The sequence below is a fragment of the Quercus lobata genome, chromosome 11 (assembly GCF_001633185.2).
Source record: "Quercus lobata isolate SW786 chromosome 11, ValleyOak3.0 Primary Assembly, whole genome shotgun sequence".
In the NCBI taxonomy this organism is placed as follows: domain Eukaryota; kingdom Viridiplantae; phylum Streptophyta; class Magnoliopsida; order Fagales; family Fagaceae; genus Quercus; species Quercus lobata.
The window spans coordinates 30,780,336-30,852,424 of NC_044914.1; the positions used below are offsets into that span (position 1 = coordinate 30,780,336).

At 37.7% G+C, this 72,089-nt stretch overlaps 4 protein-coding genes across 6 annotated transcripts; 1 reads left to right on the forward strand and 3 right to left on the reverse strand.

The window, feature by feature from the left end:
* Positions 1 to 27,355: 27,355 nt before the first annotated feature.
* LOC115967408 lies at positions 27,356 to 32,114 on the reverse strand. 3 transcript variants are annotated; one of them, XM_031086498.1, is made up of 5 exons: positions 31,908 to 32,114; positions 30,846 to 31,563; positions 30,101 to 30,352; positions 29,869 to 29,960; positions 27,356 to 28,245 (listed from the first exon to the last, which is right to left on the reverse strand). In XM_031086498.1, the coding sequence occupies exons 2-5, from the start codon at positions 31,560 to 31,562 to the stop codon at positions 27,483 to 27,485; spliced, it is 1,824 nt and encodes a 607-aa protein (XP_030942358.1). In that variant the 5' UTR covers position 31,563; positions 31,908 to 32,114; the 3' UTR covers positions 27,356 to 27,482. The 3 variants fall into 3 exon arrangements, with proteins under 3 accessions (XP_030942358.1, XP_030942357.1, XP_030942356.1); XM_031086497.1 differs by having other exon boundaries at positions 31,695 to 32,114; XM_031086496.1 differs by having other exon boundaries at positions 30,846 to 32,114.
* Positions 32,115 to 35,078: 2,964 nt separating this feature from the next.
* Positions 35,079 to 35,705, forward strand: LOC115966708. The gene has a single exon (XM_031085881.1). The coding sequence runs from the start codon at positions 35,079 to 35,081 to the stop codon at positions 35,703 to 35,705; it is 627 nt and encodes a 208-aa protein (XP_030941741.1).
* A 6,857-nt stretch (positions 35,706 to 42,562) lies between these two features.
* LOC115966709 (secreted RxLR effector protein 161-like) lies at positions 42,563 to 43,102 on the reverse strand. Its single transcript, XM_031085882.1, has one exon. It carries the CDS (start codon positions 43,100 to 43,102, stop codon positions 42,563 to 42,565), a length of 540 nt encoding a protein of 179 aa, XP_030941742.1.
* A 9,827-nt stretch (positions 43,103 to 52,929) lies between these two features.
* On the reverse strand, positions 52,930 to 53,690 carry LOC115966710. The gene is made up of 2 exons (XM_031085883.1): positions 53,237 to 53,690; positions 52,930 to 52,958 (listed from the first exon to the last, which is right to left on the reverse strand). Exons 1-2 carry the CDS (start codon positions 53,688 to 53,690, stop codon positions 52,930 to 52,932), a joined length of 483 nt encoding a protein of 160 aa, XP_030941743.1.
* Between the last annotated feature and the right edge of the window lie 18,399 nt (positions 53,691 to 72,089).

Here is a 72,089-nt window from a genome sequence, read left to right on the forward strand (position 1 = left end):
AGGAAAGATGACTTCCCTTTACCTTTCTTGGATCAAGTTTTAGAGAGAGTAGCGGGTCATGAGTACTATTGCATTTTAGATGGGTATTCTAGGTACTGTCAAATTGAAATTGCACTTGAAGATCAAGAGAAAACCACATTTACTTGTCCTTTTGGTACTTTTGCATTTAGGAGGATGCCATTTGGTTTATGTAACGCACCTGTCACTTTTCAAAGATGCATGCTAAGTATTTTTAGTGACATGGTAGAGTATTATTTAGAGGTTTTCATGGATAATTTTTCTGTGTTTGGTGACTCTTTTGATGAATGCCTTTCTAATTTGCAAAAAGTCTTAACTAGGTGTGAAGAAAAGAATTTACTATTAAATTGGAAAAGTTTCATTTCATGGTCACAAAAAGGATTTTATTAGGCCACATTGTTTCTTCAAAAGGCATAGAGGTGGATAAAGCAAAAATTGAGTTGATTACTAATTTGCCTACACCTAAGACTGTTAAAGATGTGAGATCATTCCTAGGACATGCTGGATTTTATAGGAGGTTCATAAAAGACTTCCATTTCATATATAGACCTATGTGTAATCTCCTAACAAATGACACTCCCTTTGAATGGACCCAAGCTTGCTAAGAAGCTTTGATAAACTAAAAGGCATGCTTACCACTGCACCTATTATGCAACCACCAAATTGGACTTTACCTTTTGAAATAATGTGTGATGTAAGAAATTATGCGATTGGAGCTATTTTAGGGCAAAGAAAGGATAAAAAATCTCATGTAATTTATTATGCAAGTAAGACTTTGAATGAAGCTCAAATGAATTATTCTACCACAAAAAAGAGTTACTTGCTGTGGTATTTGCCTTAGATAAATTCCGTTCATATATTCTTGGCTCTTTTGTTGTTGTTTTCACTGACCATGCAGCTTTAAAATATATTCTTTCAAAGAAGGATGCAAAGCCAAGGTTGATTAGATGGATTCTTCTATTACAAGAATTTAATATCACCATCAAAGATAAAAAGGGAGTAGAAAATGTGGTGGCAAACCATCTGTCACGCCTCACTTTTAATGAATCCATGGATGCATTACCCATTAGGGATTCATTCCCTGATGAACAATTGTTCTCCATCTCTACTTTGCTTTGGTATGCTAATATTGTCAATTTTCTTGTCACAGGCCAAACACCATCTCACTGGAGTGCTCAAGATAAGAAACGCTTCATGGTTGAGGTACTCAATTTTTTCTATGATGATCCTTATTTATTTAAGTATTGTCTAGATTAAATCATTAGGAGATGTGTCCTTGATAATGAAATATTTAGTGTCATCTCCTTTTGGCATATTGAAGCTTGTGGAGGCCATTTTTCTTCAAGGAAAACCATTGCAAAGATTTTGCAATGTGGTTTTTATTGGCCTAATATGTTTAAAGACACTCATCATTTTTGCAAATCTTGTGAGTCTTGTCAAAAGTTGGGAGGAATAACTCATAGAAATATGATGCCTTTAAACCTAATTTTAGTTGTTGAAATTTTTGATTGTTAGGGCATAGATTTCATGGGTCCGTTCCCTCCTTCTTTTGGATATCTTTACATTCTAATGACTGCAGATTATGTTTCAAAATGGTTTGAGGCTATTCCTTGCAAAAATAATGATCACAAAATTGTTTTGAAATTCTTAAAGGAAAATGTTTTTTCAAGGTTTGGCATCCCTAGGGCAATTATTAGTGATGGGGGCTTGCACTTTTGCAACCGACCTTTTGAGGCATTAATGAGAAAATATTGCATAACACACAAGGTTGCCATCCCATATCACCCACAAACAAGTGGACAAGTTGAGTTTGCCAATAGGGAGATTAAACAAATTTTGGAAAAGACGGTTAACCTAAATCGTAAAGATTGGTCTTTGAGGTTGAATGATGCATTTTGGGCATACCGCATTGCCTATAAAAATATTCTTGGTATGTCTCCCTATAGACTTGTTTATGGTAAAGCTTGTCACTTGCCTGTGGAATTGGAACATAAATCATATTGGGTAATAAAAATGTTTAACTTTAACTTAGACAAGGCTAATTCATTGAGAAAATTGCAATTGAATGAGTTGGAAGAAATTTGGCGTGATGCATATAAGAATTCTAGGATTTCTAAAGAAAGAATGAAGGTTTTTTCATGACAAACAAATTTTAAGGAAATCTTTTGAAACATCTCAAAAAGTTCTTTTGTATAATTCTAGGTTACATTTGTTCCTCGGAAAATTGAGATCTAAATGGACTGGACCTTTCATTGTTAAAAATGTTTTCCCCCATGGTGCCATAGAAATTGAAAATCCTAAGAATGGTAACATATTTAAGGTGAATGGACAACGTCTTAAGCCTTTTCTTGAGAATTTTTCACAAGAGGAGGAATCCATTAATTTGGAGGATCCCATTTATAAAGACTTGCCAAGCAATTAGCATTAGTATTTGTGTCATAGTTTAGATTGTGTTTTTGTTTTCTTTTTATTATTTTTGTTGTTTTGTTTTCCAACCCCTTTTGCAGGTGTTAAAGTTTTTTTTTTTTTTTTTTGTTCATTTATTTTCATCTCTTCAAGGTACTTTCTATAATCTTTACTCTTTATTGTTTTTTCTTGTTATCATTGAGGACAATGTAAGTTTTAGGTTGGGGGGAGGAACTTGAGATGATTTGCATTTGGTTTTATTTTATATTAAAATTTTATTTATTTTTGGGTTGTTTTAGTCCAATTTTCAAAAAAAAGAAAAAAAAAATCATAAACAGAAAAAGAAAAATGTTGAAAAAAAAAAGGAATGTGAAAGAGGAAGATATAGAGAATGAATTTGTTGATAAAATTTTGAAGAAAAAAAGAAAGAAAGTGAAAGTGCTATATTCAAAAAGCTTGAGAGGATAAATCAATTGTCATATACTCAAAAGAAGTTGTCTCTCTAATTATTCTTGGGAACACTTTTTATTTTTACCTATATCATTTGTTCTAAATTCCTCCTCTTTACCCTACATTACATCCCAATGAAAGTCTTTTTTGATCTTAAGGAAGGTATGGTTTGGATCTTGACATGACTAATCAATGTGTGTGGTGTAATATTCTTAGTGTTTGGCATCCTTTCATGAGACTATAAATGTCCTTTATTTTGCTTCACCGTTCTTCATCTTTTTTATATGTGAGATATTAGTCTTTGTTCTACATTATTCTGCTCACATATGTTTGAGAGTGTTACACCCTTTTTGGAGTGACTTTATTTGTTGAGTGTTAACAACTATGAGATTTGAGTTAAAGCATAACTTTGGATAGAAATTCAAGCCATATTTTATCTTAAGACTAAGGTTGTGTTTATGTTGGCTAAACAATTCACACATTGAGTATTAATGGCATGTGGAATGTCTTTTGGTGGTTTTTAGTATTTTGACCTTTGATTAACTATTTCTACTAAAGTAATAATTTTTTGTTATTTTGTTTCTTTGTCTCGAGTTGCTTAAATTGCTAGGAACTAGCAATGAGCTGGTTAGGGAGTGTGATAATAGCTTAATTTTGCATATTTATATCATTATTAGAAAGCATTATCATACTTATTTTGAGTTAATTCATGCATTTTATAGTTGGTTTTGGAATAATTTTGAATAATCAATTTTGTGCTTAATTGAATTTTAATGCGTGAATTTGTCTTTTGTAGGATAATGAAATAAGTGGATTTGTGCAAAGAAGAAAGCTAATGGACTTTACTTTTACAACGGCTGTGATGAAGTCAAATAAGGCCAACCAAATTAAATTCAAGTCCAATTGGAGTAAGGAATCAAAGGAAATTTGCACCAAGTTCAAGTCCAATTCGGAGTAGGATTCCAGCTTGCACACTAGTTAGTATTTGGAGCATAACTTTCATCTCATATGTCCAATAATAATGATTAAAGTTGAGATGGAAAGCTAACTTTTAGGGCTACAACTTTTTAGTTTACCAAAAGTCCAAATTCTGAAGTTAAATGGGCCGAAAATGTCAGTTAAGTGAAGCCTAAAAACTTTGGATTTTCTCCAAACGGGAATTCAACTTGTAATAGGATTTCTTGACCTATTTAAAGGCTCTTTAGGACAAAATTCAGGGGGGAGCTGCTGTAGAATATAATTTAGGTTTATTTTATTTTATTTTATTTTTTTTAGAGTTTTATTTGTGTTATGGCTTGCTAGAAGCCTTGCAAAGGTAAGGGGTGAAACCCAACCATTTATTGGTACGTTCTTAACAATTATTTATTGGTTTTATTGCTTATATTTTTATGTTTTTGATTGTTTTACTCATCTTCATATGAATTTTAGTTGAGTTATAAAATAAATATTGTTATTTTCTCTCAATTTTAATTACCTTTACTAAACCATTAAAAATCTCTTCAATTGAACTTTACAATTTTAGTTTTATTCTCTTGTGGCTTGCTAATCAATTCCCTTTTCCCTATGGATTTAACCTTGGACTTATTGAGTTATTACATACTGAGTTTTCCCTTTCTATAACCCTCTTCTCTAGAGCATGTATTAGGGTCCCCATCCATGTACCCCCTATTTCTTTTCCTGCTTCTTGCTTAGGCCACATTCCCTAGGTATGGCAATGTCTATTTTACTTTTCCTGTACCTTGCTAGGCCATACCCTTGGAGTGTTGGCAATGTCTGGTTTATTTTCTCGCTTTGTGTGATAGCGTTGTGCATGATGCATGTATATACATATATATATATATATATATTTGCCTGTGTGTTTGTGGGCGATTGTGCACTTTGTATGATGGATTCTCATGGCTACGTAAGCGACCCTTTCTAGTCATGAGAGCTCTTGACCTTGCAGTACGAGTATGTGCTCAAGACAATTGCCGTAGGTGCATATTCAGGCTATATTGTGTGCACGATCATCGTGGTGTGATTGTCTTGATCCATGTCACCAAGTGACATTGGTTTCCCAGTGTATGCGACACATATCAGCATGTTCTAACACTTTGGAGGGTTTCAGCTTGTCACGGTGGGAGCATGTCGATATACGCCGTATACACAAACGCAAAACCCCACCAATGCGCCATAGCACACCAAACGCGAAACTCTGCTGGATTTTCGCTGTAATAATGGGGCATCCCCATTGTCATATTCTCACATTGAAAGCTTGGTGAAAATAGCGTTTGGCATGCTATGACACATTTGAGGCGAAGCGCTGCCGGATTTCCGCCACGAAAATAAGGCGAAATGCTACCGGATTTTCGTCGTGGAAATTTGATAGTGACTTCAAACATATTGGGAAAGCATCGATTGGGACCACACCCACTCCAAAATCAAACCTTAAAGCCTAACACATTTAAAACCCCGTAAGCTAATGCCAATGTCCAAAAATTATGATTTTACCAAAACAAAGGACTATCTACGGACAAGCGTTGCGGGGTGCCTATCACCTTCCCCACACGTAACCAGACTTCCAAACTCAAGAATCAAAATTTTTTACCCATCCATATTAGATTAGGAAAAATGACTTTTTTTTTCTTAACCTAGGATCGGTAATAAAATCAAATAGGGTCAGGTGACCATTCACATCTTAGAGAAAACCCAATGATTGGTGGCGACTTCATTTACCTTTGGTAATTTCCTTAAAATTGACTCAGATTCCGGTCACATACCTGAGGTATGACACACCTCCATATGATTCTCACACCCCGAGATATAGAAAAGCGCACGAGCGTCGCCACAATGGGTGGTCAAGTAGCCGCGAGGCGTTAACAGTAGCCCATTTACTAGATGCATCGGTATAGCTTCTTCCTTCCCTGGTGTTCTCCACATTCTCCTACATGCACTTCTTTTAACATCTCGCTAGCCTCTTCTGGCCTTAAACACCGTAGTGGGTCTCCATCATATCCTTTCATAAAGAGAACTCCTTCATGTAGAAAATAGTGGGTTGCCAATTTCTTGAGCTTATACCTCTCCCTGTGCTTCTATGGTAGGACCCCTTCTGCCAAGTATCCCATTAACGGGCTCCTACAGTCCTTTACAATTAACACAATATAGCTCTCTTCTCTATCCATGGCTAGATGGCAAGCTTCACATTAGGTCTGAATATGATTTGCCTCCTTGCTCATATTTGGCCAATAGAAGCCTGCTTCCTTCAACCTTTGGTACAAGCTAACCTCCTTGCAGAACCCACTAGTCCTGCTATGCACTTCTTTTAGCTTTCTCTAGGCCTCCTCGTGCCCAACACATCTTGATAGAATTCCTCCTGACATTCTGCAGTACAGTTCTCCTTTCATTAGGACATAGTCCTTTGCGGTTTTCAGTTCTGCCACATCTTCTTCCTTCAATAGGGCTTCCTTGATGGGAGCCCTCCAATTGGCATTCTTCCTTCTTCGGGAACTTTTCCTTGATTACTTCAATTATGAATTCTCTTTGCTTCTTAACCTCAACTCTAGTGCTACTTCCTTCAAAGGCTATTTGTGAGCCCAATATAGCTAATACATCTGCATATCGGTTCTCGCTTCTTTGTACATGCTCTATTTCAAATGTACAAAAATTTTCCTCCATCCTTTGGGCTAGCATCTTGTACGGGGCCAAACTTGGTTCTTTCAGGGAGAAGCTCCCTTTGGCTTGGCAAATTACCAAGTTGGACTCGCCTATCACCCTCAGGTGTTTGATCCCCATCTCAAGGGTCGTCGCCAATCCCATCAAGTATGCCTCATATTCTACTATATTATTCGAGCATAGGAACTCCAACTTGAATGATAGTGCTACGGTCGCTTCATCGCTGTGATAAAGGACCACTCCTACTTCTCTTGAGTTTGTCGTAGAAGAGCCATCAAATTTCATGACCCACTGTTCTACTACTATTTCTGTTGTAGCCACTTCTCCGGGTACCTTATCATCTAGCGAGAATTCCTCTTTTCAAGTAAATTAGGCCAACAAATCTACTATGGCCTAGCAATTTACCGCTTTAGGCATTCTCACTTTCAAGTCATACTGTGATAGCTGCAACAGTCACTAAGATATTCTGCTAGACAAAATGGGTTGCTGGAGAAGCACCTTGATTACTTGGGATTTTGTCATGAGATGTACCTCATAGGCCAAGAAGTAATGGTGTAGTCTCGGTGATTCATAGACAATTGCCAAGCACACTCTTTCCGCCCGGGGGTAGCATGTTTCAACATCCCTTAAGGCACGGTTTACATAGTATACTGGTTGTTAAATGCCACCTCCATCTTCCTATGCCATCAAAGCCCCAATGGCAGACGAGCTTGAGGCCAAGTAAAGCAACAATGGTTTTCTACGAACTAGGGCTTGCACTGTGGGGAGGTTCATCATAATTTGTTGTAGCTTCTAGAAAGCTTTTTGCTGTGCGTTTCCCCATTAAAAGCTCTATCATTTCTTCAATAACTTCGTAAAAGCCGAAGTGATCGATGCTAGGCTAGGTATGAATCTCCTAATGTAGGAGACCTTGCCCAAAAAGCTCTTTAATTCTTTAACTGTGGCTGGTGGTTTCATAGTTGCTATTGCTGTCGCCTTGGCCAAGTCTACGTCTATTCCTTTACCGTGGACTAGGAATCCCAGAAACTTCCCAGTAGATACTTTGAAAGCGCACTTTAATGGATTCATTCTCAGCTTAAAAAGCTTGCATCTTTCAAACACCTTTCTCAATACTTTGACATAATCTTCTCACTTCCTTGACTATATCACAATATAGTCCACATAGTCTTCCATTTCACGGTGCATCATGTCGTGGAATATAGCATTCATAGTGCATTGATAAGTTGTGCCTGCATTTTTTAGCCCAGAGGGCACACGGTGTAGTAGAAATTCCCAATGGGTGTTTAAAAGGCAGTTTTTTTTGCATCTCTTGGTGCCATCCGAATTTGGTTATAGCCACTGAACCCATCCATGAAGGAGAACATGGCGTTCCCCATGGCAGAATCTATCAATAGATCCATGTTGGGCAGCAGGAACTCGTCTTTAGGGCAAGCCCGATTTAGATTTCTAAAGTCCACGTAACACTATATCTGTCCATTTTTCTACTTCACGGGTACAATATTGGATAGCCATTTCGGGTGTTGGATTCGCTTGATAAATCCTGCTGCCAACAATTTTTGCACCTCTTTTATTATTTGCTCTTCGACATCAGTGTGGAACACTGTGGCTGGCTAGGCCACTAGCTTCGCCCTAGGCTCTACATTGTGTGTGTGCACTAGCAATCTTGGGTCTAGCCCAAGCATCTTGCTGTACTCCCATGAAAAAATGACCCTAAACTCTTTCAACAACAAAATCAATTCTAACTTTTCTTCCTTTGACAACTTCGAACTTATGGAAATTGGTCTCGGCTTTTGTGAGTTTGTGCCCAAGTCTATCTCTTCCAGCTTTTCTTTGGCTGACACTTGTACTTCTTCTTTTGCCGTAGTGCTCTCTTCATCCTCCGCATCACTTTCTTCCTCTAAGTCTTTCTGGGCCACACAGCATATTAGGGTCCTATGCTAGGGCTCTCCTTTGGGACCCCCTTGCATGCTACAGGTGGGCTTCGTGCACTTTCATTACTTGTATATTATTATGCCATCAAGTGCTTTGACCCTAACCCAGCACGGTAAACTATCTGAACCCGAGATAGATGCCTCCCTTCTCTTCCTTTTTCGTGACAACAATTTCCTCAAGTCAGGCTCTAGGTCATTCTCCATGTCTTCCCATCTAGGAACAAATGTGCTCGACGACTTGGATATTAAACTTTCTCCAGACGGGGCCTATTTGTCATAAAACATGGTTTCAACCAAATGGGCTTCTGCTTGCTCGAAGGGGGATGGGTTTGCTGCAATCCATATCATTCTGCCATTGAGTCTCCCTTCTGTGGTACATTGATGGGATAAGACAGTGCTAATGCAACCATGGCTGTCCCAACAATACGTGGTAACAAAACCTCTGTTTTTACCTTATAGAAGCGATAGCTGTATGTATCCTGCCATGTACTCGCCCTTTCCTCCGAATCCTATCACCTCCATGGGGTATCCTTGAATCTTGTTCTCCAATATTCTTGCTGCTTGTAACGTGCTAAGTGGGATGAGGTTTATTGAGGCACCTATGTCTACTAAAGCTCGCTTGATGGGAATCTGATTTATGGAAGCCGCCAAATAGAGTGGTCTTCTATGGTCTGGGTATCCTACCTCCATGTCTTCATCACTGAAGGTAATCTCATTGGTGCCTTCAAGGAATGCTCAGACAGACCGAGTTTCAGCGACGAGGCATTCAAGTCCTGCTCTCGAGGCAATGCTCAACAAGGCTTCCATGGCCATTCTTCTCTCATTAACCATGAACTCTAGTTGGTTGAACAGGTTTTTGAATCGAGAACTCCTCTACAAAGTGGTGATGGCTCCTACTAGTAATGAGAGCCTTTCTTCTTTTTCTTCACCTAGATCAGCACAAATAACCACCACCGCTACTCCCTTCCCCTTATAGTTAGGGAGTGGATTTCTCTGAATTTTTGGTGGGGTCAACTCGAGAGTCCCTTCCTTGATTCTGCAGTGAACTAGTCTACAAAGTGCCCAGCATTTTGCGGTAGCGTGCTGCGCACAGTTGTGTAGCTAGCAAAAACATGGATCTTTTCGTTCGTCTTCAGTGGGCTATCTAGAAACATGATTGGGCTTGAAAACTCCATCTACAATCCATTTGTCTAAGAGTACGTCTAGCTCTTTTGGGGTGCATGGTCTGGGCAAAGGGCTCTTGTATTCCCTTCCCTCTGACTTCTTCCTCTTCTCGCCGATGGACACCATCATGGCCTGCAGTATGGGATTTCGCTCCTTGGGCTTGTCAAAATTGGGCCTAATTGATTGGGCCATCTTCCTAGCCTTCTACAATAGTTAAGTGAATTGAGAAATCTCCAAGTTTTCAAGGACAGCCCAGTATTCCATAATCATATTTCCCATGCAAATCTCCACCAACGTTCTTTCTTCATAGTGATCATAGCAATCAAGAGTTGTGTCTCTGAACCTTTTGATGTATTCCATAAGGTCGTCTCCGCTCTTCTGCTTGGTGCCTTGTAGAGCTTTTCTAGAGCAATGAGCATATGCTAGTAAATTTCTCCAAAGGAAGCTTGCTGCAAGGTTATTCTTTGGAGGCTCATCATGTGAAGAGTTTCATCTCCTAATGGATCTAGGAGGGAATTGAGGAGAGTACACTTGATATTGACATCATCCATTCCATCGATAGAATAAAATCATTTTGATATCCTATCAAAGTGCTTCTCCAGGTCTTTTCTTTCAAATGAGCAACACTTTAGGGGCAAGAATTCTTATCGTGCTACTTCTAAATAGTGTACCAGCGAGCCAAGAAATTCATTATGAAGAATTGTGAAGAAATCTTCTAATGTTTGGCATTGGGTTGCTTGTCTTTGCCGAACTTCTCCTAAATTGATCCACCATTCCATTATTCTTCCTGTGAGTCTTGCAATAAACTTAGCAATAACCTGAGCAACAGTAGAATTGGGGGCTTAGAGTTCAGCAATGCACCATGAAAACATGTTAAAAAATTCATCATGCCATCTGGAGTGAGGAATATTATCAATGGTAAACAGATGTTTTGAATTTATGCTTGATGAGTAGGTTAAATGGGTTTGGTTGTCGGGGACAAAAGGTGGTGGAGGAAAAATTGGAAGTGGCAGTGGAGGCGGTTTAGGACAGAGGACATCATCTTCTTCTACAGTTGACTGGTCATCTGTCATAAGTCAGTAGCATCAATTACTGGGAGCATAAAAGGATCTCTGGGATTTTCAAGGGTAAGGTTTTTTAGGAATGATGAAATTGGATTCGGAGGGTTAGGATCTACAGCCAACATATTCATGTCTGGAGGTTTTGAAGAAGCACCAATGGTTGGATCTGAAGGATGGTATAATGGTTCTTTGTCTCTTTTCTTAGGAGGGGGTTCATTCTGTGATCTAACTGGGATTTTGGTTTAAGTGGAGATGAATAGTCTTGAAAGGGTTATAATCAGGATATGTCATGGCTAGTGGTTGGAGATTTTTTCCAAGAGAGGTTGATGAAAATGGAGAGGTTAAAGGTAAGGACAGATCATTATATAATGATTGTCGAGGTTGGAAAGGAGTATACTTTGATTAGTATAGTTTCCATCTCCTTTGATTAGTATACTTTGATTATTGTCCTGATTAGTATGCTCTATGATTTACAGTTACCACAATACATGGATCCTCTATATTTGTCACATCTGAACACTGGACTTGATAATCAAGTAGAACACTAAGGAGTTTGTTTTCAAAAGTCCCAAAGAATCCAGTTTCTCATTGTCACCTTGTGGACATTTGAGCCTAGAGTTGGCATTCTAGTCCTATTAGGTTTTGGGTAAACAATTCTTTCTTGAAGAAACTATCACGGCCAGTTCATCTTCTGCAGTCATTGATACCCGCTTTTGACCTTTCCCTTCGTACATCTACTGCAAATAGGTTAGATTATTTGTATGAAATCTCTAATGTACCCGAAGATAGTAAAATTCCTATTACTGACTTCCCTATTGTAAATCCTTATACTATGTTTAATAAACCCCAACCTTCATTCAAAAAAACCATAAAAAAAAAAATTATTGGTCATTCTATATCCCAGCAAGTGAAAATGAAAACTTCATCACCCTTGCTCTTCCTAGAGAGTTTGTAATTCCATGGAAAAAACAAGGGTACACACATCTTCATTATGGTCTGGTAAGATTGGCACTAACTTTCCACGGAAGAAAGGGACTCCTTGTAGCCTTTAGGATTTCTCTCCTTGACTCCAGATTTTGTCATAGGAACTATTCAGACCACTCTAAATGTGGGAATAGTTTTTGTCACACTCTTTCCAAACTTAAATATGCCCCTCAAAGATCCTCTCCTTTGTGATGCTCTCAAGGTGCAAGTTCATATTACAAGAGCTTCTCATGTACAAGACACATGTGCTACTGCACTTCACTATTAGCTTACTTACAGGCTTCAAAATCATGCATTTGATATGGTAGTTCCAGACATGGCTCAATCTAATGATGCTTTATTGATCCAAGTTGATCCAAGAATGACCACTATGTGTACGTTTGTCCCAAGACAACTTACCAGAGACAAGATTACTTCTCTTTTCCCAAAATCTTGGATTACAAAATATGAGACACTTCACAAGCAATCAAGCCAGTCTAGTCAAACAATCCTTTCTTTATCAGGAAGGAAAATGGCAAAGTTGAGACAAGGTTTAGTGGCCCCACCAGAAAAGAAAGATGTGACATTTTTTCCAACTCAGATTGCTATGCTTCAACTTGTGTCATATGTTTGTGAAGATGGCCTTAAGATGCATTTTGTGAAGACGAAAAGCCTTGTTATGAAGGCAAATCACCTTCTAGCCACATATGGTGGGATATTTGTGACTGTGCTGAATGTAGAAAAGAAGAAACTCTTGAAGAAGATCATTCAAGAAGAAGAAATAAAAAATCCACTCAAAAAATCCTCAAAGAAAGATAGGAAGCAGGTGATCCAGAAATTGATCGATTAGGAGAACCCTCTGGAAAATTTGACTATTATGTTCTTTATCCTAGAACCAGAAAGCAAAAGATGCTTCATTCTCCTCCATATAAAGAAACCAAGTCAAAAGAAGATCATGATCAAAACCCTAAACCTCCACTAATCCCATACTACCAGAAAGTTCTTCCCCAAATACCTAAATCCCAACCTTTTCCTACTAGTCAAACCCATCCACAAAAACCATTATCTTGTTACATGTTTGATCATGCTTCACCTTCCTACTCACAAGATTTTCCTCCTCTTGAAAGTTTTAAACATCCTCAAACTAGCACAAAGCATGTTTGGAAAATCAAAAACCATGTTAGAACCAACCCAGATGGAACCAGAAGACGTGTTTCGTTAGTAGAAACAGCTCTAAATTGGCAAGCAGAAAATGTTGTGGCACAAAACCAAGCCCTTTCAAAAATCCTTGATAACCAATAGAAGTTAGTTGAGGTAGTTACCCACACCTTCTCATCCTCATGTTCTCTTATTGATGATTTGAAGAAAAAAATCAAGATGGTTGAACAAGAGTTTGCAACAATTGTATCCACGGTCAAAGATATTGTCTATTTCTTTCCCTCTCATAGGGTTGAAAGAAAAAGAAAGAAAGCAATTGCTGACACAACTTCAATCCATAGAAAGATCACAAAAGATAGCTACCCAACCTTCCTCGATGCTTGTCTATACTCCTTTCCAACATCAACAATCATTATATAAAGATCTATCCATACCTTTAACCTCTCCATTTTCATCAACCTCTCCTGGACAAAACGTCCAACCACTAGCCTTGAAACATCCTAATTATAACCCTTTCAAGACAAGTGAAATTTTCCCAGCCATAACATATCCATCTCCACCTAAACCAAATCCTAAACCAGGTCACAAAATGAACCCCCTCCTAAGAAAAGGGACAAAGAACGATTATACCATCCTTCACATCCAACCATTGGTGCTTCTTCAATACCTTTAGACATGAATATGTTGGTTGTAGATCCTGACCCTTCAAATCCAATTTCATCATTCCTAAAAAACCTTACCCTTAAAAATCCAAGGGATCCTTTTGTGCTCCTAGTAATTGATGCTACTGACTTAGACTTGTTTGAACTTGGTCTAGAAGGAGTGCTTATGACAGATGACCAGCCAACTGTAGAAGAAGATGATGTCCTCTATCCTAAACCGCCTTCATCGCCGCCTCCAATTTTTCCTCCACCACCTTTTGTCCCCGACAACTAAACCTGTTTAACCTACTCATCAAGCACAAATTCAAAACATCTATTTACCATTGATAATATTCCTCCTTCCAGATGGCATGATGAATTTTTTAACATGTTTTCATGGTACACTGTTGAACTCCAAGCTCCTAATTCTACTGTTGCCCAAGTTATTGCTTAGTTTGTTGCAAGACTCACAGGAAGAATAAGGGAATGGTGGATCAATTTTGGAGAATTTCGGCAAAGACAAGCAACCCAATGCCAAACATTAGAAGATTTCTTCACAATTCTTCATAATGAATTTCTTGGCTCGCTGGTACACTATACAAAAGTAGCATGAGAAGAATTCTTGGCCATGAAGTGTTGCTCATTTGAAAGAAAAGACCTAGAGAAGCACTTTGATAGGATGTCAAAATGATTTTATTCTATCAATGGCATGGATGATGTCAATATCAAGCGTACTTTCCTCAATTCCCTCCCGAATCCATTGGGAGATGAAACTCTTCGCATGATGAACCTCCAAAGAATAACCTTACAGTAAGCTTCCTTGGGAGAAATTTACCAGAATATGCTCATTGCTCTAGAAAAGCTCTACAACCAGAGAAAATTTCTTTTAGAAATTGAAAAAGTTCATAGTTAACTCAAAGACAGTTGCAAAAGGAGAGATTTGCAAATATAGTGCTATGAGAAAAACTATGACTACTTAACAAAAAGAAGGGATCATTTCAAGAAACATCCCTTGAAAAGGAGACACCATGCAGGACCAAGAAAGAAATTTTTTAGGAAGAAAAAATGGAAGTTTCTCAGAGGAAAACAATTCAAAGGAAAAACTTCAAAAGTTTGTTTTGTGTGTAGAAGACCAGGCCATTTTGAAAAGAATTTTCCAAAAAAAGGAGAAAGCAGCAAAACTTCTTGAACAAGCCCAGATTCATGCAAATGACACTCCCTTCTCAGATGTAGAATCACTTTTTTCACTTGATGATGACTACTCTCCTCAAGCTCTAGTAGTCATGGCTTATTCCACATCAAAAGAAGATTCAGACTCAGACAGTTATGATGCCTCAAACCTAGAAATCCAAATCATTTATACATCCCAGCCCATTATAACTCCTCTAACTAGCCCCACTCCCATAGCCCAAGTACATATCCTCCTAGAAAATTACTCTAGACCCATTCCAGTTATAGCCCTTTTTTATACTGGAGCTGTACCAACAATTCTCCACCCTAAAATTCTACCTGCAGAATTCTGATTGCCCCATAACCAGATGTTTCGTGTAGCAAATGGAGAGACATTCTTAATTACCTAGAAAAGTAAGTCTATCCTTACAAAATTTTCCCAACCCTTACCATAAAACACCAAGTCCTTGGATCCCCTCTTACTGGTAGAGACCTTCTTATAGGGTTTGATCTCCTTCACCAAATACCTAGCCTTAGATGGTCTTCAAAAGGACTTTTGCACAATAGCACCTTATCACTTGGACCCAGGTCCCTTATCTATTTACCGTTAACCCTTTTGACTCTTTGAGAATCCAGATCATTAACAATTGTTGTGCAAATAGCCACTCTGAATTCCTCCTTAAAAATCCAAATCCCTTATGAAAGAACCCAAACTTTTTCATACACCTTCCTCTCAAAAAGAATGAAGATGTAAACCCTACAAAAGTTAGCCACAGAGGAATGAACCTTGAACATTTAGCCTTAGCTAAACAGGAGTTATCTACCATCCTCTTAGAAGGCCTCATTGAACCCACAGCCTCCTCGTGGGCATGTGAAGCTTTTTATGTCAACAAGCATGCTAAGCAAATCCAAGGAAAACTCATATTGGTAATCAATTACCACAATCTTAATCATTTTCTTGCAGATGACAAGTTCCCTTTGCCAAAAAAGAGTGCTCTCTTCCAGCATCTTTCAAATGCAAAGTGTTTTCAAAATTTGATCTTAAAGCAGGATTTTGGTAGTTTGGAATCCACCCAGAAGAAAGGTATAAGAGAGCATTTTGCATTCCAGATCACTATTACCAATGGACAGTCATGCCCTTTGGCTTCAAAAATGCCCTATCCCAATTCCAAAAAGCAATGTTAATGTTGTTCTAGCCACTCTTAGCCAATGCATTAATCTATGTGGATGACATCTGAAAGTTCAAATATGTGTATAAACACCCTTGAACGTTTAGACCCCCAATTTACAAATTAACCAATTCAAGCTTTATGTCAAACAACTAGTGTGTAGAAAATGAACATAAGCTATAATATAGAATTGGAAAAACTATCTAAGCCAAATTAAAATCACAACCCACAGCAGATAATAAAAGGAAAAGATAAAAGGGAAGGAAGATGCAAACACAAAGACAACACACGATGTGTTATCGAAGAGGAAACCGAAGCCCTCGGCGTAAAACCTCTCCGCCGCCCTCCAAGCGGTAAACAATCCACTAGAAAATATAGTTGGGATACATGGACAGCAATAGACCCTCCAAGCCTAATCTACCCAGTGCACCTAAGCCCTCCAAGCTTCTTGCTCCAACAAGGTTGCGCCGAACCTTTTTCTTTTCTAGCTTCTCGGATTTCGCTACTAGACCGTAGCATCAACCAATGTAGATTGGTTCCTTCCTAACTGCTTCCCAGAACACCAAACAGCCCTCTCACAGTGATGAATATGGTGAGAACAAGGTTTTGGTAAAATGCCTCTCAAGGGTTTGACAAGGGAGAGGAAGAGAGTTGAGGAATTTGAAGAAACTCTAATGTATAGATTGTAGGTGAATCAATCTTGTTTTACTCTAGGGTTTCTCTCTCAAAATTCTCTCTGGAAGCTCTCTTTCATTTGTGGGTATAAGGGGTATTTATATTGGAGTGAGAGAGGAATGTGAAACGTCAGGTTTTACAAAACAGGGGTGGCTCGCAGCTTGGCCTCGCGACTTGACTAAGTCGCGAAACCCAGTCGCGAGATAACTATATGGCCAGTTGTCCTATTTTGTCCTGTAGTGCTCCAGCTAGCATGACTGTTCACCTTCTGGCATGCTTGGCACGTGTGCTACATCTGGCGGCTTGCAGCCGCGAATCACCCGCGAGATCAAGCCGCGAGTCTCTGTTTTCTTGCACACTTTTGAGCAATCAACACTCTATCTCACTTACTACCCTTATAACAAACCCACCTAAATACAGGGTTACTAAATGCTGAAATACAAGCAAATTTGGCACGAAATAAAGCCAATAAGATGGTTGATTAAATTCAACCTTACAACATCCTTCTGTTCTCAAAAGATGAAGATTCTCATGAAAGTTTTCTCACTAAATTTTATAATTTAATGAAATCTCAAGGAATAATGCTTTCTGAAAAGAAAATGGTCATTGTATCGTCTTCTATAGATTTCTAGGGAGTAAGCATTTTAGATGGAAAGTATACTTTGCAGCCTCACATTGCTGTCTCCCTTGGCGAATTTCCTGATAAGCTCATAAGTGCCAAACAGATACAATAGTTTCTTGAAATTGTTAATTACATGTCCGACTTCATCTCGAAGATTTCCAGCTACAGGAATTGTCTAGCTTAACTCTTGAAGAAAACCCCTCCAGAATGGAATTCTGTTCACACAAAAGCAGTCCAACAATTGAAAAGATTAGCAAAAAAGCTTCTTGTGCTACAAATTCCAGGGCCAGGCAAACAAATTTTGCAGACAGATGTAAGTGACGAGTAATGGGCAACAACTCTTTTTGAAGAAATTGATGGAAAAAGAAATATTTGCGGATATAAAAGTGGTGCATTCAAACCATCAGAATTTCATTATCATTCCACTTTCAAGGAAATACTTGTAGTAAAACATAGAATTGAAAAATTCCAATTTCACCTTCTTGGGCATAATTTTCTAGTCGAAATGGACATTTTCTCTTTTCCAAAAATGCTTCAATTCAAATGAAAAATGCTTCCTCATCCTCAATTACTTAGGTGGTCAAATTGGTTTTCACAATGGTCTTTCCAAGTAAAGCACATTAAAGGAAAAGATAACCTGATCACTGATTATCTTTCCAGAAATCCTCTAGCCATTAACACCACAATTGTTTCTCTACCCCTGTGTGTATATCCTATTACAGATCCATCCTCATCCTTAGGCTCTTCCCCTGCAGCCCCTGATGATATCCTTAATATGATAGAGAACCTCCCTCTAGACATAAAAACCCAAATAAAGACCTTGACCCTTGAAGCCAAATCTAAAAAAATCATCAAAGTCCTCCATAATTACCTTAAGGAACACCACAATCACTTTCTTGCTATTTACCCTAACTAGGACCAACAACGGAAAACCCCCTTTGCCTTTTGGATAACCAATTGGGCGGTCATACATTATCTTTACATGTGGTACCTACTCAATGAGTATTATTTGTGTCTTCATTTTGAATCAGGATTTTGTAAACTTGTTTTTCCCCGAGAAAATATATTTTTTCAAAAATTCTAGTTTGAAATCCTGAAAAATGATGCTCATAATGGAACAAAATTTGGTCACAAAATTACTACAGGGTGTTTAATTGCTAAGCTCAATTCAAAAAAAGATATTCGAGCAAAAGGTATCTTTCACCTGTCAGAAATGCATTGGGTCACTAACCTAGATGACACCCTCCACTTACACATGGACACCACTTGGGTATCTTGTCACCATGCTCTTATAAAGAAAGAATCCCTTAATAAGGTAACCTAATCTGAAATAGGACCAAGTACCCCAGAAGCTTACAGACAACAGTGGCAACATGAAGACCATTGGGAAATGCCCAATCCTTTTATTGGTTACAATGACCCCTATTATGATAACCATGACCTAGATGTTGACGCTGACATCGATGAAGAATGGTTCCCAGGAAGAGATGGATGGGACTAAACAGTTCAGACACTTAAAAAAAAAAAAAAAAAAAGGTCCTAGAATCATCCTAAAGCAACTTAGCCTTATCCATGCATTTCAGGAACACTTAGGGGCTGTTTGGTTTTAAAAAAACCATCACTCATCACTCCTCACTCAATTTTTGTCACTCATCACTCATCACTTAAAATACCCTAATTCCCTAAATCCCACACGTTTGGCACCCATCACTCAGTTTTGTTTTCAACCAAAAAACTAAAAAAACTGGGACCCACACACTGACCCAATGTCATAAGACTTTTCTCTCTCCTTTTTTTTTTTTTTCTTTTTCCCCTAATTCTCATCTTTCTGTGCCTCTCCCCTTCGTTTTTCTCTACCTCTCCTCTTCATTTTTCCCCTTGTTATTCTCCCAAACCCCTCCATGAACCCAGCGACGGAAATCAAGGTCTGAACCTACAGTGTCGATCTCCACCATCACCTAGCGTCGCCTACCTCATGGGCATTATCACCCAGCGCCGCAAGATCTCCTCTGTCGTGCCATTGTGGCACAAATCTATGAGATGGATGGGACTAAACAGTTCAGACACTTAAAAAAAAAAAAAAAAAAAGGTCCTAGAATCATCCTAAAGCAGCTTAGCCTTATCCATGCATTTCAGGAACACTTAGGGGCTGTTTGGTTTTAAAAAAACCATTACTCATCACTCCTCACTCAATTTTTGTCACTCATCACTCATCACTTAAAATACCCTAATTCCCTAAATCCCACACGTTTGGCACCCATCACTCAGTTTTGTTTTCAACCAAAAAACTAAAAAAACTGGGACCCACACACTGACCCAATGTCATAAGACTTTTCTCTCTCCTTTTTTTTTTCTTTTTCCCCTAACTCTCATCTTTCTGTGCCTCTCCCCTTCGTTTTTCTCTACCTCTCCTCTTCATTTTCCCCCTTGTTATTCTCCCAAACCCCTCCATGAACCCAGCGACGGAAATCAAGGTCTGAACCTACAGTGTCGATCTCCACCATCACCCAGCGCCGCCTACCTCATGGGCATTATCACCCAGCGCCGCAAGATCTCCTCTGTCGTGCCATCGCGGCACAAATCTATGATTATAGACATGGCTGACGACAAGGTACTCTTCGTCGTTTTCCCTACCGTGCCGAGTTGGACATGGTTGACGACAATATTCCTCATCCACTGTCGTGCCGTGTTGAGATCCCTTTTACTTCTTTTTTTTTTTTTTTGGGGATTTTGGTTTGGATTGATCTGAGGTCGGAGTCAGTGACTTCGATGTTTAAATCTTCATTCTTCTGCTTCTTATATCTAAGAAGGCTCTGATCTCTCTCTAGGATTAACAATCTTTTTTTTTTTTAATTTTCCAAATTTTGGAGCTTAATTAAGCTATTTCCGGGACCAAATTTGTGTTTCTAAGCTAGATTTTTCTTTAGATTACTGTAATTATCTTGAATAGGTTTGGTTTTGATAAACAATGGATTCTTTGAAGAAATTGGGTTTGATTCATGTGTGTTTGAAGAGGAAAAAAAAAGATAAGAGAGAGAAAGAGGGGGAGAGCACGAGTGCATGAAGTCAGATTGATGAGACAAGGCATAAGATGGGTCCATCTAGTTGAGTAAAATTACAAAAATGCCACATAACTCTGTTTCCATAACTTGAAAACACCCAAAATGTGTTTTCAGTTTCCATAACTCATCACTCAAAAATCAGAGAATTGAGTGATGGAAACAAAAACTGAAAACACATCCAAACAAACTGCTCAGCCGTAGGACCCACCAGTTTTGAGTTATGGATGATGGAAACAGAGTTATGGGTGATGGAAAACTACAAATCCAAACAGCCCCTTATTACCCCTGCAAAAGCTTATCTAGAAGCAACTTTGTCTCCAACTAGATGTCTTTTAACACTTGTCAATCACAAGCCAGGCCCCTACCATCTTATGCAAAGCTGATTGTAAATTGGATCTAAATATGGTTTGAATTCCGTTGTCTATAAATAACTTCTTTGTATCATTGTAATGGCAGAACATAGCCTCCTTTAGAAATCCTTATGACTTATGTAAAGAGTTTGTTGAATCTAATAATATCAATCAGTTTGTTGTATCTTTTTCTCTGTTCTATTCCATGCTTTCAAGTAATTTTCTATATTTCTTGAGCATCATATTTCCTTAACCAGTTCCCATAATCTTCTTACATCCTCTATCCCTCTATCTCTTTCACATGTTCAATGACACTCCCTTTTCTGCCATCATATTGTGTGAAAGTTCGCGCCTCGTATCTATTAGGATACAGCTTGCTGAGTATCCTCAGGGGATATGGTGTTTTCCATGGATAAAATCTCTCTTTGGGTGCCTTAGCCTTCTCTTGCTCTAGCAATGCTGCTATCTCAACCATTGTGTCAAAGCATTGCTCCATATTTTGCGGGCGACCGCCAACAAGGGTCTTTTCCTTGTCTATCACATGCTCAGGGTCATGTTGACTCTCCTTCTCTTTAGCCTTATCCGCCTTCAACTGGCGGATCTCCTCCATTATCTATTGCTGGGAATGCTACACTAATTGCAACACTAAGCGCTAGCCACATCTGCACTATACCTCAAAAGGACTAGTTACAATTGAGACTCCTTACAGTTGTTAATAAAACCCAATTCAACCTAGTAAATACCCAATGTGGGACTCATCACACACCTACACACATCACACAATCAATCAAATTGGGGCATCACAATCTCCCCCACTTAAATCCCTAACGTCCTCGTTAGGGCCCACTTTGTGGAGTAGTGTCTCCGAGCCCACATGGGGTTATTGGGCTGGCTTTGATACCATATGTAACGACCCAAGGAAAAGCGCTAGCCACATCTGCGCTATACCTCAAGGTTAGTGTTGTCACCAAGATTTCTTTACTGTTGTTGTAGCTCAGGCCCTACTCTGTTGGCACATTCTGCTTGGTTGGGCTGTGCAAAGTGGCTGGCCGTGATTCTGCCTATGACGGTACTGCACTCATATTCTACGTGGTCTTCGATCTTGATGGCATAACTCACGAGGGATCGTTTGTACTTCCTTAACTATTTCCCAACTCCCTAGTGAAGTTACCAATTTAAATGTGGGGGCCTTTTGCTTGTTTGGGCCTTGGACCTTCTGCCATACTAAGGCCTATGACTCTGGCATAAGGGAGTTAAGACTGGCCTAGTTTGAGTTGCATCGTAGGTCAGCTTGTGCACGAGTCAGGCTCACCCCATGTCAAGACAAGTCGTTGAGTGCACCGTAAGCTAAATGCAAAGCATGGTTGCGGCTGGATAGCTATTACAACAAAAAATATACTACGACAGAATGTTATGGTAAAACGAGCTAAATGGAGTCACAATAGACAACTTGCACCATAAGTAAAAATAAACAAAGTTATAGCAGAACAACTGATGCAGCAAATAGAAAAGAAAGGGAAATACTATAGCAGGACATGTAATACTAAAGCAAAACCAGTAACGTTAATACTATCAACATAAACAAAAAAGGGACTATCACAGGATGTCTAGTGATGCAATGAAGATAACCTCATCTTCCCCAACCTTGGGTTGGGCTGTTTGGCAGAAAAAGGTCCAAAAAGGGAGCCAATCCCCAACGCAGGTAACCTCAATGCAGGTTTCTGCTATAGAAATTACTTGTGCTAGGAAGAGAGCCTAAATGGCTTTATGTTCCAGATTATGGATTCAAGAGAGTGGGAATGTCAAGGGGAGAGAAAAGTCAATTTATTGATGCATGCCCCAATTTCTTATTCTCTTTTTGTTAAGTTTCTTTTATGTTTTCTCTTTGTGTGTTTTTTTTCTCCATCTACCTCTTGCCACTCTTCCCTCATGTCCTTGCTCATGGTTACCTCCATCCTTTTTATACTTGCTTAAATTTATGGGCTTTCTCCCTTTTGTCCCTAAGGCTGTACCAACCACTTTTGGTTTCTTGTAGGCATCTTTTTAGGACTACCCACTAACCTGTTGGTCGCCCGACTATTACCTCTGCTCAAAGGGTGCTTGCCACACCACTCTCCATTTCTAGAAGAAAATTCTTGTTTTGCCTCTCCCCCTCACTACCTTGTCTCCCCTCAACAAATAAGGGTTAAGGGTTCTCTATACCTACCCCTATGGCATGCATCAAGTGGTCCCAACCTGTATTTACCTCTTTTGGGAGAAATGCCATCCTAGCAAAGGATTTCCCAAAAAGAGTCTCGGTAGGAACCCCAGAATAGACCTCCTTTCTCCCCACCTTCAAACCACACTCCTTGAATCCCTTGACCGAGGGCCCACCTCCCATGTATTGGCTGGGTACATGTTGGTGGTGCCTTGGACCTTGTGCAAGTGCCACTACCGTCTGGGTTTGTCTTCTTTCATTCCCATGCCATTTCTACCGCTCCTACGCCATATTCATTTGCCACGTGTACTGGGTAGTGTTTGTCTTCTGCAGTGTGAGGCATGTGTGCACTTTTAGGCTTGCATTACCTTTTTCATCCCTCTGTGGAATGGGCTTGCTACTTCTTTTCTTGGGCTTCCCTAGTCCACTTACTTCATCTTTACATCTTATTCTTCCTATGGGCCTGTTGGCTGTTATTCCTGCCATGTTGGCCCATTGGGCTTGCTACCTCTTTTCTTAGGCTTCCTCGGCCCACTTACTTCATCTTTACCTCTTATCCTTCCCATGAGCCAACTGGTTGTTATTCTTGCCATGTTGGCCTATTGGGTTTACTAACTTGCTTTTACCGTTCATATTTCTTTTTCTTTCCATTTCCCTTATTGTTGGGCTTCTTCTACTATTGGGCCTTTCATAAAAAAAATGGCCATCAACAACAACAAAACTTGTAAACCCCAAAGATAAGGCCAATGCGAGACCATCCCTTGATGCCCAAAGTGCAATTATAAAACTAATGGTCAATGGCAAAGCTAGGATTTGAGTTTAGAAAGAGGGAAATTTATAACTATCAAATATATGTTTTCATATGCCTAAGAACATATGTAGAATTTTAAGAATTATGGACAAGCAAAAACCCACATTATATATATATATATATATATATATATATAATACTTCAACCAAACTGTACAATAAAAATAATATTCACTATACTGTATTTTTTGGCTAGGTTTGTTATATCTAAATAAATTATGTTGTAATTTTATTATTGTAAGGTTGAATTTATTCAACCATCTAATTGGCTTTATTCCGTGCCAAATTTGCTTGTAATTCAGCATTTAGTAACCCTGTATTTAGGTGGGTTTGATGTAAGGGTAGTGAGTGAGATAGAGTGAAGATTGCTCAAGAGTGTGCAAGAAAACAGAGACTCGCGGCTGGGACTCGCGGGTGACTCGCGGCTGCAAGCCGCCAGAAGCAGCACACGTGCCAAGCATGCTGGAAGATGAACAGTCATGCTAGCTAGAGCACTACAGGACAAAACAGGACAACTGGCCATACGGTTATCTCGCGACTGGAACTCGCGACTTGGTCAAGCCGTGAGGTCAAGCCGCGAGCCACCCCTGTTTTGTAAAAACCTGACGTTTCACATTCCTCTCCACTCCAGTATAAATACCCCTTTTACCCCCGATTGAAAGAGAGCTTCCAGAGAGAATTTTGAGAGAGAAACCCTAAAGAAAAACCAGATTGTTTCACCCACAATCTCTACCTTAGAATCTCTTCAAATTCTTCGACTCTCTTCCTCTCCATTGTTAAATCCTTGAGAGGCATTATACCAAACCTGGTTCTCACTATCATCATCACTGTGAGACAGTCGTTTGGATTTCTGGGAAGCAGTTAGGAAGGAACCAATCTTCATTGGTTGATGCTATGGTCTAGTAGCGGAATCCGGGAATCTAGAAAAGAAAAAGGTTCGACGCAACCTCGTTGGAGCAAGAAGCTTGGAGGGCTTAGGTGCACTGGGTAGATTAGGCTTGGAGGGTCTATTGTTGTCCTTGTATCCCAACTGTATTTTCTAGTGGATTGCTTATCGCTTGGAGGGCGGCGGAGAGGTTTTACGCCGAGGGCTTCGGTTTCCTCTTCGATAACACATCGCGTGTTGTCTTTGTGTTTGCATCTTCCTTCCTCTCTATCTTTGCCTTTTATTTATCTGCTGTGGATTTTAATCTGTTATGGCTTAGATAGTATTTGATCAATTTCGTATGATAGCATATGTTAAGTTTCCGCACACTAGATGTTTGACATATTGCTTGAATTGATTAAGTTGTAATTTGGGGGTCTAAACGTTCAAAGGTGTTTTTATACGTTTTTGAACTTTCAATTATAATCAAAATTCAATTTTATAATTCTAACATAATGATTATTAGTAATCGGATAAACATCAAGTAATAATTCATATCAATTTTTGTTAAACTTATGAAATGATTAAACTATAATAATTTAAACCGTATGATAATTAACAAAGCATATTACATATGAGTAGTGTTTATTACATAAATTGTTTTACACACGCCCCCAAAATTAAGTGACAATTTCAGTTATTTAGAATGTGTGTAAAACAATTTGTGTGCAATGAGTTTAACCCATTAAAGAGGGGAGTTTTGGTGGGCGAGGGAGCAAGCTCCCCAAATCTTCTGATCAGTGATCCTCAAAGACCTTACTACCAACTGGTCTCAAATTCCCTGAAAATGATACATCCGCAATTACCTTCACCCCCGACCCCTTTGACTAGGAGCTCACCACTAAATATCGTAGGTTCCAAGAATCGAGAACAGCTAGATAGTCCTAAGATAGAAATTAAATGGCCTTGTACGTGGAAGCAAGAATCAAACTAGCTAGCCTAATTATTAGTCTAGAAAATGGTACCCCATCTGGGTTAAAGACCAACCTATATACACGTCTGTGAAGCCAGAGTGATCACAAAAAGAAAGGATTCTTATGCAAAAGTACCACGGAATTACAATTAGTTTGCAACCACTCAGGGAGCGAAAGGCTGAAGGAATAAGTACAAGGGCTGGGGGTTGAAAAATTATATCTTGTACCCAGCATAGTAACCGGCATACGGGTACAGATATACTACCTCCTGGGGGTTCTCAACTAATTCCAAAGGGTTCTAGGCTTGTATTGATTAGTTTACATGAATAGTATCATGTAAAATGAACGTGGTTGGCAAAAATGTGGCTAATGTTGCCACTTTGGGAGAAAGTGTACAATCCTTACAACTACATTATACACTTTTTCCGAGGGGTGGTGTTTATTACATACACATTATCATATACACTCTCACACACATACTCAAACTGTACAAAAATCGTGACTTGAAGTCATAGTTTCCAAAACTCACACACACATTTGAATTGCACAGAAATTGTGACAATTGGAAGTCACAATTTCCAACAAGTCACGATTTCTTTGCGATTTGAGTGTGTGAGAGTGTGTATAGTAAAGTGTTTGAACTAGTTATTACCCTTTTCCAAGTCACCCATCTCTCCATGCTCTATCTACAAATGATTTTTGTTCTACTCTTGGGTTACTCGAACAAAAAATGACTAGTGTGCTGCCATACCTGGTTTGCATTTTCATACCACTAAGCACTAACACAACTTGTTTCCTAAGCAATATGGCAGACAGTGTACAAATCCTCATCTATGATTCTTCTTCAATATAAGTTCTCTTCAGTTGGGGTGATCTCACTGCATATAACTCATGCAAAGAATCTTGTTTGGCATATTGAGCATCCATATTTTTTTTCCACCATTTTTGTAATTCATATGCACTGAAACTTTTACTTCGTTACTATCTTTTTTATACACTCCATTGCAATGTGATATGCACTTGCCTTGGGGCAATTGAGGATTCAACGGTATACGTTATATGTCCTCAGCCTAATGGGGCAAAAAGTAAAAACCATACATCCATCAACACATCCTTCCACCTTCTTGTGTGGCTATTATAAATTATAATAAGGATTTCTAACTTTGCCTCTTTTTAATTTATCTTTCTTGTGGATACAACTTTGTATGTGGAATGTACTTGCCATTAAACACATGGTTCACAAGGGAATCAGTATTCTACAGTAATTTTCACCCTTGTTTTGCTAGAAGTATCATGTTGAAGGCTTAGAGAATTTTGCATTCCAATCTGCCTTCCATTTTGGTTCACATGGTTCTTATTTTACCCAATGAATTTCGTGCCCTTTTTTATTTGTCCTCACCAAAATTTACTCCTCAAGTTGTTTATCCAATATACCATTCATTATGCTCTTTTTATTTTATTTTTTTAAATTGATAATTGGGAGGGGGAATTTAAACTTTGGACATCACTAAAAAATGCAAAATATTAATTGAGTTACAAGGCCCTTTAACATCATGCCTCTCAGGATTCTGCCCTTGGAAGTGTGGTAGGTATATCAACTAAGAGCACTTGGTGAACAAATTTATGTCTCGATATATGATTGTGCTTAATTATGCTTTTGCTTATGTTAACGCATGTTCAACCATGAATTTAATCAGGTATTAAATAACTACCTTGGCCAATATATAATTGAATCAATTAATTATAATGGGTAGTTAAATCAACTGCATCTAAATTTGCAATTTCACAATTAATGAAAAAACACATTTCAATGGTAGAGAAATATTTGGCAAATCTTCTACTATGAGCTCTAGCTTGATAGCAAATTAGCGAGTGAGGTTGCGAATTCAATAATGTGTACTTCACGAATAAGAGAATAAAAAATTTTCACCATTTTCTGGAAGCAATCATAACCAATAACATGTGATAATCATGTAAAAAACCAAAAGGGAAGAAAAATCTATTTGCACTAATGGCACTTTACGTATCAACTTCATGTATTGAGAATTAAAAAGAGAGTTGGGTACATTAAAATACAGTTTCTAGCTAGTTAATGTTTGTCAAATCTCCTTCCAGGAAGGAAGGGATTTCATTGCTAGTAAATCTTCAACCTTCAGCTACTAAATTCATATTTTCAAAAGCCATGGCAGTTCTCTCAGCATTCTTCAAGAGGACCGCATATATTTTGTCCCTCACCCTCCCATAAGCTTCTAATTCAGAATCATCCACTGAGGGATTTGGAGATTTGACCTCTTTGTTAACCACCACATCTAACCAGTCACTTACCTTCTTAATCTGATACATCATCTCACCTACCTCACTATCTGATTCTATGGAAATGGTTTTGCTATTTATTTCATCTAAATAAGTCTCAACAAAAGCCAAGAACCATTTTCTAAATTCATCATGCAGGGAATTTGTCAGGTGAACAGTTGCATCCAGAGCACTTCCCTTAACCCAACTTCTTGTACCGTCTTTCTCAGCTGCCAATCCAATATGGATTTCACCATTATTTCTCTGCTTTCTAACTCTACGCATGCCATTCAGTTCACTGTCATTAGGAAGACTCGATTTTCTCACTAAGTTGGTAGCCTTAGGGGCACTAGGGGCAGACAACAAGGTAAGGTCAGATACCAAAGCCGTTTCAATCCAGATTGTTGCATTTTTCTTTCTGTCCATGGCAAGTTTCAGAGATTCTCTGATGGAACCATGGAAGTTTGGATCATGGTCTTTTCCTCTTAGTGGACTAATGTTTGTCAATGACTGAACAATTGATTGAGTATTCATCAAGTCATCTTGGAGGCTTAAGAACTTATCAACTGATGGCTTCTTAGCATCCCTCTCGGCAGCCTGAAACTCTGAGTATGTACTGGAAAGACAAACAGAAGTTAGTGACTCTTGTAGAAAGATATCGACATGGCAGTTGAAGCATATGACAAGTTAAAAAATGAAATAGACCAATAATTGGATGTTTGCAGCACTGCTTGAAAAAATCAGAAAGAGACAATAAGTGTAATAAGTTCAAGTATTGATGGCAGAAAGAAGGGAAAAAGAAAAATGTTTTGACATCAGTTGAGAAAAGTCGTGGAATATGAATGGGGATGCGCAGGATAGATATACTTTCATTACAAAAGTTTTACTGATATCATATATGCCTGAGTTATCTGTAATAAAAAGGAAAATGGGGTTCAATTTCAAGCAGGTATGCATATTGTTCTAGAAACCAAGTTAATGGCAAGGATGTTATAGAGCCAGTTAGAAGCTGCCTACAAGCACAGCCATCTAAGGTTCTCTAGCTATCAGAATAAATCAACAACCATAATTCCATTCAATTAGATCTATATTTCTTCTTTCACAACTTCAACCCACATTTCTAGTTTTTCATCCTTGCAGCACTTGTAACATGATTGATAGAGCTTGGCCACCCCTCACAGGTCTTTGGCTTCATTTGACATGGAAAACTACCTAAATTAATTCATTTTTGTTAAATTATAGCGCTATATATATACACACACACCTTGTATCTAGTATATCTCTCATCCTTACAACACATCCAACATGATCTGTATTGCTTGGTCACTCCCCCAGGTAGTCTTTGGCTTTATTGCAAATGACAAATAACCTTGACTGATCGACTCCCTCTCCATCTCCATCTTATCCCTTTCAAACATAAAGTTCTTTTGGCAAGGGTGAGTCACTTACATTCTGCAGGTGGACATTCTTATTTTCAACTCAATCTTTTCAACACATCTGGGGTGTATACACCAGTCCTTGAATCCAAGTGCCACCTCTCCCCTTTAAAAGGATGAGGTCTTACTTATGGGTGGGGAGTACTAAGAAGAGAGAAAGGAAACTCTACATTGTGGCCTACACAATATTTTGTTTGTTTTGTTTTGTTTTTTTATTATAGGCTTGGACTGTATCCTATCATGTCCTTGAAAGTATGCACTACGCTAATTTAAGGGCAGCATCTCTCCAAGCTTGCACATTAACTCAGTACCACTCATGAGAAAAATATAAAGAAGAGCTGAACCAAAGCTAAACACATGACAAATATGCCTCAAATTTAACATGGAGCATCATGGTATGACTCAAACATAGAAAATTTAAAGCCCAATTGAACTTTGAACAGCAAACCATGGAGTGGATAAAATAAATTAAGCACAATGAGTTAGAAGTTGAAATTTTGTTACTGAAGTGCATATATTTATGTAGATAATAGCCTGAGTTCATCCTTGTATGCATGAAACTCCCACCAAAAAGTGCAATGCATCCTGCTTATAGTTGTTTAGATCACTACATGATAGGAATACTGGAATTTATAATATTCCTTTCATTAATTTTTATAATTCATTGATCACAGTTCCCATTCCATGTTAAAATCTGGATGACACCACTAGACAAACAATGGCATATAAAGTCCTCAAGGAATTTATGAACTCAGTTCATTAGATTTATCTTTAGAACTTTGCATTAGTGGACATTTGTGCACCTCAGACATTTGAGCAATCTTTCAGCAGCAGAAGCCTCTTGCAATGCCTCCACAGCAGCAAGAAGAGCCACATCTCTGTGCCTTAACACCTCCTGCAGCATTAAAAAGAGAATTATATGACCACTAATTTCTCTCTCTCTCTCTCTCTCTCTCTCTCTCTCTCTCTCTCTCTCTTTTACATATAAAGGTCAGAATAGATTTCATAAAGACAAATTTAAGTGAAACACTGTACCTTGCCTAGATCCACTAAGGCTGGGGGGAGGGAATTCCACGAAATTTTAGTTTCTGTCATTTTTTCATCATCAGCCCAACTGAACACCCCAGGAGGATCTAAGGGCTGCTCATGACATTTCACTGACATAGGGATCCTGCACTTGTCGGAACTTTTGACTGACTTTAGATCTATACTAATATCTTTTCTTTTTGATTTAGAGTTAGAATTGTCATCAGAGCTATCATACCCAACAGACCAAGTTGGAGAAACCTGTTCATAAAGTATGAGAAGGCATATAAATATAATTAGATAACAATTATGCAACTTCAAAATTTAATGACACAATCCAATAAAAATTACAGCTACACTCATACAAAGCTAAGCCAAAAGTTATGTTTATATTTATATCACTGATTCAACACTGAAGAGTGCAATCAATGAGGGAGATCAGGCTTGGTACAATCTGTCAAGACTTAAAAGAAAGGCAGTGTATATTGTTGTTGAATCTAAATGAGAAACATGTGTGCATTTCTGACTAACTTAGCTTAAGTCAAGATTAATAATTTACATATGTCGTATAAATAAACTTAACTAATCATTCTATCAATTTCTTAAGCCAGATAGGCCCAAAAATAAAATAGCTGAACCGTTTTTTTTACAAATTTCAAACCAACGTTTCTCTACCTATTCATCTAAGCCCAAATTTTACTTGACGAATTGTTGATAAAAGATATGAGTACAAAAGGCACAACAAGACACTCACAGAAGCACTTCGCCTACGAGCACTTGGTTTTATCCCACGCTTGGCAAATGGGGAGTCTGAAATTTCTACTCCATTCCAGCTTCTTCTCTTTACTGGTATCGCAGACGAGCCAGATGATATTGTACTCTCAGAATCACACTCTTTTTCAACAAAAGCTGATCTATTTTTTCGAGTTGCCTTCATTTCATCACAATTTTCGCTTTCAATACTAGTAGTTCTAGACCTCCGGAATATTCTAACTGCTCCCTCATCTCGCCTAACTTTCGAAGTACTCAAAGAACGATATGGCTTCTTCTGCCCATCATTATCCTTTTCTTCTGAAGACACAAAATCAGACACCCCACGAACATTTGCCAAATTATTTATGACAACAAGATTTTTGGGACTTCCAACACAGGGTTGCCTACATTGGATAGGATTTACCCCATTAAGCACGGGAACTGGATATGCCATCTCCAACTTTTCAACATATATTAACTGCCCAAGTCGCAATTTATTACAAAGAACCAAGTCATCCTGCTCGTGAGGCAAAGACACATACATAGCATGTGAAGAATCTGAAACCTTCAAATAGAACCCCTGGTTTGGCCAAAGATCACCCTCTGCCATTGCAGGAATTATGCTTCTAATTTGTAACAAAACAGGTTTTCGATCCACTTCATCAACCCCCATCTCCCCAAGAAGCTTGATAAGAATCCCAGGACTCAAATTTGCCATCCTTTGAAACATACCAAAAATGAGAAAAGAATTAAAATTTTCTTTAAGCCAATATATGGTGGTTGTGAAAAAAAAAAAAAAAAAAAAAAACAGGCTGTGTTTGAATCATTTCAAAGAACCCATTGGAACAACCTGATTAAATATGTGACAACGTCAATATGAAATGGGTCAAAGAGGAATTGGTTGCAGTTGGTGATGAAAATCTAGAAATGGGGTTTCTTTTGAATCATTTCAAAGAAACCATTGGAAAAATCCGATTGAAAACGCGACCATGTGAAATGGGTCAAACAGAATCGGTTCCAACTGGTGCTGAATATCTAGAAAAGTGAGGGAGTTGGTGTAAACCTGTGAAACAGCGTGGATCAGAAAGAAGGGTTGTTGAGGAAATCGCTAAATGTGTGGTTCCTAGTAAGATTGGTTGAATAGGATTTCGACACTTCCGATTTGTTCCCTGTAATAACGGTTGTGGTGTGTGTTATAAGGAAGCTTTGTCAGTCAAAGGTTTTTGATAGAAACTCTACAAAATCTCCATGGAAAGTGGGGAATATGGAAGAGTTTGTTAAAAAAAAAAACCGTTAGGATTGGAGCTGGCAGCGTGTTGACTAGAAATGGGCCAGGTTTGGATTGGCTTAGATTGGGCTGGAGATGACAATGTACTTGAGATGAAGCAATTTCCCTCAAATTGGATAAGGGCCAACGGGCCCAATACCCAGTAGGCCTAAGTACCATTATAGTTTGTGCTAGAGTTTCCTCAACCAAAAAAAAATATATATATATATATATATGTAGAGTTACAAACAATTTTATAGTAATTTTTTTTCCCCCAAATTATTGAGATAGTAAGTGGTTACTGGTAAGTGAAAAGTGATGTTTATGATGGCTCATATGAGAACCAGAAAAAATTAGTCATATCAATAATTTATAAAAAAGTTATAAAATAATTTGTAGTTATAGCATTACCCATTCAATTAGTATTCTAAGGTTTTTTTTTTTTTTTTAACAATTTATCTTGCTAAGATAAAAACATAATTAATTATTTCAAATTGTATTTCTACCTAAGGGTATATACCTTTCTTTTAACGTACAATCCTTACAATATAGTCCAAAACAAGTCAAACCAAAATTAGGCAAAACAAATTAATATATATATATATATATATATATATAGAGAGAGAGAGAGAGAGAGAGAGAGAGAGAGAGAGAGAGAGAGAGAGAGAGAGAGAGAGAGAGATACAGTATTCAAGTGCTGTTCCTTAGGTTCCCTTCGTAAGATTTTGCCATGTGGATTTTTTTTCATGAGATGAAAGTATATTTTTTAGTTCCCTTCGTAAGATTTTGCCATGTGGATTTTTTTTCATGAGATGAAAGTATATTTTTTAGTTAAGTAGCCACATAGCTGAATCTTAAGATAGGAACCAAAGGAATAGAACCTAAGGTACTTGTTAGGACATATGTGGATCATGTTAAGAACATATGTCATTTAGAATTGGCTAATCATTTGACAAAACGTACTTGACTTGTAATTGGGTAGATCTAGGATGTGTTTAATACTTCAAGGAATAAGAGTTTAAGTCCAAGTATTAAAGCCATGCAAATTTGTCCAAGAATCAAGTGAAGAAGTGCTGTTTTTTAGGACTCGACAGATAGTTCGACAAATGTATCTATCGAGAATTACGAAATCAGTTTTTCAGATATGTTTTTCACGCCTATCCAAGCTATGTGTTTAGGTTTTCTTTTTTCACAACCCTAGACATATATAAGGATTATTTTAAGGACCGTCTCACTGGATGCAAAGGTTTTATGCAAGCATATTGTGACCAAAGACAATTTGCCCTAGTTCATCTTTCTCTTGAAGAAGTTACTGCGTTTGTATGCAGTAGGGTTTTGTGAGCAATGAGTTTCTTAATCTTCATCGTGTGGATGAACTGAAGAATTTTGCAGCCAACATCCTTCTCAAGTTGGTGTGTTAGTTACGTACTAGGATCTGTGCATTGATTGACTAGTCACATACTTGGAGTCGTGTATTGAAAAGAGAGATTGTCACTACATTACAAGTCTAATTGTGTATTGGGGTAAGGGTTCAACTGTAGGTTAGTATAAGGTATTGAGATTTCTTTACTTGTAACCGCTTGTTTTGATAATAGTGGATTCTCGGGAATGGTGACCTTAAATTCACTCAGTGTGGTTTTTGCCTTAAAGGTTTTCCCCATTCGTAAACAAATCATCATGTCAAATTTTTTTTCCACTGCATTTAGTCATTTGGTGATTTATTTGTGCTACCACGCGTATTGCATGCTAATTAACTTAATTAATTAACTTGGCTAATTAATTGGTTAATTTACCATAAAAGGTCAATACATTCTTAGCTTATCAGTACTGTACTTAAATTTTGTCCATATATGTATAGTTGTGTCATGTGGTACATTTCTTAAGATTTTCTTTATTTAGATACAAATCAATAAAATTTGCATTTACATCATAGTATTAGTATATTGAATTAGCTAATGGAGTAAATGTATATATTAGTTATGATGGGGGTCAAGTCTAATAGGATTCGTCCATAGTGGTCGTCCAGGCAATCAAATCACAACCATAGCTTGATAGCATCCAGAAAACCTTGAGAGGAGAAAAGCCCAACTGTGGCATCATGTATATGACCTATACTCGTTCATAAAATAACAAGACTATTTAATGATGGTCGTCCAGGATTGACACAAGGGTATGGACGACTAGGAAATACTTGGTGAATTCTACAAGAAAACCTCTCATAATGCTCCATGTAATCAAGCCATAATGCACTACTCCTAAAACGTGGAGAGAATTCCCCATAGTCTACTCCACGTTCCCCATTTCATCCATTAACCACCCACATCATCAACGATTGTGGTGGATCCGAACAAGTAGACCCACTTCTAACTTTCTATAAAAGGAACAAGCCCTATTCACCCAAGGTAAGTTTTTGACCATCTACTATTTTCCCATCCTAGTGTTCTAGAGAGGAAACTGACTTAACCGTCAGAGGGTACTTGGCTAGGTTACACCGGTCACCCTTAACATTTCTTTCTTTCTTTCTTTTCAGGACTCACAACCATTATCATAGCCCGAAGTATTTCAGCCTACTGATTTTTGTGCATCATCAGTTGGCACCATCTGTGGGAAGAGGTGTAAGTAAAAAGTTTCTATTCACTTCTTTGTCTTCCAAAGACAAAAAAGGCTATATGGTTCGGACTAGGTCAATGGCCACCAGTCCAAGACACCAGGAGAGTGGGAGCACTTCCAATGACCGTCCAACAATAGTTACAGTCCATGGTGACTGCGATGGCAGAATTAACACAACAAAACTAGGAGTTAACTAGAGAAGTCAATAGACAGCGTCAGCATCGATGTGGTGAAGAATAGGGGCAAAATTCAAAAAATGAAAGGGCTAAGAATAATGCTAAAGGAGATCAATCTAGAGTTACTGTTACTCATAGGGTACCATATTTGGAAAGGGAGATGGACTAGATGAAAAGAGCTATGGAAGAGATGAAGGATTCCATGAGGAGAGCAAATCACGTAGATGACCTCGTCCACAGGACTGATTTCCCCTTCATTGCATCCATCACGAGTCATCCCCTGCCTTCCAAGTTCAAAATGTCTACCTTGGACTCATATGATGGGATGCGTGATCCTTGTGATCACATTGCCACGTTTAAGACAATCATGCATCTCCAAGGTGTTCCAGACGAAATCATGTGCAGGGCCTTTCCTACCACGTTGAAAGGCCTATCCAGAGTATGGTTTGGTAAGTTACCACCAAACAGCATAACCTCGTTCCAGGAGTTAAGTAAGTTGTTCGTTAACAACCTTGTAGGGGGACAAAGGCAGAAGTGTTCCTCGTCCAACCTGTTAAACATAGAACAAGGAGAAAACAATAGTCTGCGTACCTTCATTAGCCATTTTAACAGCAAAACCTTATTAGTGGACGAAATGGATGACAAGATCCTTTTAGCAACTTTCTACAATGGAGTTAGTTCAAACTTGTTCATCCATAAGCTGTATGACCAGGATCCACAGACAATGGCTGAGTTGATACATTCAGCCCAATTTTTCATGAACGCAGAAGACGCGATTATTGCCAAGAAAAAGAAGAAAGGTGAATGACTGGAAAATGGTTATATACACTATTCGGAGCAAGGTCCATGTCTAAAGAAAGCCAAAGTAGGAGAGAAAAGGGACCACGTCGGCAAGAAAGTAGGAGAGAAAAGGGACCATGACGGCAAGAAAGAGGGTCGTCCTTAGGACGATACTTCAACTATACTCCCTTGAATACTTTGCTTGACTAAGTGTTGATGCAGATTAAAGACGATCCATCCTTGAAGTGGCTCGAAAGGATGAAAGGAGATCCTAGCAAGCGAAACAAAAGCAAGTACTGTCATTTTCACTGTGACCATGGACATGATACAGATGAATTGAAGTAGTAGGTTGAAACTCTCATTAAGCAGGGAAAGTTAAAAAAATTTCTTGGGCGAGACCACAAGGACGAGAGACAGCTAATGAAAGGCAAAGCAGATGAACCAGCGTCAACTGCTTGGAGAAATAAGGATCATTGTAGGGGGTACATCAACAAGAAGCTCGTCCAAAGCCAAGAAGACCTACCTACAAGAAGTTCAAAATGTTCAAATATCAGGATGACCACCATGGATGATCAAAGAAGATGAGTTGGCCATTATTTTCACAGATGAAGATGCAAGATGACTGCACCATCCTCATGACAATGCGAATGTCATTACTTTGGCAATTGCAAATTATACAACTAGAAGGGCGTTAATAGACAGTGGGAGTTCAGCAGACATCCTCTACTATCCAGCCTTCCAGCAATAAGGATTAATGAGAAATTACTTCGTCCAGTGAATGTGCCATTGATTGGGTTTAGAGGAATGAAGGTTCTACCAGTAGGCATCACCTCCTAGCCAGTTGTGGTTGGCTCTTACCCACGACAAATCAATAAGGAAGTGAATTTCCTTGTTGTAAACTGTTTGTCCTCGTACAATGCCATTATTGGACGACCAACTTTGAACAGTTAGAGAGCTGCAACATCCACCTACCACTTGTTTGTCAAGTTCCCAGTGAAGTATGGCATTGGAGAAGTACAATGAGATCAATTAGCTGCTAGAGAATGTTACTTAGCAATGTCGGCCATGGATGAGCAGATGTAGACAATGAACATTGAAGAAAGAAGAATATTGGCTGAACCAATTGAGGTATTGGAAGATGTATTGTTGGACGAGTCCAACCCAGAGAAGTTTACCAAGATTGGGACAAGTATGGGGGAGAAGACGAAGCAAGATCTCATTGGATTCCTCAAAAAGAGCACAGATGTTTTTGCTTGAAGCCATGAAGACATACCTGGGATTGACCCAAGTGTGATTACTCATCGATTAAACGTGTCCTCGTCTTACAAGCCCATTCGTCAAAAGAAAAGAGTGTTCGCCCCAGAATGAGATAATGCCATCAAAAAAGAAGTTCATAAGTTAGTCACAATAGAGTTCGTCAGCGAAGTTTACTACCCTGATTGGCTAGCTAATGTAGTGATGGTCAAAAAGGCTAATGGCAAATGAAGGATGTGCGTGGGATTCACAAATTAAACAAGGCATGCCCAAAGGATAGCTACCCTCTTCCATGCATTGATCAGTTGGTGGATTCAACAGCTAGACACCAGCTGCTAAGTTTCATGGATGCATTCTCAGGGTATAACCAGATTAAGATGGATGAGGCAGACCAAGAGAAAATATCCTTCATCACAAGTTAAGGTTTGTTTTCTTACAAAGTGATTCCATTTGGTCTAAAAAATGCAGGAGCTACCTACCAGAGGCTAGTCAACCATATGTTTCGTCCACAGATTGGGTGAAACGTTGAAGTATACATGGACGACATGCTGGTCAAGAGCGAAAGGGAGACACAGCATCTGGATGACCTTCAAGAAACTTTTGATACACTTAGGCGATATAAGATGAAGCTAAATCCAAGTTGAATCCACCAACTGATCAATGCATGGAAGAGGGTAGCTATCCTTTGGGCATGCCTTGTTTAAATCTGTGAATTCCACGCACATCCTTCATTTGCTATTAGCCTTTTTTACCATCACTACATTAGCCAATTAGGGTAGTAAACTTCACTGACGAACTCTATCATGACTAACTTATGAACATCTTCTTTGATGGCATTATCTCGTTCTAGGGCGAACACTTTCTTCTTCTAACGAACGGGCTTATAAGACGGGGACACGTTTAATCGATGAGTAATCACACTTGGGTCAATCCCAGGCATGTCTTCATGGCTCCAAGCAAAAACATCTGTGCTCTTTTTGAGGAATCCAATGAGATCTTGCTTCGTCTTCTCCCCCATACTCGTCCCAATCTTGGTAAACTTCTCTGGGTTGGACTCGTCCAACAGTACATCTTCCAATACCTCAATTGGTTCAGCCAATATTCTTCTTTCTTCAATGTTCATTGTTTGCATCTGCTCATCCATGGCTGACATTACTAAGTAACATTCTCTAGTAACTAATTGATCTCATTGTACTTCTCCAATGCCATACTTCATTGGGAACTTGACAAACAAGTGGTAGGTGGATGTTGCAGCTCTCTAACTGTTCAAACAAGTGGTAGGTGGATGTAGTAGCTCTCTAGGTGGATGCATTGATCAGTTGGTGGATTCAATAGTTGGACACCAGCTGCTAAGTTTCATGGATGCATTCTCAGGGTACAACTAGATTAAGATGGATGAGGCGGACCAAGAGAAAACATCTTTCATCACAAGCCAAGGTTTGTTTTGTTACAAAGTGATGTCATTTGGTCTGAAAAATGCAGGAGCTACCTACCAAAGGCTAGTCAACCATATGTTTCATCCACAAATTAGGCGAAACGTTGAAGTATACATGGACAACATGCTGGTCAAAAGCGAGAGGGAGACGCAGCATCTGGATGACCTTCAAGAAACTTTTAATACACTTAGGCGATATAAGATGAAGCTAAATCCAAGCAAATGTGCCTTTGGAGTTGCATCAGGGTAATTCCTTGGTTTTATGGTTTCATAAAAAGGGATTGAAACAAACCCTGATAAAATCTAAGTGATTCTGAACATGGAGCCCTCAAAGAATATCAAGGACGTCCAAAGCCTAACTAGACAAGTAACTGCCCTTAACAGGTTTGTTTCGAAAGCTACTGACAAGTGTTTACCGTTTTTCAAAGTATTAAGGAAAGCATTTGAATGGGCGAACAAGTGCCAACAAGCATTTAAAGACTTGAAGGCTTATCTTGCTTTAACTCCGTTGTTAAGTCTGTTTAAACCAGGAGAAGAGTTATATCTCTACCAAGCAGTGTCCCCTCATGCAGTGAGTTAGGCCTTGATCAGAGAAAAGGGAAACGTACAAAAGCCCGTCTACTATACCAGCAAAGCTTTAAGAGGAGCAGAAGGACGATATCCACCAATGGAAAAGTTAGCATTTTCATTAGCGACAACAACAAGAAAACTCGGGCCTTATTTTCAAGCTCATATAATCAACGTCCTGACAGATCACCCGCTAAAGAAGGCCATGAACAAGTTGGAGGCCGCTGGACGACTAATCCAGTGGGTAGTAGAACTTAGTGAGTTCGACGTACAGTACAGACCAAGAGAAGCAATAAAAGCTCAAGTCCTAGTGGACTTCATTGCTAAATTCACTCCTGCCAGTAGTTAGCAAAATGAAGACTAGGGGGCAAAGCAGTGGGTCTTCCATGTGGATGGCTCAACCACACTACATGTAGGAAGAATTGGGATAGTTTTACACTCACCAGAAGGGGATCATCTAGAGTATGCAGTCCATCTACAATTCCAAACAACCAATAACGAGGCAGAATATGAAGCCCTACTTTAGGGCTTGGAGTTAGCAAAATCACTTGGAGCAAATTCAGTCCTCGTCGAAGGAGACTTACAGTTGGTGATAGTCTAAGTGAATGGAATGTGTGAAGTTAAGGAGGAACGGATGAAGAAATACTTGAATAAAGTTAGACAATGCATTAAAGGCTTCACAACAGTGCAGTTTCAACAAATACCAAGGGAGGAAAATACGGAATCCGAGTCCTTAGCCAAGACGGTATCTACAGACGAGATAGCAGGAGATCAAGTTAAAATCTAGTATATTTCAAGTATAGACATTCCAAAAGTAAATCAGATAGATGGAGTCACCAACTGGACCTCCACCATTGTGTCTTATCTCAAGGACGAGGCTCTTCCCGAAGATAAAGAAGAAGTAAGGAAGCCAAGGGTAAGAGCAGTGAGGTTTGTCCTTATGGATGAGGTGTTGTATAAAAGAGCAGCCAGGTCCCTCGTTTATAAGATAGTCCACAGAAGATATTACTAATCGTCCATGCAAGCGGATGCTAAATCTTACGTCAAAGCATGTGACAAGTGTTAGTGCTACAGCAACATACCTAGGCAACCATCAAAGTATCTCACTCCAATGGTGGCCTCTTGGCCCTTTGCCTAGTGGGGACTTAAAATCCTTGGTCCCTTTCCCATGGGGACAAGACAAATGAAGTTCTTGGTAGTGGGGATTGATTATTTAACCAAATGGGTAGAAGCAGAGCTCGTGGCAAGAATAACTGAGCAGAATGTAAAAAGCTTCGTCTAGAAGAACATAGTCTGCCATTTTGGAATCCCTAGGGTACTCATCTCAGACAATGAACGTCAATTTGACAATACACCCTTCAAAGAATTTTGCGAGCAGTTAGGAGTCAAGAATCACTACTCCTCTCCCTCCTACCCACAGGCCAACGAACAGGATGAAGTTGCAAACCAATCCTTACTGAAAATTATCAAGACTCGACTTGAAAGGGCAAAAGGGATATGGCTAGATGAGTCACCCAGCGTCCTTTGGGCATATAGGACAACAATGAGGACTCTGACGGGAGAAACTCCTTTTAAGTTAGCATATGGAAGTGATGCAATGATACTCGCAGAGGTTGGTCTAACTAGCTACAGGGTGGCCCATTATAACAATGAGGAGAATGAGAAACAACTTTATCTAAACCTCGATCTTATTGACAAGGTAAGGATGGACGCTGAAACAGAGGGTGGCACATTACAAGAGCCTGATGACTAAGCACCATGATGCATTGGTGAAGCCTAGACAATTCAACATTGGAGATCTCATCCTAAAAAGGGTATCCTTGGCCACTAAGGACCCCGTTCATGAAAAGTTGGGACCTAATTGGGAAGGACCATATAGAGTTATTAATTCCAAAAGACGAGGTTCATACTACTTGGAGACCTTGGATGGACAAAAGTTGGAGCACCTGTGGAATGTGGTGTTGGAAAAACATAGTTTGTATCGCATACAAAACATACGCAACGGAAAAATTTAACGAATCTACTTCATTCGCAATTGATAGCATGTACTATATAAATTTCAGAATATAAGAACAAGAGAGTGTACCCTAGTGCGATGAAATTCAAAACTAAAGATTAGAAGCATTTGGGAACACTTTTAATCTTCACTCCAATTCCACTTGATACCTAAGAAGTGTGGTCTCTCAATCAGTTTATATGTACGTGTTCAAGGGAGAATAAGAGAGTGTCCAACACTCACATACAAACCATTTCATTCTCTTATAAAATTCTGTATGTATCTCTCCTTATAACTAATTCTCTAATTGGGCTAGCCTTTTGGGCCATTCCAATTGTGCTTTAGTATGTGGCTTGAAGTTGGACCAAAAGGGAATAAATAAAACACTAGCTCCAATGGGCCTTGGGCTTTTCTATCAACTCTTGACAAGTCCAAAGTTACCATTAATTATATTTAATACCACTATATAAATATAATTGCACTCTAGGCCTTATTAATAAATTATATCCCAAGACTTTATTGTACATGCCCTTCATAAAATATTCATAGTAATACAAAGTCATGTTGGTTGACTGCCACTTTGAAGATTACTACATCTTAATTCTTGAATATTCAATTTAATCCTTTAAGTTATTCATCATATATTTATAAAATCCAATTTCATAAATATATACTTTAATAACTCCTTACTAAAGTAGCTAGGCCTAACATTCTAAATAACCAAACCCATTAAACTTATCTCAAGGGAATATTTTATATCTCCGTTAAGAGATTATGAATTTCATCTTGAGAATATATGTTCCATCAACACTAAATGTGGCTCCCAACATACTAAGGTTTTGACCGTGACTTTAGATCTTACTCCTGATATATCAAAGCAACCTACAGTTCATGATCAGGTCCATTATTCTCTCAGGATTAAGAGTTAATGTAAATAGAAGTCGTGACATTTATTATTCATTTGACAGTCGTTAGGAGAATAATAAATCTCATAGCGGTCTAGTTCAATATATCTTAACTCTTAAAACATATCAACATATCAAATAGAAGTCTCCACTTCCATGATCAAGACGAACCATCTTAGTTAATATGTTATAGTCTTCGCAAATGAAATGCCCAATTTCATCACCGACTACAAACTAAAATTATGAGTTTACAAAAAACTTGTAACTTATATCTTTTGTGACTAAATCACATACTATGAATCTCATGGACTATATAATAATGTCCAAATATTCATGTTACCATTATTTTAGATAATAATAAAATAACTTTATTAATCACAACATTAAGTCATACATAATATCATACAATAGGATTTAAAGGCACTAATTCTAACAATCTCCCACTTGCCCTAAAGATTATTGTGCACTAATCTAACTCCCATTCCCTCCAAATGTGACTCAAAAGTCCTTTGGGGCAAGGCTTTGATAAAGGGATCTGTTAGATTATTTGTACTATCAATCTTCGCTACTACTACATCTCCTTGAGCAACAATGTCTCGAATGATGTGGTACTTTCTTGTGATTCCTTGGATCTTTGGATTGTGCAACCGCTCCACTATTGTCGCAAAACAATGTGATAGAACTTGCTCCATTCTCACAACACCAATATCAAAAAAGAATTTCTTGAGTCAAACAGCTTCCTTTGCCGCTTCACAAGCAGCCACATATTCAGCTTCCATGGTGGAGTTAGCAATACAAGATTGCTTAACACTCCTCCAACTTATGGCTCCACCTCCCAAGGTGAATATACAACCTGAAGTGGACTTTGTGAAATCAAGATTTGATTGAAAATCTGAATCTATATAACCAATGGGAATCAAATCCTCACACTGGTAAACAAGCATATAATCTCTTGTTCTCCATAAATACTTGAGAATATGCTTTACAGCTTGCCAATGTTTTGGTCCTAGATTTGATTGATATCGGCTAACCATGCCAACTAAATAACAGATATCTGGTCTAGTACAAAGCATGGCATATATGAGACTTCCTAAAATAGAAGCATAAGGAACTTGTCTCATCATAATTTCTTCCTCAAGAGTCTTAGGCCTTTGGTCATCAGACAGAGGAACTCCATGTCTGAAAGGAAGCAATCCTTTGTTGGAATTTTGCATGCTAAACTGTTCTAGAACCTTATCTATATACCTAGCTTGTGACAAACCTAACATTCTATTCTTGCGATCTCACCAAAGTTTGATCCCTAGAATAAAGTTAGCTTCACCCAAGCCCTTCATATCAAATTGGCTTGACAACCAAACCTTTACTGATGACATTACCCCTACATCATTTCCAATGAGTAGAATATCATCAACATGAAGTACTAGGAACATTACTACTTTATCTCGATGTCTTTTGTACAGACATGGTTCATCATGATTTAGTTCAAAACCAAATGACTTGATTGCTTGATCAAATTTGATGTTCTATGACCTAGATGTTTGCTTAAGTCCATAAATGGATCTTTTCAACTTGCATACTATATGCTCTTGGTTCTTTGCTATGAAACCTTTCGGTTGCAACATATTGATTTCTTCTTCAAGATTGCCATTTAGAAATGTAGTCTTGACATCCATTTGTCAAATCTCATAATCATAATAAGCAGTAATGTATAAGAGAATTCTGATAGATTTAAGCATTGCTACTAGTGAAAAGGTTTCTTCATAATCAATACCTTCTTTTTGTGTATACCCTTTCGCCATTAGCCTTGCTTTAAAGGTTTGAACCTTTCCATCTATCCCTCTCTTCCTCTTGTAAACCCATTTGCAACCAACAGGTTTAATGCCGTTAGAATCTAATTTAGATTTCATAGGTTTGATCCAATGATGTGCATCTATATCATTCATTGCCTCTTCATAAATGTTAGGATCAGTTTCAGCCTCTTCTAAGATAGCTTCATAAGTTTCTCCCAGGCCTATAAATCTTATAGGTGGCCTAACAATCCTCCCACTACAACGATGCTCCTGTGTACTAGTCATCTTATAAGTAATATCTTGTAATGTATCCGATACAACCACATCATCCCTACTTTCATCCATTGATTGTTCAATTGCAGGTTCATTCATTTCAGCCAAAACAACTCTACTTTTAGGAGTATAATCATTCATATAGTCATTTTCTAAAAATTTAGTATTTGTACTAACAAACACTTTATTATCTTTATGACTATAGAATAAACCTCCAACAGTTCCTTTTGGATACCCTACAAAGAAAACCAATTCTATTTTAGATTGTAACTTGTCAAACTTTCCTTTTAACACATGTGCTAGACAACCCCAAATATGGAGATGTCTCATACTAGGCTTACACCTAATCCACAACTCTACGGTGTTTTAGGAACAGACTTTGAAGGTACTAAATTTAGAAGATACATTGCAATATTTAAGGCATATCCCCAAAAAGAAATTGGTAGAGTTGAATAACTATTCATGGATCTAACCATATCTAAAAGAGTCCTATTCCTTCTTTCTGCTACACCATTTTCTTGTAGAGTTCTAAGTGCAGTTAATTGGGATATAATCCCATTTTTAGTTAAGTAATCCTTGAAATCCCCAAGAAGGTATTCGCTACCTCGATCAAATCGAATGGCCTTTATGCGTTTACCTAATTGATTTTCAACTTCAGCCTTAAACTCTTTGAACTTTTCAAAGGTTTCGGACTTCCATTTCATTAGGTACACATAACCAAATCTAGAGTAATCATCAGTGAAAATAATGAAATACTCATAGCCACCTCTTGCTTAGGTTGACATAGTACCACATACATCTGAATGTACTAGTTCTAGCAAATCTTAGGTCTTCTACCTTTTGTGTTAAAAGGTCTTTTGGTCATTTTTCCCTCCAAACAAGATTCACAAACTGGAAATCCATCAAAGTCTAATGGCTCTAAAGGACCATATTTGATCATGTTAGGACATATGTGATTCACTTGTTAGGAACATATGTCACTATTTCATGTAATTGGCTAATCCTTTAACAAAACGCACTTTACTTATATTTGGGTAGATTTAGGATGTGTTTAATACTTCAAGAAACTGTGTTTCAAGATCAAGTGTTAAAACCATGCAAGTCTATCCAAGATTTAAGCTAAAAAGTGCCTGTCATTAAATCACGACAGCTAGCCATCTATCGAGCTTAAAAGAGCTGTTCAGCCCCGTGCCTCTCGACAGCAACTCAACAGATAGGGTATCTATCGAGATTTATGAAAAACAAAATTTCAGATTTGTTTTGAATCTAATCTATGATTATGTGTGTGGGCTTTCTTTTCTCACAACCCTAGACATATAAAAGGATTATTTTAAGGGTCGTCAAAGGTGACACAAGTTGCACAAGTGTTGAGAAAAGTTTGTTCAAGCAAATTGTGACCGGAGACACAGTTTTGCCCTAGTTCATCATTCTTGTGAAGAAGTTGCTGTGTTTATGCACCGTAGGGTTTTGTGACCAAGCATCTTCTTGTTCTTTATCGTTGGGATGAATTGAAAAACTTTGCAGCCAACAAACTTCTCTAGTTGGTGATTGAAGTCTTATACTGGGATTCGCGCAATTGGTTAGTCACGTACTTGGGAGCCGTGTAAAAGGAGAAATTGTCACTATAGAACAAGTCCAATTGGGTATTGAGATAAGAGTTCAACTGTAGGTTGGTATAAGGTACTGGGATTCCTTTACTTGTAACCGCTTGTTGTGATAATAGTGGAATTACGGGAGTGGTGACCTTAAAATCACCCGGTGGGGTTTTTGCCGTGTTAGTTTTCCCCATTCGTAAACAAATCACCGTGTCAAATTTATTTTCCGTTGCATACTTATTTTATTAGTGATTTGCTTGTGCTACCACGCGTTTGCGTGTTAATTAACTTAATTAATTCACTTGGCTAAATTAATTGGTTAATTTATCACAATGGGTCAATTCTTTTTGGCCTATTAAGTGGTATCAAAGCAGGTACACTCTGATTAGGGTTTGATCTTTGCTGTGTTGATCTATTGACCCTTGTTTGTCATTGATAGAGGACAGTCATTAATTATACCTCATTTATTTGATGGCACTAACTATGCATACTAGAAAGTACGGATGAGAGCTTTCTTGCAGTCTTTAGATGAGAAAGTGTAGCAAGCTATGGAGATAGGCTAGACTAAGCCTATAGAAGCGTCGGCTGATTGGGATGATGCCAAGATCAAGGCGACAAACTTCAACAGCAAGGCATTAAATGTTTTATTTAGTGCAGTCACTAATGAGGAGTTCAAGAAGATATCCTCCACTGAAACTACGAAGGAAGCATGGACCATTCTCCAAACAACCTATGAGGGAACCAAGGCTATCAAGGATTCGAAAATACAGAGGCTCACTACAAGCTTCAAAGAGATTAATATGGAGGAGGATGAGTCGTTTGATGAGTTTTATGCCAAGCTCAAAGACATAGTGAACTCAGTGTTCAATCTTGGGGAAACCATTCCTGAACCCAAGATTGTGAGAAAGGTGCTCAAATCTTTGCTCGAGAGATTCCATGCCAAGATTACGATGATCGAGGAATCAAAAGATATTGAGAAGATTCCTTTGACAGAGCTGGTTGGTAATTTACAGACTTACGAGCTAAGGTTAACAAGGATTGGTAAGTCGGGTAAGAGCAAGAACATGACCTTGGAGGCCAAGAGCAGTGACACGAATGAGTCTTCAGACAATGAAGATTCTAAGATGAAGTCCTACATCATCAAGCAATTCAAGAATTCCATGAAGAATGCCAATGGGAAGGGCTTCGACAAGGACCATATGCAATCCAATTCTTCTTAGTTTAAGAGCCAGGACAAAGGGAAGAAGAATGTTAGGGATGGCGGTCTGTACACTGTTCCCGCAGGACCTAAGTGCTTTGGGTGTTAAGGTTTCGATCATATGAAACAGGAATGTCCTACATATCTCAAGAGCATTGGGAAGAGCAAGGCACTTGCTGCTACTTTGAGCGACACCGAGCCTGAGGATGATTCCGACAATGAGGATGACGGAATCCTGAATACCTTCACTGCCACTGTCAATCCTACTGAGGGGTTTGTTGATGATGTGGATGAAGATGAGGAATTGGTGGAGTCCAAGTTTGAGAAGATGGGTGATCAAGATGATATCTATATAGCCTATGAGAAATTATACAAGCTTTCTGAGAAACATGAGAAACTTTATAGGCTGACCTCCAAGAAGCTCAGTGATGTGGAACTTGATCGTGAAGAGCTTTCCACAAATTTTGATGAAGCTAATTAGACTATTGGAGCACTGAGGTTCAAGAACAATTTCTTGGCCAAGAAGACCAAGAAGCTTAAAGCGGAGCTGTTTCAAGTTAGAGCTCAATTAGAGAGGACTTCAAGTGCAAAGCTTGATGAGATGCTCAGTCTTCAGAAATCTGCTTCTGATTGAACAGGTTTAGGGTATGGTCTCTCTTCTTCTAATACTGCTTCTACTAGTACTACTATTTTTGTTCCTCCTAGTAACAATGTTGAAATTGAGAACAATGATGTTAAAATTGATTTAGCGAGTGAGAACATAGATAAGGGTAAATCTATCTTAGGAGCACCCCCTAAGCAAGATAAGAAGGAAGCTAAAACCCTAGGGCTAAGAAGGCTAACTCTTAAAACCTTAAACAGAAGAAGCAGCATCTCTGTTATCATTATGGAGTTGCCGGTCATACTAGACCAAATTGGTATAAGTGGTTAGCCACTCAACAGAGCAATGGCATGATCGCATCTAGAAGCCAGAATCAGCTTCAATCCTCTCTTGCTCCCCTTGGAGATCTTATCAAAGCCTTTATATTCCTTTTGAACTTGAACGGTTACCGCCGGTTCAAGGGTTCACTCAAAGGAAAGGTTCTTCCAAGGCGTGGAAGGAAAAGGGTTCCAAGTGATTCTATCACTTTTCTCTTTCTCTCTTCTTGTTTTTGTGTGTGCATTACTTATGTGTTTTACTTTCAAGTTTAAGACAGTCTAGTTTTATGCTTTGCTTTGTTTAACATGTTTTTGTTTGTTTTCAGTTCTGTTTATTTTGTTTTTCATATAAAAAAAATTGAAAAATCAGAAAAATACAAAAACAGTGTGTGTTTTGCGTACTTTGGTACTTGTGTACCTTGGATGGCCATTGAAACAAAGTTTTCTAAACTTTGTATCTCTTGTAACTTAGATGAGCATCTCTATGCACAACTAAGCAAGTGAGCTTTGTGGCTCGTGTTTGTGATAAGTAAGGTTAAGTGATCTCTTGTACTTAACACTCGTATCACTCTTTTTGACGGGCCGAAAGGACTAAAATATCCTAAAAGAAAGGCATAAATAACCATCTCACCACTGTTGCCCGCCAATCATATGACATCTGTATGTTTTGGCATAGCAAAAGTGCAATGCCAATGACATTTGTGTGCTTCGGCATAGCAAAATTGGAATGTCAAATACTTATTAACATCATTAGATATTTCTTTTCCCTCTCTTATATGCCCATGCATGATTTGCTTAAAATGAAAAATATGCAAAGAAAAATAAAAAGCAAAAAGATCAAAATGCTTTATATATGATTGCAAGCGTGTATTCTAGGAGATGTGGGAGTTATAGGATGTACCTTGAAGGTGATATACCCTATCAAACAGTTATGATTGTGTATGAGTTAAAGTGATTTTCTCATATCTCAAATCGTCATAACATGTATACACTTATGCAATCTTGCGATATTTTTTACACACAACATGCAATATTCTTTGCTACTCTTGATACATGTGCAGGTACAATGTGATTTGGCCATCACAAGGTTTACATGTGTTAATGTATGCTCACTAAATTATCTTGACTTGTTTTTGAAATATAAAATTGGTTAGACTTATTTAGTGTGTGTGTGTGTGTTTTTGGGATCTATGTGCTTAAAATTGTTGTTGAGAGATGATTTTGAGAGCTCAAAATGCTGTTTGGATCCTTGATTGAGTTGCATGCTTGATTGCATTCATATTTGTGTTTTTCCCTTCTTGAAAAACTGATTTTTAAGTAATCTCGACACCACCTCGACACTTGGCTATCTGTCGAGCTCTTAAGCTATTTCTTATCGCAATCTCGACACTTCCTTGATAGCTAGGTGGATTGATCGAGAAAGTTCCTAAATCCTCGATAGCTTCTCGACAGTTAATGGATCGATCGAGATTCTTCTCTTGTGTCTTAGCTTTGTTCCTCGACACCTTCTCGATAGATGCAGCCTCGACAGATGCCTCAACACCTCTCGACACCTCTATCTGTCAAGAATTACTGAGGATCTATATATAGGCTTCAACGCGATCCAATCCTCATTTTCTTGATCTCTCTCGATCTATCCGCACCTATTCTCACCTCCCAAACACTTTCTTCTCTCTCAAAACTTTCAACCCATGTGATTTTCGGCCTTCCCTTGCTTCAAATCACTTTGTATGACTTCTTTTTCTCTCATTTACATGCATTTTCATGTTTTGAAACCTAGGTTTTGGGGTTTTTGTAAAATTTTGGAGTTTTTCAAAATTGATGAGTTATTATTGAAATTTTGGGATGGGTTTTTGCTTAAATGAGTTTAAAACCTCATGCATTACATCACACATTCATTATAACTATATTTTCATGCATTTAGATGTGTGTTATATATGTTAAACTGATTGTGTGCTGGTAGGATTGGATTGTGCTGAGCCCATGATGCAATTTCTTTTGCTTGTCACATGTTCATGCATTTCCCATGCATACGTACTATCTTTTCAGTATACTTGTTATATTTGAATTGCTTTAGGACTTTTCTAATTGTCTCTTTCTCTCCCTCTCTTTTCTATTTACGTTAGTCGTGTCTATGGCACCTAAGCGTAAGTTAGCTCCATCCCAGAACCCTTTGCATTCTAAGGCATCGTCTTCGTCTTCTGATCCTACTCCTTCTCATATTCGCTTCCATGATGAGGATGCCTGAAAGGTCTTCTTGGAGAACTTTTCTCGACGAGGTGTTCATTCGAAACGCCGAGTCATTTTGGCAGACTTCGCCGACACTGACCTTCCCGATGTCATTCACAATCGAGGTTAGGAGTCACTATGTGACGTCCCGGTCACATGTCCTTCCGTGTTGATTCAAGAGTTTCACTCCAACATGCATGGATTTGATTATTCAGTACCTCTCTTTTCTACTCGCATTCGAGATACGTGCATTGTTGTCACACCGCAGCTTGTTGCGGATGTGCTCCATGTTCCGAGGGTAGAGCATCCTGACTACCCCAGATGTGAGCGTCTAAGGACTGTGTCCAAAGACGAGATGATTTCTGCATTCTGCGAGCGCCCTTCTGATTAGGGTGATTGTCAGTTTACACCATATAAGGCCTTTGCTAAAGGTTCTAGATTCATAAACATGGTGATGATTTTTGTTTTGCACCCACTCTCTCACTACAACTCTATCACAGAGCCTCGTGCTCAATTTTTGTTGTCTCTTCTTAAGCATCTCACTATAAATTTTCCTTCACATTTTATTCTTTCTCTTATAGATATGTATAGGGATATGGCTACCCATGATAAGCTCATTTTCCTTTCGACTATCACGTGGATTTTATGCCATTTTTCTGTTTCTTTCCCTCTTCCGACCATTTTTCTGTCATATGTGCCATAGACGCTGCTACCGTTAAACGTAGCAAGGCACAGTTTAGGTCACAGCAGTCAGATCCAGCAACTCCTTCCTCCTGTTCGGCTCCATCTCATTCTTCTCAATCCACATCTACTCCTTCCTCTTCTACGAGCGATGTGTCACTCGGAGACATCATGGCGCAGCTGCAGCGCATGGATGCTCACCTTGATACACTCTCTACAGAGTTGTATCGGGTGAACGTTCGTGTAGGTCATATTGCACGGTGGTAGGCGATCATGGGTGGCTTTGCCCCTGAGGCTTCTCCTCCACCACCTCCTCCAATAGCTTCTAATTCTGAGGATGAGGATGAGGATGAGGATGATGGTGATGACGATGATACTTCTGATGATGATGATGGAAATGCTAGCTCTACCGATGAGATGTCTACTTGACACTCTTACCCTTTATCACTTGTGACAAAAAGGGGGAGTAGTTTTAGATATGAGAGTAGTCATTCTTAGGGGGAGAGTTAGTATAGGACATTTTTGTTAGGGGGAGTGTTGATATTTTTGAGGGATGTAGCGAGGATTACATGTATTTTTTTCTTTTCTCCATTTTAGATACATTTATTCTTGTACGTGGGTCTTGTGACCATTTTTGATATACATTGTACTTATTTTCTTTATATATGATGATGTATGTTTCTTTCACCTACCCTTACATGTGTTGTTTCTTTTTTTTCTTTATACATATGGTTTTTATTACTTGTATGCAATCTATTATTTCTGTTTCACATAAAGATGCCTTGATGAGTTTTTGTTAAAGTGTTTCAGAAATACAGGTTGTCAAAGTCTACTTGCCATAAACTCTCTTCTTGCAAAATTTTTCAAGAGTTTGTGTTAGGATAGATTTTATTGTATTCAACAAGTGAATATGAGTTGAGTGATTTATGACTTCTCTCATATCTCATTTGTTTGTTGTGGTTTTGTCACGGATTGCCAAAGGGGGAGATTGTTAGGATATATGTGATTCACTTGTTAGGACCATATGTCACTATTTTATGTAATTGGCTAATCCTTTGACAAAACGCACTTTACTTGTATTTAGGTAGATCTAGGATGTGTTTAATACTTTAAGAAATTGTGTTTCAAGATTAAGTGTTGAAATCATGCAAGTCTGTCCAAGATTCAAGCTGAAAAGTGCCTGTTATTAAATCTCGACAACTAGCCATCTATCGAGCTTAAAAGAGCTATTCAGCCCCATGGCTCGACAGCAGCTCGACAAATAGGGTATCTGTCAAGGTTTATGAAAAACAAAATTTCAGATCTGTTTTGACTCTAATCTGTGATTATGTGTTTAGGCTTTCTTTTCTCACAACCCTAGACATATAAAAGGATTATTTTAAGGGTCGTCAAAAGTGACTCAAGTTGCACAAGTGTTGAGAAAAGTTTGTTCAAGCAAATTGTGACCGGAGACACAGTTTTGCCCTAGTTCATCATTCTTATAAAGAAGTTGCTATGTTTGTGCACCATAAGGTTTTGTGACTAAGCATCTTCTTGTTCTTCATCGTTGTGATGAACTAAAGAACTTTGCAGCCAACAAACTTCTCTAGTTGGTGATTGAAGTCGCGTACTAGAATCCACGCAATTGGTTAGTCACGTACTTGGAAGCCGTGCATCAAAAAGAGAAATTGTCATTACAGAATAAGTCCAATTGGGTATTGAGGTAAAGGTTCAACTGTAGGTTGGTATAAGTTACTGGGATTCCTTTACTTGTAACCGCTTGTTGTGATAATAGCGAAATTTCAGGAGTGGTAATCTTAAAATCACCCGGTGGGGTTTTTGTCGTGTTGGTTTTCCCCATTCGTAAACAAATCACCATGTCAAATTTATTTTCCCCTGCATACTTAGTTTATTGGTGATTTGTTTGTACTACGACGCGTTTGCATGTTAATTAACTTAATTAATTCACTTGGCTAAATTAATTGGTTAATTTATCACAAGCGGTCAATTCTTTTTTGGCCTATCAGATCACTCTTTGAATTCTATTTGAATTAATATGACCTAAACGTAAATGCCAAAGATATGCATCACTAATTGAAGGAAACTTTCTCTTTAATGATTTCACGTGTGAATTATTATCTAATTCAGAATTATATAATTCATGCTTATCAGGAGTTAAAATATAAAGACCATCAACAATATTACCTGAACAAATAAACACTTTATCTTTCTTTATAATAACATTGTCTTTCAGGATAACACAATATCCATGTTTACCTAAATAAGTTGCAGAAATGAAATTCCTATAAACATTAGGTACATATAGATAATCTTCCAATATTAAAACCCTAAAATCAAAGCATAAATTAAACACTCCAACAGCTACAACTAGAATTCTGCTCCCATCAGCCAAAGTAAGAAACAATTCCCCTTCACTCAACTTTCTGGTCTCCTGGAACCCCTGCAAAGAATTGCAGATATGATTAGTACAACCTGAATCCACACACCAGGAATCCGTGGGATTTTGTACTAAACATATTTCAAGAAGGAATGAACTTTTCATACCCTTATTCTTAGCAGCTCTAAATATTGGACAATTCCTATTCCAATGACCTTTCTCACCACAATGGAAACACTTTCCTTTGGCGTAGTCCTTTTTTTCCTTGTTGGCAACTCCTAAGGCAATTTTTTTACCATCTTGCTTGGTGAAGTCCTTCTTCTTCTTCTTCTTCTTCTTACCCTTGTCTTTTGACTTAGGTTGAGAAGTAGAAGCTTCAGCCATATTGGCATCAACACTGGATGTGCCAAGAATGCCTTTCGTCGCTACCAATTCATTCATTAATTCAGACAATGAATAAATCTTTTTGCTCATATTATAATTAAGTTTGAATTCCTTGAATGATTCTGGTAGTGAATGGAGTATCATATCCACTTGGGATGCTCCATCATCATCGGCACCTAGAACTTCCAGTGTATTCAAATTAGAGATCATCCTAAGACAATGCTCCCTCACTAAAGTACCTTTAGCCATTTTGGTATTATAAATTTGTCTCATAGTTTCTTGCCTAGTAGAACGACCTTGCTTAGCAAACATCTCCTTCAAACTTAACATTATGTCTGAGGCTAGTCCTACATCCTGCATTTGATGGTATAGAACATTTGAGATAGATGCTAGGATATAGCACTTGGCCATCTCATTAGATTTTGCCAACGATCATATTACTGTTTTTCCTCTAAAGGAGCATCTAATGATGGAAAGTTAGGACATGGTTATGTAAGCACATATTTATGCTCTTCAGTAGTAAGAACAATGTCCAAATTTCTTTTCCAGTCAACATAGTCGGATCCAGTTAGTTTGTTTTGATTAAGAATAGCAACAAGTGGGCTAAATGATGCCATGATTAAATCTGAAAATAATAAACATGAATATAATAAGTAAACTGGACATTATCAATTTAGCATATAAACATATAGTATGGAACCTTAATAAAACCATAAAATAAAATATGCATCGACAACCCAATCTCATATTTAATATCCCTCAGCATAGAGTGAACATTAAATACTATGATTGATTGAGAACTATTCTCATTATTAGTGCTATCATGATAACTCTTATCAAACACTAATAATATGCCAGTATACATTTAGCCTCTAAATAATAATAGTAAGAATTCAGCATAGAGGATACCATAATATTTAGTCTAGTATATACCATTGTCTAGAATCATGTGTAGCCACATTTCATCTCCCTTAACAGGTTTATCTTGTAGTACCATGATACAAAACACCCTCCACATGGAATGCAAAGCTCAAGGCTAAGACAAGGTGTTTGATCAAACCACTATAAACTAGGAAGTTCAATCTTGTAGTACCATGAAATAAATACTCTCCGCATGGAATGCTAAGCTCAAAGCAAAGACAAAGTATATATTTCATACTACTATGAACCGCCAATGGAGGCCATGAGATCCAACCTTGTATCTCTCTCCCACTAGATATTTTAAAAGAAAGGTTTTTAATTAAAAAAAAACATATGTAATCTCATTAAACATAGCCTTGCACTTCATCCATGTGAAAACACTTAGAAAAATTCAAAATTCACATTTTTCGATCGATCGAATGTATGTCTCGATCGGTCGAAAAAAATTAAAAATTCGAACTTAACAATCTGCCTGGCTCGATTGGTACTCGATCACTGCTCGATCAATCGAAAAAGAACATTCGATCAATCGACTAGAAATCGAATATCAATCAAATCAGATAGATTGGTCACTGTTTCACTCGATCGATCAAAAGCAATTTTCGATCGATCGAAACTCGTAAAACTCGAATTTTCCAAAATTAATCTGGAGCAGTTTTCAATGGTTTTTCATGAACAAACAACCATCATATGAACATAATAGATAGAATTTGATATCAAAACTGAATTCCATTGATGCTATAGCCTTAAAGTTCAATTTAACATACTTAACATCAAACTTAAACAACATCATAATATCAATATCAGTTTTTATAAAAGATAATTTCAATCACGAAGCAAAAAATTAATTGCAAAATCTTCTAACATCATGAAACTATTATCTTGATTCCAAAACTCACATAACATGTCATACAAATTCGAAATTGAAGACCGCTCTGATACTAATTGTTGGAAAAACAAAGTTTGTATCGCATACAAAATATGCACAGCGGAAAAATTTAATGGATCTACTTCATTGGCAATTGATAACATGTACTATGTAAATTTTAGAATATAAGATCTAGAGAGTGTACCTTGGTGTGGTGAAATTCAAAACCAAAGATTAGAAGGACTTGGGAACACTTTTAATCTTCACTCCAATTCCACTTGATACCCAAAAAGTGTGGTCTCTCAATCAGTTTATATGTATGTGTTCAAGTGAGAATAAGAGAGTATCCAACACTCACATACAAACCATTTCATTCTCTTACAAAATTATGTATGTTTCTCTTCTTATAACTGATTATCTAATTGGGCTAGCCTTTTGGGCCATTTCAATTGGGTTTTAGTATGTGACTTAGAGTGGGACCAAAAGGGAACAAATAAGACACTAGCTCCAATGGGCCTTGGGCTTTTCTATCAACGCTTGACAAGTCCAAAGTTACCATTAATTATATTTACTACCACTATATAAATATAATTGCATTCTAGGCCTTATTAATAAATTATATCTCAAGACTTTATTATACATGCAACGCCTTCATAAAATATTCGTAGTAATACAAAGTCATGTAGGTTGACTGCCACTTTGAAGATTACTACATTTTAATTCTTGATTACCCGGTTTAATCCTCTAAGTTATTCATCATGTATTTATGAAATCAAATTTCATAAATATATACTTTAGTATCTTTTTACTAAAGTAGTTAGGCCTAACATTCTGAATAACCAAACCCATTAAATTTATCTCAAGGAAATATTTTATATCTCCGTTAAGAGATTATGAATTCCATCTTGAGAATATATGTTCCATCAATACTAAATGTGGCTCCCAACATACTGAGGTTTTGACTGTGACGTTAGATCTTACTCCTGATATATCAAAGTAACCTACAGTTCATGATCAGGTCTATTCTCTCAGGATTAAGAGTCGATGTAAATAAAAGTCATGAGATTTATTATTCATTTGACAGTCATTAGGAGAATAATAAATCTCACAGCGGTCCAGTTCAATATGTCTTAACCCTTAAAACATATCAACATATCAAATAGAAGTCTCCACTTCCATGATCAAGACAAATCATCTTAGTTGATATGTTACAGTCTTCGCAGATGAAATTCCCAATTTCATCACCGACTACGAACTAAAATTCTAAGTTTACAAAGAACTTATGACTTATATCTGCTGTGACTAAATCACATAAATCACATACTATGCATCTCATGGACTATATGATAATGTCCAAATATTCATGTTACCATTATTTTAGATAATAATAAAACAAATTTATTAATCACAACATTAAGTCATACATAATGTCATACATAATATCATACAATAGGATTTACGGGCACTAATCCTAACATGTGGAGCATTTTAGGAAATACTACTAGTGAGGAGAACTCATCAGGAAGGTTAGCATGGACAGGACAAAAGATTACTAGTGATCACTAGTAGTCTATTTATGTTATCTTTCAATACTTATGTTTTCTAGCAGTATGTTATGTTTCTTAGTATTTGAATTCCCTAAAAAGCACTAGCTAATAGCATGTGTTACGGACGATGTCATGAACAAAGTCCTTTTGTATATAAAGTAATTTGAATTCTCTAAAAAAATGACTAAGTACTAGCATGGATGATGTCTTTGGATGATGCTATGTACTAAGTTCTCTGATATTTATGGACGATGTTATGTACAGTTATTGTATATAAAGTAGCTTGAATTCTCTAATTTAAGTGTTGATGATTCTGTGAAATTAACGTCCATATGAAATTAAAGACGTTTAAAATCTCTGATCGTGGAGATGTATTGTCGTGAGCCATCCTTAGACAAGGAAAAGGCAAATTGCCATAAAACTTAAGGCAAATAACGTTAAGTACAAAGGGAAGGAACAAACACCTCCAAGTACCCTTGTCTAAAAATAAAAGACGAAGAAAAGTATGCATGCAACATTTTATATGGATGACATGTCCAATTTACTAGGCAATTTAAGCTATGGGTGAAAAGGAAAATAGCAAAGCAAAATTCCAAGAATGAGTCTAAGGATGAGCAAAATAGTCATACTCCAAAATAAAGTCCTATCTATGGACGAAGAACACTTGTAATTAAAATTGGCAATAAAAATAAGTATGGACAAAAACATGTTTGTAAATAAAAGGGTAGACGGCCATCGTCCAAAAACCCTCAAATGTGTCAAGCCTAAAAAAGGCAATTGTATCAATACCTGTCCTTAAACTTGGATGAACTAAATGTACTTGCATAAATCCAAATGGTCCAAAACAACGGACCCCTTCAAAAAACAAAACAAAACAAAAACAAAACAAAGGAAATAAATAAAGGTGATTACAAATTCTTTTATAAACCACTGGGGGCATTATCCCCAAACTTTGGGTCGTCCATGGCAGGCTGGGTGGAGGCGTCGTCTTTAACATTTATCTCCTCAGAACTCGTCTGTAGAAGAGAGCTCTCATCAGCAACGCAAAGCTTAATGGGGTTGAAATCCTTTCGGGGGAAGTGTTCAAGGATGTCCATGCGGAAGTCCTCGAAACTGGTAGCATAGTTCCTATCCAAGAGGACGATGAACTCATTGGATGCCTTAAATTCCTTAATGGCTGCTTCCTTAGCTTCGCCTAGAAGAGTGTAGAGCTCATCGCTTCTCTTTTGAAGATGGTCAAGACGAGTATCCTTCTCGATGGCATTTGCTTTAAGCTTTTCGATAAGGTTCTTTAACTCCTTCACCTCGTCCTCCAACTTAGCCCTCACCTCAACTTGACGGCTGGATTCTCTCTCCACTTCATGAACTTTTACGTCTAGCCTAACCCTTTGTTGGTCCAATTCATAAGCTTGTCTAGACGCCGCCATAAACTTAGTCTTTGCCTGTATGAAGAAATATGTATGTGAGACACAGTTCAAACTCCTTCACTGACATATCATAGCATATGGCAACATCCTCCTCAAACATAGCTTGTTGAAACCTTTCCCAAGCAAGGCCTTCACTCTTGAGAAGAGTCATAGGGCTGCCACTAGGAGGTTTGGACGAGGTGGCTTTAGAAGGGCTAGACAAATCTAGGTCAATCTAAACTGAGGCTGGCTACTTGACAGGAGCAGAAGGGATGACGGAGCAAGGCTTGACAATCCCTGATTTGGACGACCCATGCCTTGCCTTTTTATGGCCTCGATGACTAGGAAGAGACTCCAAATCTACCGTCCTAGATAGAGTCTTTTGTATCTCTGCACCAGATGGACGAGGTTGAGAGTGGACCTCCTCCTGAATAGCTTCCTCGTTTGCCAAACCCTTTCCCTTATTCTCCTTCATGGTTGCCATTTCTACAAGGAGAAAAATGTGTTAGAGTTTAGACGAAATAAATAACTAAAATGAACAACTCACGTCTACACGTGGTATGTTCATGGGCAAGTGCCTCCTCAGTTGGTTCAGGTCCAATTCTCCAAGCAATAAAATGATGTAGAGTGACCAAAGAGTGAAAAGTCCTGTCTATGAACAAGCATGCCTGTTGGACGCAATCAAGATAGAACTTGCTCAAAGAAGGTCGTCTTACAACTGTAAAAAAGAAAGCAAATAGAGTTAGATAAATGTAACAAAAGAAATAAACAATTAGTGAAAAGCAACATACCTTCTGGACGAAGATTCCCCATCTCACCAACGTAGGGAGGAAATGGGTCCCTCCCTACCTCAACAGGGTTTCTAGCCCAAAACCTGGAGATGAAGACAAACTCCGTCTTCCATCTCCTATCTGACATGGGGAGGGACTTGACCAACCTACAGTTTGAACCCCTAGCAGAAAACTGGTAAAAGCCTAGGGATTGATTAATATCTAAGGGTTTATGACAATAAAGGAACTTGTCCACTGTGAGAGGACGGTTCCCATCAAAGACTTCCCTCTACAAAACTTGCATGGATATGATAAGCCTGTATGCATTGGGGTTAAGCTAGTTAATGTCTATGCCTAACCCATGGAGTATCTCCCTAGCAAAGGCATTGAGAGGCAGCCTAAGCCCCCCAAGGAGGTAAGCCTCATATATACCTACCCCAAAATAAGGGTTACAGCACCATTCACCATGGATGGCCAAACGAGGGTTAAGGTCGTCAAGGATCTGGTACCAACTCCTAAGGGAATTAAGCTTTTTCTCGTTTGTTCTAGAAGGAATACCTACAGCGCAACAATATAAAGTCTCATCTTCACTTGAAAAGGCGTTAAGGGGGCACTAGTGGATGTACCGACAAGGGACCCAAAAGCCATCCTCATTCTCATCTCTTCTTAGAGGACCTCTAGGGGAACTCCAGGAACCCCAGACAAGTATTGCTCATCTTTCGTGTTCCCCCCGCTACTACTAATACTAGTACTACTACCACTAAAGCCACTATCATAATACTCGTCTATCTCCCTCTCGTCACTATTACTAGATGAAGACACTATGATTTCAGACATTTTGAAAAAGCTCTAACCTGGCTCTAAATGAGGATGACTAAGGATGGGAGAAAACTCCTAGACAAGGTGCTAGACGATAGAGGTTAGAGGAGAAAATATGAGAAATGTGAGAGAGTAGGAGAGGAATTCCACTATTTATAGACGACAGACCTAGTCAATAAAACGACGTGAAACAATCAAAAGGGGCCACGTGGCACTTTTCTTGAAGAACGAAATGACGTGACAAATGAACCCCAAGGTCACACCACGTGTCAACATCAGCAGCAGGGTCCAGGTCACACCAATAGAAAATCACCATAAGTCAGACCAACAATAACATAGATGACACGAGGACAAAAGGGGGCAACTGATGGGGATCAAATCTAACAAGATTTGTCTATGCAGTCAAATCACAACCTTAGCTTGATTGCATCCAGAAAACCTCAAGAGGAGAAAAGCCCAACAGTGGCATCATGTATATGACCTATACTCATCCCTAAAATAACAAGACCATTTTATGATGGTCGTCCAGGATTGACACAAGGGCATGGACGACCAAGAAATACTTAATGAATTCTACAAGAAAACGTCTCATAAGGCTCCATGTAATCAAGCCATAATGCATTACTCCTAAAACGTGGAAAGAATTCCCTATAGTTCGCTCCATGTTCCCCATTTCATCCATTAACCACCCACATCATCCATGATTGTGGTGGATCTGAACAAGTAGACCCACTTCCAACTCTCTATAAAAGGAACAAGCCCTATTCACCCAAGGTAAGTTTTTATCCATCTACTATTTTCTCATCCTAGTGTTCTAGAGAGGAAACTGACTTAACCGTTGGAGGGTACTTGGCCGGGTTACACCGGTCACCTTTGACATTTCTTTCTTTCTTTTCAGGACTAACAGCCATTATCATAGCCCGAAGTATTTCAGTCTACTGATCTTTGTGCATCATCAAGTTATATATAATTGTGCATTAATTATTTATATTATAGGAATTTAAATGATTGTTTTCATAAATAAGAAAATATTTTTATTTATTTAAAATATGGCATTCTTCCTTATATAAGAAAATATTATTATTTATAATAATAATAATAATAATAATAATAATTGATTTAAAATATTACATTCTTCATCATGTTTAGTTACTTTTATGACAACTGACACAAAAGGTATAAAAAATTAAATATTTGTGAATTCAATAAAATTAGTCATAACCATATAGATTTCCTAACTTCTTTTAGTGCGTGTATGTATGTGTGTCTATATATATAACTAGCATTGTAGTATTTATTCTATATAATTAAAAAGATTACTAATATGATAAATACATATATATACTTTTATATTAACTATTTTAAATGGTGCATTAAATAATTAAGTATAATGAAATTTTGATGTTAGTTTTTTAAGATTGAACTGAGAAACAATTGATTAGAAATATGGTATTTTTGCAAAAATATTCTTACAATCAAGAATGTAAAAACAATTATTGAAGGATACTTGCATTTTTATTTATCAAAATGATATTTGCATTTTTTTTTAATAGGCATGAAACAAACTTATCTATATCAATCACAATATCATGCCATTTTTAAATTTTAAACACATATAATATGATCAAATTATTGCACTAGTTTGTTAGGAACCCAATGGTTCCTAATGGGAACGGGTAGAAATTGTAGGGAAATTGACTTAATTCGAGATAGTCACCCTCCATAGAGAAATATTAAGAGAGAGAAAGGAAATGCACTAAGCAATGAGTTGGTTTATTCTTCAATGATGGAAATGTGATTACAAGTAGGTATTTATAGAACCATAAAACTATTCTATTGGCTCAAATCGCCTTATCCTAATGGTCCCATTATACCCCATATGCATTGATAATTCCAACATGTGTTAAATGTGATTAACATGCTTGGAATTGTAACTAACTAACCAACTAACTAACTAACTAAATGCAACATTACAACAATTATTATCTATATACCTATAAGGTTCCTAAAATTTCCCTCCCCTTTAAAACACCTTGCCCCAAGGTGTTGTTGTGCATCTTAATGAAAGTTTGGTCTCTTACCATGACCCAAATGCTTGCTAGAGCTATTATACGCCACTCTTGGACACCTTGTTGTTACTTTGCAAAGTCCCATTGTTGTCCACTTGTAGTCTTCAATTAAAGACACTTCAAAAGCATGTTCCATTATAAGAATTTTCACTGTTGCTTGTCCACTTGTAGTCTTCAATTAATGCCACCTAGTAATTCTATGCATGAAGTTCGTACAACATTGTAAATAAACCACTTTGTGCCTTGCTTGGTGTTGAGGTACAATTTTTCTGACATGCCACATGTCCTAATTTCATTGCCCACTATAGACACCCCATTTTGTACCTAGTTAATAAACTTTAGTTCTCGGTCCCAATGATGAGCTTGACATGTCTACAAAAGGTAATTGAAGTTATTTTGATAGTTTAGAAGTAATTACAACTCAAAAGTGCTCAAATCGCTTTGAAAACAATGTTGAAAAATGACCTTTACTCATTGTTTTGGCCATACTTTTGTTCCACAAAGAAATTTTGAGCAACGTTTGTCTCATTGGAAAATAGACATCCTGGGCTTCAATTTGAACACAAATTTTGCCTAATTTGGGTTTAAATTGAGTGAGTTGTGACTGTTTGAATTTGGGCTAACTAGGCAGTCAGATTTTCTGGGTTTTAAAACTTCATTTTAAGGGCCCAAAACATAATGTTTTGATGTGGGCCGGCCCATGGACCCTTGAGAAAGTCCAAAGATCATTAAAAAGTTTGAAAACTAACTTATAAATACTCATTTTATGCCTCCAATCAAAACCCTAATTAGAGAGAGCCATTTTTTAGCCCCCATATTCTCTAAAACCCTAATTCTCTTTTCTAAATCACACACACAACACCTTTGCACGTTTTTTACAAATTAAAAACCTCTCTTTAGTTAGTTCTAAAACAGAAACTATTTTCCCAATTTGATTTCTCAAAACCCTTTTCAAAACTAATCTTTTTTTTTGAGTTATGATTACTTATAAACTATTGAAATCTTCTTTTACCTTGATATCTAATTGAATCTTGTTGTGTAGGCACTGAGGCGCTTGTTAAATATCAATCAAGTTTGTATTCCATAGCAAGGTGAGTCTCTCTTCATGGCTTTTCCTTGATTTGGTTCTTTTATAATTTGTGTTTTTGTTGTTCTTAGTTAATTTACATGTTATTCATGCTTAGAAATGTGTTTTGTTTTGTTTGATTTTATTTGGTTTTGTCTCATCATGTTTTGATTGAAAAGTTTATATGATTTTATATATTGATGAATATGTTTTGATGTGTTAAGTGTTGCTCTTGTTTGTTATTAGATCCAATGCATGTTTAGGAATAGATTTTGTTTTGTTTATCTTTGATATCATTGTTGTTAGTTTAGGTTGTTTAGTTTTATTTTAGAAGCATGTTAGGTTTAGTTTGATTGTTATTTTGTTGCTTGCTTTAAAATTGTATTTCTGGGCTTGTATGCGCGCGCATACTTATGTATGCATACGCATACTAGAGGCATACGCACGCATACTCATGTATGCGTATGCATACTCATGCCCAAAAATACAGATTTGGTTCTTGCAATTTTGATTGTTTTGCTTAGTTCTAAATCCTTTGTTTAAGTCTCGTTGAGTCTAATTTTCACATGTTTAGGCCTAGGACTAGTAGAATAACATGTTGCACATGCTTTGATTGTTGAATTGATAATTAGGGTTTATTATATCTTGGTTGAATCACATGAACATGCATATAAACATGAACATGAACATGCATACTCATGTATGCATATGCATACTCGTGCCCAAAAATGCAGATTTGGTTCTTACAATTTTGATTGTTTTGCTTAGTTCTAAATCCTTTTTTTAAGTCTTGTTGAGTTTAATTTTCACATGTTTAGGCCTAAGGTTAGTAGAATAATATGTTTCACATGCTTTGATTGTTGAATTGACAATTAGGGTTTATATCTTGGTTGAATCAGATGAACACGCATATGAACATGAACATGCATTGATGCATAGGTGCTGTGGTGCTATGAGGTAAGTAAGGTAAGTCATGCATAATTACATGAACATGCATTTGATTGGGATGATGAGCATGATATGGATTATGAACATGATGAATATGCTTGGCTAATACCATGATGCTATGCCTGAATGTTTGGGATATGCTTGATGTTAATGCCTTGTTTATGCTACCATATTGTGATATGCTTGCTACCTTGGATGAGATAAGATAGATGTATGCTTGGATTGTGATATGCCATGATAGATGAGTGATTAGGTTTTGGGATAATTGATGTCATGTTGATTGGTAGTGATAGGCCAAAAACGTATTGACCCATTGTGATAAATTAATTGATTAATTAGCCAAGTTTATTAATTAATCAAATTAACATACAAATCGCGTGGTAGCACAAAAAAATCACCAATTGAACTAAGTATGCAGCAGAAATTAAATTGACACGGTGATTTGTTTACAAATGGGGAAAACCTACATGACAAAAACCCCACCGAGTGATTTTAAGGTTGTCGGGGGCGGTTTTTTGCGCGTAGCCACGTGTCTTTGGAGGTGTGACTTTGCTAGGTCCGGATTTGTTTTGGATTCAACCCGGAACTCGACATTGGGCCATATAGACCAATGACTTCTGGTGTATTTTTTAAGCTTACAAAATAGATAAAACCCAAAGTCTTAGAATCATGATAATGGTGGAAATAAATAAATAATATGCTTAGCATGATAGCTTTGATTAAATGGTGAGTTGATGCGTTATTATTATGTATATTAAGTGATCGTGATGTCCAATATTAGAAAATAATTAATTAGGTATCAAATTTCCAATAATGGGATAAGTCCAATAGTCCATGTCTAATTGCGGTTCATGATTCATGTTCAACATAATAAGGTATGTCTGGCAATGGTCCATGTCCAAACAATATATGTCCAATGGTAGTTCATTTCCAAAAAAAATGTGTCCAATGGAGGTTCATGTCCAAATAATATATGTGTGTCGGTGGTAGATGGATTTATTAATATGTATGTTAATTAAGGAAGTGTTAGTGAGATCATGTTCATTAAATAGTGAGATGATATTAAAATAACTTGCATCCAGCAGTAAAATGGTAATGAATAAAATATACTTAATAATATAAAGTTGAAGATAAAATATAATGACTTATCTTCATATTTTGCAACTCCAGCCATAACATCAGTGGACTTAGCATTTCAGCAACATGGTGAAGTGAATCCTTTCATGGTGACTTCATGTTTGAAAGGGAAATATGGGTGCAACTGGAGGGAGAGAGAGCATGTCCAGCCGTGTGCATTGGTTGGTTAAGTTTGTCCCTTTAATCATGCACTTAAATGAATTTCCCCATGTAATGCTCTTTTAGTTTTTAGCCAAACATGAGTGATATTGTCCTTCATAAGATGGGCTTTTAATTTCATAAGTATTAGAAATGTATGTCTTCAATGAGAATGACTTTAATATGAAGTCTTTGTGCCTTTAAAGAGAAAGGCCTTAGTATCGATGTTCATAAGCCTTCTATGAGAAAGAGCTTTTGTAATGTGTTCTCGAAAGAGTGCTTGATGTGTTTTAAGATGTGTGTAGATGGTAAGAAATATATATATATATATATATATATATTTATATATATATATTGTGAGATATGGTGTTTGTGATATGTATAGGAATTATATGTAGATACTTTGTTGGACATGGATCTTGTATATGTATACTTTGTGAGACATGGAGTTTAAAGATATATGAGAAGTGTGTATGGGTATTTTGTGAGGAATGTGTTTGTAAAACATATGGAAGTGTGAGATAGATAGTATGAAGGTTAAATATAGTAAATACATGAGATTATTTATGTTATGGGTTATGTTGCTTTCTAAGAATGGAGATTTTGTATGAGAAATAAAGAATGAGATGGAGATGTGTTTTGGATAGCAAAAATGATGAAGTTTCAGCATAATGAAGTGTGGGAAAGATGGGTAATAGATAATGGTGTGGTGTGATAGGTGTAGTGTAATGGTGTTATCTAAGAAGAGATATCTTTGTAAGGGAGATGGAGAAGTATGGAGGAGTTTAGAGGTATGTGTAGCAAGGTGAATGAAATTTCAGAATATTGAGGATGAGAGAGGGATGGATGGTGCCCCCTTTAATGTGTAGCTTGGTCCACTTTATATAGAGCCAAGTATGTAACTAGATCAGAACTTAGTTGAAGGGAAAATTAGCAAATAAGAAAAAATTCTTGGCAAAGTAAGTGGTTTCATTAGAGGGATTTTGTTTTTTAGCCAAAAGAAGAAAGCTAGAAACTTTAAGGCTAATGTTATAGCTGTAACAACTGTCAATCACAGCTGTTACAGCTGAATGATGTCATCCAAATGACATCTTGCTTGGAGGAAAAAATATTTGGCATTAATCATGTTTTGGCTAAAAATGGCAAAAATATGAAGTCTTTGTGCCTTTAATATGAAGCTATTTCTACTTCTGCTAGAGCTGTTTGCAGCTTCTACTGGAGTTATTTTTACAAAACAACTTCTGCTGGAGCTGTATGCAGCTTCTACTGGTGTAGCTGTTAGTGTTTTTGGCTAAGTTTCCTCTCTTGGAAAAATTATATGTTTAGTCCATATATAATTTTGGTAAGTAATAGACTAGTTAGTTGATATTTGATGAAGTTTTAAAAGTGTAATTATGGTCTTTTTGTATTTTAACCAAATCTTGGAGAGTAAGGAGAGCATTTAATGCTAGATATGAGATACTAATATATATTTAGCCATGTGCTTGGAATTGATTTATATGAAAATAATAATATAATTAATATGAAATGATATAATTATATTTAAAAACTTATATTATATGATGGACATTAATTTTTATGTAAAGAGTATGGGGAGTTTTATCATTTTAAGTGTTATGTGATATAAGAAACTTACCAAATGTTACCTATTGCACACTAACCCGCCAGAGTTCAGGGAATTGGGGAACACATGCCAAGCAACATGCTTTCGTTTATCAACTTTCAACCACTGGAGTTTTAATGAACATACTTCTTGGCCCTTCAAACCATGACTCCCAAAATTCCCCCGATGAGACTCATGAGCTTGAATCATGAGCCAAAAATAAGATGATGTGCTATGAGCTTGAACCATGGGCTTTGATGAGATTATATCGCCATGAGTTTTGGACCATGGGCTTTGGTATCATTTTGTGAATATGGACTCTTTTGGGCTTTAAAATAGATTTTCTCAAAACCCATGATAGTGTTGACGTGGTGCGGGTTGCCAATGAAATGAAGCCATGTGGTGTGAAAATCCACTATTATCAAAACAAGCGGTTACAAGTAAAGGAATCTTAGTACCTTATACCAACCTATAGTTGAACTCTTACCCCAATACCCAATTGGACTTATTCTGTAGTGAAAATCTCTCATTTTCAATGCATGGCTCCCAGTACATGACTAATTAATTGCGCGGATCCCAGTACACAACTTCAATCACCAACTAGAGAAGGTTGTTGGCTGCAAAGTTCTTCTATTCATCCCATGATGAAGATCATGAAGTTGTTTGGTCACAAAACCCTATGATGTAAAAACATAGTAGCATCTTCAAGAACTAGGGCAAACTAGGTTTCCGGTCACACTTCTTCACTCTTGTGAAATTTGCTCTTGTGCAATTGTACGTAACCTTTTACGGCATTTAAAATAATCTTTATATATGTTTAGAGTTGTGAGAAAAGAAAATCCAAAGACATACTCACGAATTAGATGAAAACAGAATTTAGAAATTCGTTTTTCATAAACCTCGACAGATACCTGTCTGTCTAGCAACTGTAGAGCCACGGGCTGGAACAGCTTCTTTAAGGCTCGATAGATGCTAGCTGTCGAGTTTTAATGAACAGCACTTTTCACACTTAAATCTTGGACAGACTTGCATAGCTTTAACACTTGAACTTGAAACCTTGTTTCTTGAAGCATTAAACACATTCTAGATCTACCCAATTACAAGTAAAGTGCGTTTTGTCAAAAGATTAGCCAATTACATAAAATAGTGACATATGTTCCTAACATGTGAAACACATGTGTCCTAACAATCTCCCTTTTTGGCAATCCATGACAAAACCACAACAAACAAATGAACATATGAGAGAAGTCATAAATCACTCAACTCATATTCACTTGTTGAATACAATAAAATCTATCCTAACATAAACTCTTGAATAACTTTGCAAGAAAAGAGTTTATGGCAAGTAGACTTTGACAACCTGTATTTTTGAAATACTTTAAACAAAACTCATCAAGGCATCTTAATGTGAAACAAAAATAATAGATTGCATACAAATTATAAGAAGCATGTGCATAAAAAGAGAAAAGAAACAACACATGAAATGGTAGGTGAAAAACATACATCAATATGTAAAGAATATAAGTACAATGTATGTCAAAATGGTCACAAGACCCATGTACAAGAGATAAATGTATCTAAAGTAGACAGAAAAGAAAAAGATACTTAATATCCTCACTACATCTCTCAATGTACACACTCCTCCTAACAAAAATCTCCTAAACTAACTCTCCCCCTAACTACCCCCTTTTTGTCACGAGTGATAAAGGATAAGAGTGTCAAGTAGACATCTCGTTAGCACTAGAAGAGCTAGCATTGCCATCATCCTCATCATCATCAACACTACCAGAGCCATCACTCTTATCCGCAGATGCCACGGGAGAGGAAGCCACTGTGTAACCACCCATCTCAGCTTGGCGTCGTGCAATACGACCAACACGGGTGTTCACCTGACACAACTCATCACTAAAAGTGTCGAGGCAAGCATCCATGCGCTGAAACTGCGCCATGATGTCCTCAAGAGTCACACCACTCATAGAAGAAAAGGGAGTGGATGTGGATGAAGCAGAAGGAATGGGAAGAGCTACCGTACCAAACCGCCTTGAACGAAATTGCATCTCGCTCCGTTTAACGGTAGCGGCATCAATGGCACACATAACGTGAAAGTCGTCGGACACGGGAAAGGGAACAGAAAAATGGTGTAAAATCCTCGTGATAGCTAAAGGGAAGATGAGCTTATCACAGGTCATCAAATCCCTATATACATCTATGATAGAAAGAATGAAATGAGAGGGAAAATCAATAGTGAGATGCTCTAACAAAGAAAGAAAAAATTGAGCACGGGGCTCGGTAATAGAGTTTTAATGAGAAAGAGGATGCAAAACAAAGGTCATAACCATGTTAAGGAAATGAGGGCCTTTAGCAAAGGCCGAACAAGGAGTGAACTGACGATCACCCCAATCGGATGGATGCTCACAAAAAACAAAAATAAGCTCATCTTTAGACACAGTCTTAAGATAATCATAGTCGGGGCAGTCAGGATGCGCTACCCTCGGGACATAGAGCACAATATAATATCTGGTGTGACCACAATACGCGTACCTCGAACGTTAGTAACAAAAAGAGGTTCTGGATAATCAAATCCATGCATGTTAAAGTAGAACTCCTGGATCAGCATGGATGGACATGTGACCGGGACGCACATAGTGACTCCCAACCCCTACTGTGAATGACAGTAGGTAGGTCAGTGTCGAAAAAGTCCGATGGAATGACTTGGCGCTCCGAATGAATGCCTCATCTAGAAAAGCTCTCAAAGAAGTCTGTTTTGGCCTTCTCATCACGGAACCGGACGTGTGAGGGAGTAGGATCAAACAAAGTAGATGCCCCAGAACGAAGAGGGTTCCGGGACAGAGTAGATTTACGCTTAGGTGCCATGACTCACTAACATAAACTAGAGAGTGAGGGGGGGGGGGAGAAAGAAACACTCAGAAAAGTCCCAAAACAGTTCAAATATATAAAAATATATAGAATGTAAAGACGTATACATGAAAATGCATGAGCATGTGATATACAATAGTAAAAACATCATGGGCTCAACCCAATCCAATCCTACCAGCACACATTCAATTTAACATAAATAACACACATCTAAATGCATGAAAATATAGTTATAATGCACATGAGATGCAATACATGAAGATTTTAAAACAGTTTCACAAAAACCAACCCAAAAATCTTATGAAAAGCTCAACAATTTTGAAAAACTCCAAATTTTCAACAAAAACCCAAAAAGTTAGGTAAAAAACATGTAGTGCATGATGAATGAATGAAAAAGAGGCATACCAAAAGCAGAGAAAGCACACAAAGGCCGAAGAACACGTGGGTTGAAGGTTTGGAAAGAGAGATAGAGATTTCGGGAGGTGAAGAGACCAAATAGATCAAGAAAGATCGAGCAAAATGAAGTCCGAATCACGCTGAACGAATATATAGAAGTTCAATAATTCTCGACAAATAGAGGTGTCAAGGGGTGTTGAGAATTAAACAGTTTCGACAGATTCAGTTATCGAGAAGGTTTCTAGAGGTGTTCACAGCAAAACAAGCTCGATAGATTGAGGTAGCTGTCAATGAGCTATCGACGGGATAGAAAGTTTCTCGATTAATCCACCTAGCTATCGAGAGGTGTCGAGATTATGATAAAAAGCAACTAAAGAGCTCAATAGAAAGGCTAGGTATCGAGAGGTGTCGAGAAGCTGTCGAGATTGCTTTAAAAACTCAAGAAGGGAAAAACACAGATATAAATGCAATCAAACATGCAACTCAACCAAAGACTCGAACAACATTTTGATCTCTCAAAATCATCTCTAATTAATAAAATTGATAGTCATTTAGATCCCAAAACACACACACACACACTAAACAAGTCTAACCAATTTTATTTTTCAAAAACAAGTTAAGAAAGTTTAGTGATCATACATTAACACATGTAAACCTTGTGATGGCCAAATCACATTGTACCTTCACATGTATCAAAAATAGCAAAGAATTTTGTGTGTTATGTGTGAAAAATATCGCAAGATTGCACAAGCATCTACATGTTATGACGATTTGAGATATGAGAAAATTACTTTAACTCACACACAATCATAACTGTTTGTTAGGACATATGTGATTCACTTGTTAGGAACATATGTCACTACTTTATGTAATTGGCTAATCTTTTGACAAAACGCACTTTACTTGTAATTGGGTAGATCTAGGATGTGTTTAATACTTCAAGAAACCTTGTTTCAAGTCAAGTGTTAAATCCATGTAAGTCTGTCCAAGATTCAAGTGCAAAAAGTGTTGTTTATTAAAACTTGACAGCTAGCCATCTATCAAGCCTTGAAGAGCTGTTGAAGCCCGTAGCTCGACAGTAGCTCGACAGATAGGCGTCTGTCAAAGTTTATGAAAAACAAAATTTCAGTTCTGTTTTGACTTCAATCCGTGATTGTATGTTTGGGTTTTCTTCTCTCACAATTCTAGACATATAAAATGATTATTTTAAGGGCCGTCAAAGTGGACACAAGTTGCACAAGTGTTGAGCAAAGTTTGTTCAAGCAAATTGTGACCAGAGACAGAATTTGCCCTAGTTCATCTTTCTTGTGAAGAAGTTGTTGTGCTTGTGCACTGTTAGGTTTTGTGACCAAATATCTTCTTGATCTTCATCGTTTGGATGAACTAAAAAACTTTGCAGCCAATAACCTTCTCTAGTTGGTGATTGAGGTCGTGTACTGGGATCTGCGCAATTGGTTAGTCACGTACTGGGAGCCGTGCATTTCGAAGAGAGATTGTCACTACAAAACAAGTCCAATTGGGTATTGGGGTAAAGGTTCAACTGTAAGTTAGTATAAGATACTAGGATTTCTTTACTTGTAACCGCTTGTGATAATAGTGAATTCTCGGGAGTGGTGACCTTAAAATCACCCAGTGGGGTTTTTGCTGTATTGGTTTTCCCCATTCATAAACAAATCACCGTGTCAATTTATTTTCCACTGCATACTTGGTTTAATTGGTGATTTGTTTGTACTACCACGCGTTTGCATGTTAATTTGATTAATTATTAAACTTGGTTAATTAGTCAATTAATTCATCACAAGGGATCGATATATTTTTGGCCTATCATTGTTTGATGGGGACTATCACTTTTGAGGTACATCCTATAACTCACACATCTCCTAGAATACACGCTTGCAATCATATATAAAGCATTTTTTATTCTTTTTGCTTTTTATTTTCTTTGCATATTTTTCATTTTAAGCAAACCATGCATAGGCATATAAGAGAAAGAAAAGAAATACCAAATGATTTTGAGCTTTTGACATTTCACTTTTGCTATGCCGAAGCATACATGATTAGTGGGCAACAGTGGTGAGATGGTTATTTATGCCTTTCTCTTAGAATTTTCTAGTCCTTCCCGTCAAAAAGAGTGATACGATTGTTAAGTACAAGAGATTACTTAATCTTACTCATCACAAACACAAGCCATAAAACTCACTTGCTTAGTTGTGCATAAAGATGCTCTTCTAAGTTACAAGAGATA

Coding starts and splice junctions, on each gene's coding strand:
- LOC115967408 (XM_031086496.1), bottom strand. CDS start 31,574: ATGTTTCAAAGGATGGCAAATTTGAGTCCTGGGATTCTTATCAAGCTT. Junction 30,353..30,845: donor CTCGTAGGCGAAGTGCTTCT/GTGAGTGTCTTG, acceptor CTTTATGAACAG/GTTTCTCCAACTTGGTCTGT. Junction 28,246..29,868: donor AGATTGCTCAAATGTCTGAG/GTGCACAAATGT, acceptor TTGTCTTTCCAG/TACATACTCAGAGTTTCAGG.
- LOC115966708 (XM_031085881.1), top strand. CDS start 35,079: ATGGAAGAGATGAAGGATTCCATGAGGAGAGCAAATCACGTAGATGAC.
- LOC115966709 (XM_031085882.1), bottom strand. CDS start 43,102: ATGTTAGGTTTGTCACAAGCTAGGTATATAGATAAGGTTCTAGAACAG.
- LOC115966710 (XM_031085883.1), bottom strand. CDS start 53,690: ATGGCCAAGTGCTATATCCTAGCATCTATCTCAAATGTTCTATACCAT. Junction 52,959..53,236: donor ACCTAAGTCAAAAGACAAGG/GTAAGAAGAAGA, acceptor AATTCTTTGCAG/GGGTTCCAGGAGACCAGAAA.